The following is a 72,089-nucleotide window of genomic DNA, read 5'->3' as shown; positions in this document are numbered from 1 at the left end:
GTCTGACCATAAATGAAATAAACATCATGAGTTTAGAAACATAGATAGTTAACACCAGAAAGTGCATCCAAAATATATACCTTCAGAATTTGTTGCTAATATTTATTAAGCAATATCTTTCTTAGGGTGCATCAACACCAAGTTTTTGCAATACAGTTCCTGTATCAGCTTTTTGATGAAAAACGGATTCCTCAAAACCTGACTAAACTGTATCAAAAAGTGTGTACAAATTTTAACCCATATACAGTTGAAAATAGTATACGGTTTGAAAAATGATGTCCCGTTGCATCCGTTTTTTAACAAAAAAATGTATACATTTTTAATTTTTCACTCCATTTTGAATAAAGTTTCACTTGTTTGATTGATGGAACCCTACGCACATACAGTTCTGTACGGTTCCCATTGACTCCCATGTTAAAAAAAAAAACGTATACGGTTTAATACAGTTTTTCACCCGGACCAACAAACGTGTTAGACTACAGTTTTTGGTACGAGTAAAAAACTGGACAAAACCCTATGAGATGCAAAACGGACTAAACCGGATGATGCGTTTGACATACAGTTTACAATGTTAAGTCAATGCATACAGTTTTCTATACAGTTCCAAATGGTTTTTAACCCCTTAAGGACCCAGCATTTACTCCTTAGGACCCGGCCATTTTTTGAACATCTGACCACAGTCACTTTAAACATTAATAACTCTGGAATGCTTTTAGTTATCATTCTGATTCCGAGATTGTTTTTTCGTGACATATTCTACTTTAACATAGTGGTAACATTTTGTGGTAACTTGCATCCTTTCTTGGTGAAAAATCCCAAAATTTTATGAAAAATTTGAAAATTTTGCATTTTTCTAACTTTGAAGCTCTCTGCTTGTAAGGAAAATGGATATTCCAAATATTTTTTTTTATTCACATATACAATATGTCTACTTTATGTTTGCATCATAAAATTGACGTGTTTTTACTTTTGGAAGACACCAGAGGGCTTCAAAGCCCAGCAGCAATTCTCAAATTTTTCGCAAAATTTCCAAAATCACAATTTTTCAGGGACCAGTTCAGGTTTGATAGTGGATTTGAAGGGTCTTCATCTTAGAAATACCCCACAAATGACCCCATTATAAAAACTGCACCCCCAAAGTATTCAAAATGACATTCAGTCAGCATTTTAACCCTTTAGGTGTTTCACAGGAATAGCAGCAAAGTGAAGGAGAAAATTCACAATCTTCATTTTTTACACTCGCATGTTCTTGTAGACCAAATTTTTGAATTTTTACAAGGCGTAAAAGGAGAAAATGGATTGTTATTTTTGTAGCCCAATTTCTCTTGAGTAAGCGCATACCTCATATGTCTATGTAAAGTGTTCGGCGGGCGCAGTAGAGGGCTCAGAAGCGAAGGAGCGACAAGGGGATTTTGGAGAGTACGTTTTTCTGAAATGGTTTTTGGGGGGCATGTTGCATTTAGGAAGCCCCTATGGTGCCAGAACAGCAAAACCCCCCCACATGGCATACCATTTTGGAAATTAGACCCCTTGAGGAACGTAACAAGGAATAAAGTGAGCCTTAATACCCCACAGGTGTTTCACGACTTTTGCATATGTAAAAAAATATATATAATTTTTTTCACTAAAATGTGTGTTTCCCCCCAAATTTCACATTTTTGCAAGGGTTAATAGCAGAAAATACCTCCCAAAATTTGTAACCCCATCTCTTCTGAGTATGGAGGTACCCCATAAGTTGACCTGAAGTGCACTACGGGCGAACTACAATGCTCAGAAGAGAAGGAGTCATATTTTGCTTTTTGAGAGCAAATTTTGCTCGGGGGCATGTCGCATTTAGGAAGCCCCTATGGTGGCAGGACAGCAAAATAACCCCCACATGGCATACCATTTTGGAAACTAGACCCCTTGAATAATGTAACAAGGGGTACAGTGAGTATTTACAACCCACTGGTGTCTGTCAGATCTTTGAAACAGTGGGCTGTACAAAATGTTTTATTTGCACAGCCCACTGTTCCAAAGCTCTGTTAGACACCAGTGGGGTGTAAATTCTCACTGCACCCCTCATTACATTCCGTGAGGGGTGTAGTTTCCGAAATGGGGTCATATGTGGGGTGTTTTTTTTTGCGTTTGTCATAACCGCTGTAACAATCAGCCACCCCTGTGCAAATCACCTCAAATGTACATGGTGCACTCTCCCTTCTGGGCCTTGTTGTGCGCCCCCAGAGGACTTTATGCCCACATATGGGGTATCTCCGTAGTCGGGAGAAATTGCATTACAAATTTTGGGGGGCTTTTTTTCCTTTTACCTCTTGTCAAAATGAAAAGTATAGGGCAACACCAGCATGTTAGTGTAAAAAATTTATTTGTTTACACTAACATGCTGGTGTAGACCCCAACTTCACCTTTTCATAAGGGGTGAAAGGAGAAAAAGCCCCCCAAAATGTGTTAGGCAATTTCTCCCGAGTACGGCGATATCCCATATGTGGCCCTAAACTGTTGCCTTGAAATACGACAGGGCTCCAAAGTGAGAGCGCCATGCGCATTTGAGGCCTGAATTAGGGATTTGCATAGGGGTGGAAATAGGGGTATTCTACGCCAGTGATTCCCAAACAGGGTGCCTCCAGCTGTTGCAAAACTCCCAGCATGCCTGGACAGTCAACGGCTGTCCAGCAATACTGGGAGTTGTTGTTTTGCAACAGCTGGAGGCTCCATTTTGGAAACAGTGGCGTACCAGACGTTTTTCATTTTTATTGGGGAGAGGAGGGGGGCTGTGTAGGGGTATGTGTATATGTAGTGTTTTTTTACTTTTTATTTTATTTTGTGTTAGTGTAGTGTAGTGTTTTTAGGGTACAGTCACATGGGCGGGGGATTACAGCGAGTTTCCCGCTGCGAGTTTGAGCTGCCGTGCAAAATTTGCTGCATCGCAAACTTGCAGCCTGATAATCACTGTAAGCCCCCTGTCCATGTGAATGTACCCTGTACATTCACAGGGGGGGACCTCCAGCTGTTGCAAAACTACAACTCCCAGCATGCACAGTCTATCAGTGCATGCTGGTAGTTATAATTTTGCAACAGCTGGAGGCACACGGGTTGGAAAACACTGAGTTAGGAAACAGACAATGTTTCCCAACCAGTGTGCCTCCAGTTGTTGCAAAACCACTACTCCCAAACATTCTCAGGCATGCTGGAAGTAGTAATTCGGCAACATCTTTAGAGCCAGATGTTGCCGAACTACAACTCCCAGCATGCTTGGAGTTGTAGTTTTGCAACATCTGGAGAACTACAGTTTGCAGACCACTAATACAGTGGTTCCCAATCTGTGCCCTTCCAGATGTTGCAAAACTACAACTCCCAGTATGCCAAAACTGTCCAGGCATGCTGGGAGTTGTAGTTCTGCAACATCTGAAGGGCCAGATGTTACAGAACTACAACTCCCAGCATGCCTGGACAGTAAGGGCATGCTGAGGATGTGTAGTTTTGCAACATCTGGAAGGGCCCAGTGGTCCAAAAACTGTGGACCTCCAGATGTTGCAAAACTGCAACTCCCAGCATGTACAGACGCCAAGGGCTGTCTGGGCATGCTGGGAGTTGTAGTATACAGGGTCCCATTACAGCAATGCATGTCGCTTTACGGCGACGTGCATTGCTGTAAAGGGCCCGACCGAGGCTGAAGATCTACTCACCTGTTGCCGCCGCCATCTTCTTCGCCGGGATCCGGGTTTTCAGGGACGAGGTAAGTACCGGGGCCGGTCCCCAGCACTCCCCCGTCCCCCGCTGCGTCCTCCGGTCTTCCTCCCGTCCTCTCTGGACTTTCAGGGGCCGGGCAGGGCGGGAGGAAGTAACCCCCCCCCCCCTGCGATTGGTCGGTTAACTAACCAACGGATCGCAGGGGATCGGAGGAGGTGGCAGGCTTGCCACCTCGCTCCTAGGCTCCAGCATGGTCCTGACCCGATCAGCCCGGTATTGCCGCAAATCGCAAGGGCGATTTCCCTTGCGATTTGCGGCGATCGCCGACATGGGGGGCCTACATGGCCCCCCTTGGCGTTTGCCCTGGATGCCTGCTGAAGCATTTCAGCAGGCATCCGCTTCCAATCTCTGCCCGGCGCGCGGCAGGGACCGGAAACCGCCAGGGTGTAAGTTTACGCCCTGGCTCCCTAAGTACCAGGGCGCCGGGGCGTAAAATTACGCCCTGGGTCCTGAACAGGTTAACTTGAAACCGTATATGGGAACTGTATAACAAAAACTTTATTGTTACTGATTTATTACATCTAGGCACACAGTTTCCACTTTAGAGTAACACTGTTTTGTAGGAACTATTATATGACTGTCATAAAGGTTTATAAATCCTCTACAATTTTAATACAGGGGCATACAGAGTTGTATATTTTTTTATATTGGGTTCACAGGGAAAATTGGTGTTGCATCTACTTGGCACCCTTAACAACCTTCCTAAACACCCCATGTGCTTTTTATTTGCTCTGGTGTTAGTCATTTCATTTTACAAAAGTGTTTTGTACATTATCAAATGATCTATCTCATGACACAGCAAAGCATAGTTATCTCTGTATGGAATCATGCTAAATAGAGGATGTTGTGTGATAGTCTGATGAAATCGCAGTGTTTTGTTTGTAAGAAGCATTAAAAATATGTATTAATCTTCTTTTGCAACATAAAACATAAGGGTTAACTTCTCTGCCCTACCATCTAGACATGTTACCATTTTGATTAGGTTATGTTTATGCGTCACGAGAAAATCTTAAGACACAGAGTGACATTTTACCAATCTCAATAACACCTGTTAAGTGCCTCCTGTTGACAATAGCACTGTGTTTTAATGAACAAATAAATGGCTTATGTACCCTTCTTGGCAAGGAACTCTAGCTATTGAGGCAAAGCAGTCACTTTCCCAGTGTTGCTTGGGCTAATTGACTCGTTGGATGAAGTTAAATCACATCATCCCCTGTGGGATGAATGTTTGCCAGTAATCAATAGCTCAACAAGATCCACATGGCAGGTAATTAACTGGAAAGTAATTAATACCCATTCAATCTTTTATTAACTGTTTACAATTCTTCCACTTAAAAATGCTTTTTGACTGAACAGAGCTGAATTGAGACATTGAAAGGCAGATTGTATGAAGCACTAATGCTAAGAATTATCAGAGATATTAATCTCTCGTCATGGTCACAAACACAGTCCTTTCTGTTTGACAGATATTGATAATGTTGTGGGGCGAGAGCTGCAATGAAAATGACTTGAAAGAAATGTGTTAACAAGGGCAAACTACATTCTGGAGGTGGTGAAGTTTGTGAACCAAAGCACAAATACGAAATTGGCATTTGGGATATTTTTCTTGTTACTCGTGTTATATTTGTGTTAAAAGGGCTTTTTATTAACCTTTATTGCCCAGTCTCTTCCGTTACAGGGAGAGGAGTAATCCCCAGGCAGTAATTTTTATGCTATCTCTCTACAGAAGTGTACAGTGTAGGTTTTAAAGAAACAGCCCATAGAGACCATTGGATCCTTGTTATGAACTATATAGTCCCAGTAGACAGACCTCTGCCAATCACACTTAGATGACATGTCTGTCAAATGGTAAAACCTATTTGGCCTTCTGTCCATCTCTCTCTATATATATATATATATATATATATATATATATATCATTTACTTGGAGAAAGTTTGGAGGGCACAGCTCTATTTCCTAATTTTCATATATTGCTGGATGGTGGAATAATATATGCGATATCAGTGGCCGTAGCTGCTTATTATATACTTCACTGCCGTGGTGCTATTAATAGAAGAAAGTTCACTTGCACTCACCGGTCATGTGGCAGTCTGTTTTCGACTGCCACATGACCGGTGAGTGCAAGTGAACTTTCTTCTATATATATATATATATATATATATATATATATATATATATATATATATTAATAAGTATGTGTTTACGGATTAAAAGGCTGCTAAGGTGAGGGCAAACATCAGCTATAATATTATGTGCAATAAATATTTATATTTGTATCTGCATGTATAAAGCTCTTTATGACTGTGGCAAAACAAAATGCAGATTTTTACCCCTCTTTATCTTGGATATGTTAAAAGGGTTTTCTAGAGCTTGGGTAAAAATGAATATGGTGCTAGTGTCTTTAAAAAATACAGGAGGAAAAAAAACATATTTACCTAGCCCTGGTCCCCCACTGGTCCCCTACAGCTCTTGGTCGCCTGCATCTGTTCCTCCAATCTTCTATTTTCCTTCTGTCTCTGAGGCAACTGCTCAACGAGGGACCTGCCTGCTCAGCCAATCAAGCAAGAAGAACACAAACGATCTAGAGACTGGTTGGAGCAAAACTGAAGCTTCAGGGAACCAGTAGGACACTAGGTGTAGGTACGTTTTTATTTTATTTTTTTCTTTTAAAATATTTTTTTTTTTTATTAAAATGTTAAGTATAAACATACAACAACATATATCAATTGTATTAATTTTAAAATATCAACTGTAGGTGATATAGGACTGTAGGTTAACAATTATAGTACTTAAGTATTTAAGTGAAAAATTATTGTATTAAGGCTTTTTGAAATAAACCAACTGGGTCTAAAGAAATTAAAAAGGTAACATGGTAACAAAGTATAAAAGTGAGAAAACATATCAAGTCTAATATTTGGATTGGAAAGCCATCTCATTTATTGTTGTTATTTTATTAGGAGATAGATGTATGACAACCCAGGGCAATTATAATGCTTCAAAATGAAATTTCTTGCTAAATGCACTATTCACCCACCTTTTGTCATTTTGTAATTTGCTCCTTTGGTTACTCCTGAATGTCTCTTTCTCCTTCCTTATCTCCAAGTGTTGAAATCATAAGAACCAACATTACAAAATCCCCTCGAGATGGTATTATACACCCATGCATTTACACAATGGCCCTTATTTACTAAGAGTGGAGTGTAGGTTTCTTTGTGGGTTTTAATTCCCTACAATTTTTTTCCCACAGTATTTATTAAGGTTTCCGTACATTTTGCACTTTTCCCTACATTTTGCTTTTTTTAACACATGCACTGAACTGTCGGGTTTTCTTGAAATCCACCACATTTTCTTTGAAAACCTTAATAAATATGTTGTTTTTTTGTGAAAATGTCGGGAACAGGCCCCTTTTCAGGGACCATGCCCCTTTTCCCAGACAGCCATGCCCCTTTTTTGGGTTTTCTTAGTAAAATGGAGAGATAGTCATTTTTTTTTTCAATTCTGGTGCAATTTCTGACTCAAATTCTGCCGCAGACAGAATTTCTGGCACAATGCGCCAGAATCTGGCACACAACCCAACAAAACATGTCGGGTTTACTGTAGTAAATGAGGGCCAATATGTTCCCTAACTGTGCCATTACATGCTGGAGGAACTGTGGGGGGAAAGGAACACTCAAACAATTTTTTTGGGATTGTCCTAAATTATACAAGCTTAGAAATGACTTAAATACATTGATCTATATGTTATCTTAAGGGTCAGTCACATGGACTCTGGAACTGTTTATGCTTAACATTGGTTTGGGCAAAGTTAAAAAAGACATAAAAGTTCCTGTATGCCACATTGAAATAGCCACTAAAGCCTGTCTTGCAAAAAGTCAGAAGACATTGCTACCATAGCAGAAATCATCAAATGCGTATCGACAGCCAAAATCAACAAAGGAGCATTTGCCTGGCAGAGTGGTAATGGTCCCAAATGGGAGCAATGCATGTATTTTCCAAAATAGAGAGTCTGATCTTGGAGGTCATGCACTACAGGAATATTGGGGTATTAAATACATTATTACCTGGACACCTATTTTTTGATTTTGTTCCTTGCCCCATCACCATATAAATTTTTATACAAGCACCAGAATATTCCTTTAACCAGTTTTATCCTTATTCCTTTCCACTTTCCCCTCTTCTGTAATTTCTATATGATATGTGATAAGTGCAGAAAATTCTGTTTTTATGTTTCTACTAATAAAGGCGATGGGTTAAATGTAATAGATACAGCAGTGGCATATCTGGAAAGAAGACTGCGTTGCCTGGTTTTTCCTTCCTCATCCTTGTTGGGGAGGAAAATAAATAAAGGAGTAAGCTTTTGACTTCATATCCCATCCCCATATATTGTTGTCATATCGCAACCCCATATCCCTTCCTCACACCACAACCTCATATCCCGTCCTCCTATCCTGTCCTCTTATCCCCTCCTCCTATCTCGACTTCCTATCTCGACCTCCTATCTCGTCCACCTATTTCGACCTCCTATCCCGACCGCATATCCCATCCTCCTATCCTGTCCTCCTATCCCATCCTCCTATCCTGTCCTCCTATCCCGACCTCCTATCCAGACCTATTGTCCCGACCTCCTATCCTGACCACCTATCAAGTCCTCCTATCCCAACCTCCTATCCCAACCTCCTATCCCGACCTCCTATCCCTACCTCCTATCCCGTCCTCCTATCCGGACCTCCTATCTCGACCTCCTATCTCCACCTCCTATCTCCACCTGCTATCCCATCCTCATATCCTGACCTCCTAACTCGACCTCCTATCTCAACCTCTTATCCTGACCTCCTATCCCGACCTCCTATCCCGACCTCCTATCCCGTCCTCCTATCCCGAACTCCTATCCCGAACTCATATCCCGGCCTCCTATCCTGACCATCCCTGACCCTGACCTCCTATCTCGACCTCCTATCTTGACCTCCTATCTCGACCTCCCATCCCGTCCTCATATCCCGACCTGTAATATGTGTACCAGGTATTGAAATATCTCCAGCCATACAGAAGTTATGTGGGAACATACATTTGCCATTGATTTGCATGGGACTTTAAACTTTAAAAACCCTGACCCTTACAAATGGGAGTAGTTAAGGGTTAAATTAACTATCCTATATTTTAAGTGGAAATATCAGTAACATGTGACCAAGTATTATCGAAATATCTCCAGCCGTTTGGAAGTTATGCAGTAACATATCTTTCCCATAGACTTGTATGGGACTTTAAACAAAAACCCCGACCCTGGCAAATGGGGGTGAGTAAGGCTTAAATTACCTATCCTTTGTTTGTTGTTGACGTATAAATAACATGTGTGCCATGTTAATATCTTTAGCCGTTTGGAAGTTTTTGTGGAACATATACACACGTTGAGTTTTATATGTACAGATATATATATATATATATATATATATATATATATATGTATATATATATATATATATATATATATATGTTACGATTCGGCAGGCTGGATGTGGATCCTCTGTGTCAGCGAGGGATTGGCATGGACCGTGTCGGTGGACCGGTTCTGAGTTGCTACTGGTTTTCACCAGAGCCCGCCGCAAAGCGGGATGGTCTTGCGGTCTTCCAATATCTTGCAATAGCTATACGAGTTGTAGCTAAAGTATGAAACACCATGGTTAGCTTTTGATAATGTCTTCAGCCTTAAAGAGTTACTCCACTGCTCAGCATTTGGAACAAACTTTACTGAATGGTGGAGCCAACTGAATTGTGACGTCATAGCCCCGCCCCCTCATGATGTCACACCTGCCCCCTCAATGCAAGTCTATGGGAGGGGGCCTGATGGATGTCACGCCCCCTCCCATAGACTTGCATTTAGGGGGTGGGTTTGACATCATGAGGGGGCAGGGCTATGACATCACGAGCTCCAGGCACCGGCTCCAGCATTCAGAACAGTTTGTTCCAAACGCTGAGCACTGGAGTACCCCTTTAATGATAGGAGTGTCAGAAAAATTATCAATTCAATATACAGAATGTTGTTTTCTTATTATATGTGTTGGATGCTTAAATTGTTTTGTAAACTCACAAGAATGCAACCTGTAACGCTTTACAGAATACTAGAAGACATGGTACCACGAGATATCATTAGGTTAGCACTTCTGATGTGCTTGGGAAAAGCAGATGTCAACCATGCTGCGATAAGTTCCAGTCCCATCGAAGGAGATCTTTTACAAGGAGGAGGGATAACTTGGCCTCTTGTCAAAGTCATTGTTTAGTGCTGTCAATAGTTGCAGCACCAGCTCCTCAGAAGAGGCCCCAATATATCCAATTGTCTTCGCTTCCCACCAGATCATGTAGCTTCTGGTTAAGCTCAAGAGATAGAAGCAATACTAGTGACATCAACTGTGGCTTCAGAGCTGTATGTTTTACAAGACCCATGTGGCAAATATTATTTTTTAGTGCATGTTCTCGGGTGTGTTGAACATTCTCAAAATCACCAACCAATCAGCAACTAAACACTAACCCAATTTCTCCATCTTAATATGGCTCCTGCTAATTTAGATCTTGTCATTACACATCATACCCTACCCACGTGGAGTACAGCTACATTATAAAGCTCCCTAATGTCTCAATTGGCCACTATCAGCACGTTGGTCATTACTTCCACATCTATCAGTAAGGTGTGCAGCAGTAGCAGTGATACTACCACAATAATCCTAACTGCTGTAAAGCAGTTAGAATGTTTAGATGAAGACAAATGCCCTCTTCCTCTATAAACATTTTCATTAATTGGTTTTTGTACATAGTAAAAACTTTTTATAATTTATAGTCTTCACCCCCCAACTTGTAATAAGAGATGTAGTGTCTCTGAGTGATTGATAAATTGATAATCCTTAATTGTAAAATACTGGAAGGGATGAGAAGGTAGTCTAGTAATAATGTGTGCTAAAAGAACCAGGGTCAAAATGAGCTTCTATGTGGTATATTAAAGGGGTATTCCAGGCTGGCTCCAGAAAATTAAACAGATTTGTAAATTAGAAAAAAGAAGGAAAATGTGTGCAGCTCACAACCAAGTCACCGAGGTTTAATGCGGTTAAAGGATCGATCCCCACTGATGGAAAATGTAATAAATAATAAATACAAATTAACCGCACCTCAAGGATACTGCCCTACTGGGCACACAATGAAAAATAAGTAGAGACAGTTCGTATGAAAAAATGTAAAACATTTATTAAAACAAAAATTTAATTAAAAATTACCTAAAATGAACATTAGTTATAACATAGTTAGAGCGAATAATTTAAATTACAATTCTTATGCCATTGGGCCCTAATGGCAAGGAAATGTATAAATAGTGAATGTAGTAGTGCCGATAATGTAAAAGTCTGCAATTTTTTATTTGGTGCAAAAAGCCGTTAATCCGGAGGAATCTGATAATCCGGCAATTTGAATGTTATATGTTTTTAAGTCTCTGCAGAGGGTAAAGTATGCTGACAATAGTCTTTATGTGAATGAATGGATTGCTCACCGTATCCAGAGCCGCTGGTCCCGTGCTGCGACGGGCCGATGTTGGCAAATCCTGCAGTTGCTGTGAGGTCACTGGCAGTTGTTCTGCAGTTGCTGTGGTCACTGCGCAGCTCTGGCATGAGACTCCTCTGTGTGGGGTCCGTACTGGCAATATGCCCATGTTAGCCTGTCGGACCCTCGCTGCAGATCTTGTGGCAGGATGCTCGTGTGTCAGCAGTGGTAGAGTCGGCAGTGCTATATTATATCGCTCAGTTCAGATTTAAATGCAAGCCTGGACGCGTTTCAGAGTGCTAAGAATGACCCCTTCCTCAGTAGGCAAATGGTGCGGTTAATTTGTATATAAGATTTGTAAATTACTTCTATTAAAAAATCTTAATCCTTCCAATAATTATCAGCTGCTGCAGTTGAGTTGTTCTTTTCTGTCTGGCAACAGTGCTCTCTGCTGACATCTCTGCTTGTCTTGAGTAGAAGAGGTTTGCTATGGGGATTTGCTTCTACTCTGGACAGTTCCCGAGACAGGTGTCATCAGAGAGCACTTAGAAAAGAACAACTCAACTTCAGCAGCTCATAAGTATGGTAAGGATAAAAAATGTTTTTATAGAAGTAATTTACAAATCTGTTTAACTTTCTGGAGCCAGTTGATATATATATATATATATATATATATATATATATATATATATATATATATATATATATATATAAATATAAGTTTTTTCCTGGATAACCCCTTTAACCCCTTAAGGACTGAGCCCTTTTTCGCAATTCTGACCACCGTCACTTTAAGCATTAATAACTCTAAGATGCTTTTACCGATTATTCTGATTCTGAGATTTTTGCGTGACAAATTCTACTTTATTTTAGTGGTAAATTTTCGTCGTTGCCTGCATCCTTTCTTGGAGAAAAATCCCCAAATTTCATGAAAATTTTGAACATTTAGCTTTTCTGTAACTTTGAAACTCTCTGCTTGTAAGGAAAATTGATATTCCAAATAAATTGTGTGTTAATTCACAAATACAATATGTCTACTTTATGTTGGAATAAAAAAATAGACATATTTTTACTTATTGAAAAAATTTGAGGCTTCAAAGTATAGCAGCAATTTTCAAAATTTTCATGAAAATTGCAAAATCTGAAGTGACAGATGTTACAGAACTACAACTCCCAGCATGCCTGGGCAGTCTAGGCATGCTGAGAGTTGTAGTTTGGCAACATCTGGAGGGCTACGGTTTGGGCACCACTGTAATAGTGGTCTCCAAACTGTGACCCTCCAGATGTTGCAAAAGTACAACTCCCAGCATGCCCAGACAGCCTTAGGCTGTCTGGGCATGCTGGGAGTTGCAGTTTGGCAACCACTAGAAGGGCAGCAGTAAATTTCACTTTACTGCCAGTTTTCCTAGTTTAATTATAAGTATTTAGTATAAGTAATTTCTCTTGAATTCTTAAAGGGGTACTCCAAAGGAAATAAAATGTTTTTGAATCCACTGATGCCACTGACCAAAGTGTTCTTTGCTGCCACCTCTGTCCATGTCAGGAACTGTCCAGATCAGGAGAGGTTTGCTATGGGACTTATGCTTATTCTGTAGGCAGTTCCTGACACAGACAAAGAGGGCAGCATAGAGCAATGTGGTCAGACTGGAAAAAAAAACCACAACTTTCTTTGTAGTATACAGCAGCTAATAAGTACAAGAATGCTTAAGATTTTTGAATATAATTTATTTACAAACCTGTACAAGCTTCACCAGTTGAACTGAAAACTTTTTTCCTCTGGAGCAGCCCTTTAACCCCTGGAAAGGGGCATGGTATTTTCATTTAGATTTCTGCATCATAATCCCTGAAATGGCCATCTGTAGTAACACTTTGCAGGAACCAGTCCATGCCTTTAGGAATTCTAAGAGATTTGAGAGGAAATTTTAACAACACATCCTGTAGAAGGAATTTTAAGAAAAATATGGATAGTAGCCAGAATACAATTTGGAATTATGACAAGCAAGACCCAGAGGAAGGGAATCAGACATATTAAAGGACATGTAAAGAGTATCAGCTCAATGGTTTTAGTTTACTGTATGCAAAAATAAAACTAAGAGGAGTGGCCAATGTGCTGGGCATGGATTGAGTTTTTTTTTTTTGTTTTGTTTTTGGTCAGTAAAAAAAAAAAAGTCCCCCAATAAAGGTTGCCTTTCCTCCAGGATAGGTTTCACTGTCAGAAATACCAATTTACAATACCAATTGAATCATTATTGTGGCAGAAAATAACTTTTTGGAGAAGAAAGCTCATGAAATAATTTTTTTTTCTTACCTTCAATTGTAGGAAGAGAGCCGCTCCTGCTCTGATTAAGGAAGCAATAACCTTTTTGAAGAATGGTCTATGAGGATTAGGATGATTCAGAACCAGAACCAAAGAGAAGCAAGCCATGAGAGTACTAAACTGCATAAACTTGGCAGGAATTGGGTAAGTACGGTTGATCTGGGGCCACCTGATATAAACTTCACAATAACAACTTAAAACATTCAAGAATCTTTGGATAACTGTGAAGTTTATGGCCAATATGTTGTGGCCTAAACCTTGACTGGATCCATATGGAAGCCCTCAGAGTTAGAATTTACCTAGGTAGATTGCCAAAATTACATGACCTTTGGATTCCATTCTTCATTTTCTTCTTTAAACCTTCTTCTTTAAAATTGTTTCATGCTGCCAAAAAGACAGAATGCTCCAACATTTTTAAGAAACCCTAGGTTTAAAACCCAAAGAGAATGGGGCACCTATGCATCAGGTGGTCCCTGATGGCTACTCTCTGCCCCGTAAGGCTAAATTGGCAAGTTTCACCTTATGTGTGTATTAAGAGAAATCAAGACATCAAGGCTGATTTGGAGTAGCCACCAGAGATTTCCCCAATGAGTAGTCATCCTATTTCTGGCAAGTATTAAACCTATGATTTCTGTAAAAGGCAGTACCGTTAAAGAGTACATCATAGTTTATTCTGTTAACAGATCTTATCTGTTTTTCAGAAAGCATGAAACCACAGACAGGTTCTATTTAAGCCCTTAAGGACAATGGGCGTAAATGTACATCCTGATGGGACTTAAGCCACCAGGAGGTACATTTATGTAATGTACATGACGCAAGCACGGGACCGGTGTTCACATCATGTACGGCAGGTCCCGGCTGCTGTCAGCAGCCAGGGACCCGCCGGTAATGGCGGATATCAGCGATCGCACTGATGTCCGCCATTTACCCCTCAGATGCCGTGATCAATACAGATTGCAGCATCTGCGGCAATGTAGGCGCTCTGATGAATGATTGGATAGCCCACGGCACGGTCATGGAGATCCGATCATCCAAAATGGCAGATGGAGTTTCTCTTCACCTACCTCCACTTCTCTCCAGGAGTCTTCTTCTCTTGTCTGACATCGAGCAGACCAGAGAAGAAGATCACCGATAACACTGATCAGTGCTATGCATATCATTGAAAAGTAATAGCAATCAAATGATTGCTATAAATAGTCCCCTATGAGGACATAAAAAGTGTCAAAATGTTAAAAAAAGTTGTAATTTTCTTTTTTTTAAATCCCATCCACCAATAAAAATGTAAATTGCATCTTTTTTCCCATATTACCCCCAAGAAGCGTAAAAAATGAATAAACATATTTGGTATCGCTTCATGCGTAAAGGTCTGAACTATAAAAATATAATGTTAGTTATACCGTACGGTGAATTAAGTAAACGTCCAAAATTGTTTACATCACATTTAAAAAAATTAATAATAAACTGTGAGTTATGTAGCCATATGAGACAAGGTCAGTAGTGACAGACTGCACCTTTGCATGGACAGTCCAAACTAATCATACTCACAAGGGCAGGAAAAAAAATGACAGGGCAACAGGATACAGACCTCTGTAGAACTTCTTCAACTCAGACTGCATGGTGCTTCAAAAAGGTGCCTATCCCTCGTTTTCAGCTCCTTTCCTGCCAGGCCCAGTGGTACAGGAGTGAGACCTGATTACTCAACTCTGGTAATGTTGACTTTGCTGTACACCAGAGCCAACCGACTGGAGCCCTCTCTATCTTTTTAAGTGTCCTCACTCTAGATCTCCCCTGGGTCTCCTCCTGCAACATTAAAAGCAGCTGCTTCTTCTTCATCATCATACTTTGGTTGCAATGTCTGGATCTAGCCCTCTGATGCAGAAGCCCAAGCTTTGGAGTGACTCTATTTCTCCTGGTATGTGCAATGATTTGTTTGGGGGGACCTGAGGTCTCAGGAGACTTGGACTTATTTACCAAGCAACAAACTACGAATGAGGCTGACAAAAGTACTGAAAAAGAAATGCTCCAGATGCTGTGTAGCTCCCTTTCCATGGAGTTTACTCATCTTGTGCATTCCATCAATACTTCTGTGTAAGAATTAGGGAATAGAATTTCCAATATAGAAAAAAAACTTGTGAACACTCATAATTTACGGAATCCATTATTGGTGCCCACCTTGTGAAGTATATACAGCAACTTACTAAAACCCTCATGCTCAAACTAGTTAAATGCGACTATAGCATTGAGAGGGCACTACAGGGTGCTGAACCCACACAATCAGTTACCTGTACGACATGATCTCAAGAGATGTTCCAGGCTCGCTTAATTTTTTTTTTTTCATACTAAAAATCTACTGATGAAATCTTCCACTACCTTCTTACCTTGAATAGGCTCAAAAATGTTTCAGCCTGGAGCCACTGATATCACTGGTGACAGCTATAGAAGTTTGTACAGGGTTTTTTCCCAGCTCAAATCCACCACATTTTCTGTGGAAACCTTAGTAAATATGTTGGGATTTTTCAAAACTGTTTGGGACATGCCTCTTTTGTCAGGACCAGGCTCCCTTGGCCATGCCCCCTTTTTGGGTTTTTCTTGACAAATGGAGGGTTTTGCTTTGTTTGGTTGCAAATTGTGTTGCATGGAACATGCAACACAATTTGGGTGCAAACCCGAGAAAAAAGATCATGTTATTAAATAACCCCATTGTGTAATGTCTGTGCTTTTACACAGGTATAATAGTTGTGTGCTCTAACCTATATATGTGTTATGTGTGGCTCTCCTCTTTTCCTATGATGCTGAAGAGTAACCAAATGCTATAGACATACACCATTTACTTATGGGGGCTTGCAGCACAGAAGTTCAATATCTGACACAAACTTTTTTTAACCAACAATCTATTTTATAACAAGGCAACAAAATCATGAATGATATTTTTTAACACTTTATTTTGCATAATACAATAATGAAATAGTGCGTGTGTGGCAAATTGTGGATGAATGTCCACCATATTTATTGGGTTCAATAATTTACACAGAGAAAGAACACTATGGTTTTGTATTACAAGACTTAGTTACAGTACAGTGAACTAAGGAGGGATGTACTAGTATCGCCTGCCGTGTCATAAAAAAGGAATGTGTCTCAGTTATGGAAAAGAATTAACAGTATTCCTATTATTAGGCAATTGCTTTAACAGTAGCAATATACTTCATATGCAGTGATAGTATTTCTAATGGGGTTGTAATAGCTGAGCAAATAACTCCAGGGACCTGTCACGAGTGTCATTTTTGTGGTAGACAAATTGAATAAAACTAGGCTTGTCACAGAAATAGTATGAAAATCTATACACAGATACTTAGGAAACATGGGCTGGGACCTGGTCTCAGCATGAAAAACTTTGACCAAAGGCAAAATTATTGAATATATTTTTCTTTGCAATTTTTGTTATAGCAATCAAAAAGATATTTTCAATACATTTTCAGTTAACCTTTATTCCAATGTTATAGAACCAGAGATGTTATTTGTGAGTAATGCTATATAGTTCACATGCATTTAAAATAATAGGGTGGCCTTATAAAAATAAAAAAAAGAAAGGAAAAATTTTAATTTAATAAAGGGATTGGAAAAAAAGGTTTTCGTCTATTATTCGGTAGGCTGAGACTGGAAAAAATGAAAAAAGTTATATTCAGCTCTTGCCACAAAGTGCAGGCAGAGCATGCTCAGCCACTCACTGTCTGTAGAAGTGACCTGTATGAGTCAATGGTTGGCTGAGAAGATGCGTTCTGCTTTTTGAGAAGAAAGCAGGAATTATACTAATAATACTAATAAAAATAATAGAGCCATGACCGGGCACTGTCGGGAAGGACATGGCAGGGGAGTATAACTTTTTATAGCCCTGAGCCCATAAAAAACTATTTTTATATTCTATATTGTATCATTATGGCCTATGATCAAGGTAGTGCTGGTAGTTGTAGTAATAGAGGTAATGATAGATTTGGATGTGCAAACAATGGAGATGGTTGAGGTAGGGCAGGAGGCTGTCGTAGTAGAATAAGTAAAGGTAGAGGTGGTAACGGAAGTAAGATGAAGTGACAGCCCAGTTGTGGAGCAAAAGAGGCTGGTCATTATAGTGCAATCTAAAGTCCTTCAAGCTGTCAATCTATGAGTAGTACCACCCATTTGACTCCTGAGACCAGAATAAGCAGACGTTTATACGAACAAGCGACAAGTTACCCTAGAACTTTCCCCTCAAAAATGATATTTCAATCTGCTTAGCTCCTCCTGATCTATAACATGATGCCTGCAGATTTCACTGATAGAAACATTGTTTGTTGAAGTTTCATATATAGGGGTATACAATATCCATTTCCCATTGAAGACATTATCATGATATATTTACACTGGGAGGTGCACAGTAATGATGTCAGATAGTAGAAGCCATATACTTGTATGCATATTTATTTCATATGCCCTTTCTTTTGCGTTTTTGACATGTGCCCTTACACCCTGATGCAGAGACTGTCTGTGTCATTTTCTCACTTTTGTTCCAATTCTACATATTTGTATTGCTTTTTTCGCTATTAACCTATTTGCTTAATGGACTTTTCACCTCTTTCTTGTATACCTGTCCTGATGTCCTTTTTGATACTGGTCACTGGAATTTGCTTAATTTTTCATTCCTGTATGCCTATTACTGCAGTTAGGCCTATATACTTACCTTCAATTTAACCAAAAATGTGTATTCTCACTGACAACTTCCACCACTATGATTCTGTCTCATGGCTAAGGACTACATTGATGTATGCTGAGGGCAGCTCCTTTAGAGCTATCCCATTTTGTGTACAGCATTTTTGCTGTCCCACTCTATATATTGACTATTTTCCTCTTTGAGTTGCACAATGTCTCTTTCTTTTTTTGTACGAACACCTGTGTTATTTGTATTATCTAAATTACTTTTTATTTGTTGATGGTTTCTATGACAGCAGTGCTCAGACCTGCCCGACATCTAAAGTCATTACTGTGTGTCTCCCAGTGTGTATATATCATGCTAGTGTCTCCTATGTGTTAGACAGCTAGGGAAGGCAAGGTATTTGCTGACAAATGTCCTTTTCTTCTCTTTAAAGCCAACTTTTATGACAAGATCAATCGCTAACTAAGAGGTCCTCCAGGAAAGGAAAGAAAGGGTGATAAGAAGCCCATCCGTAAATTGCTTCTCTGATGGACTTGCACTAAACTCCCATAAAATAAGTAGTATAATTTTAGGACTATGTATATGGGGAATACAATTGTTTGTATCTATCAGTAACATGGACAAAGAGCATTTATAATGGGAAACAACAGTCACAAATTTGTCATGTGCCAGTCTATTAGGGCTCATTCACATATGTCCGACCACAGTCATCTTTTCCCTCTGTTGCTTAATAAAAAGAACCATAGGGAAACTGATGCCACAACTGTTCCCATTCATTTCTCATGGTTGGACACGCCGGATGGCACTGCTGTGGTTGGACATGCTGGACAGCATCGGACAGGACAACACAACTTCCTGCGTTCCTCTGGCTTCTAGAAACAATGAATATCGGATGCTATACAACTGAGTTCACCTATGCCGGACCATGTCTGTTCTTTTTCTTGCTGCTTCTGTTGATTAACACTGGGGCAGTTGCACAGCAACAGTCTGTATCAGACTTCATTGACATGCTTTTTGTACCATAGTCTATAAGGATCTTAAAGGGGTACTGCGCCCCTAGACATCTTATCCCTATCTCTCCTGCAGCCCAATCTTCAGCTGCTGGGAGCGAGGATCCCTCCGGGCGAAACAGGAGACAGAGTTTTGTGATGTCACGGCTCCTCCCCCTCATTGCGTCACACCCTGCCCCCTCAACGCAAGCCTATGGGAGGGGGCATGATGGCAGATGATCAGACATCTTATCCTCTATCCAAATGGGATGTCTAGGGGTGGGGTACCCCTTTAAGTATGTGTCACGCAATACACGTTGAGCACAAATAAAGAGACAGACAAATTCAACATGGTTCTTGAAAGCAGACAGGAAAATTGATTGCAGGAAAATATGTACACATGACACATTAGCCTATTTTTTATAATTTTTTAAAGATTTTTTTTTATTATCGGTGGTGTGTGCAAAGAGTATTTTTTTTATTATTCTTTATAATTTAAATTGTAACTTTACACTATAATAAAGTGTTAAAATAGGTTCCCTAGTTTGTATTCAGGTTTATTAGCTTTATTTGCTTTCTGACAATTCATTTACCTCAATATAGAGCAGAGTAAGAGGAGACTTTATAAACGCAGCCCTACAATGTATTACTCTTGAGATCTATGGACCAACAGATTAGGTAGATGGATATATGGATAGACAGATAGATAGATAGATATTGTTACTGATAGATAGATACACCTGTATCAATGAATTGGTGAGGTCTCCCAATATTAAACAGATTAGTATAGAAATAAAGGAACCTTAAAACTTGACTTTTATTAATTATAATATAATAAGATAAGTTAGATAAAAATAATATGCTAGTTAATAAGGTCATGTGATCACAGGAGCCTCAGTGCTGTTTCAAGCAAAAGACATGGTGTATTGAAACAAGTTTTCCTAATAAAGACAGCTGTAATATTATTAAGTACCAGTTGTGCAGTTTTTAAATAGGGCTTTATTTGCCTCACTTGTCTTATTAAAGAGACATGAAGGCTGTAAATAATGAAGAGAATGAAACAAACGCTGGCATTTCTTTAAAAAAAAAGAAAAAAATGAATTTGCGAGTTAATTTAAATCTTTTCAGGCTGGATAAATAAATATAGGAGATTATATTGAAAATAATTCTACATACACAATCATTGCCTTTTTCTAATGTATGACTAATGTTATTTAAAAATGTTCTGAAAATGTTTCTTTGATTTGTTGCCGAGAACTCATTGAAATCACTAATCCAGACAGATTACCATGCAGCTTCTATTTTTAGGAGCCCGTCTGGTACTGTGGCAATTGCAGATGATCGGATTACTGTTATATCAGCCATGCAAAATACAACTATGTTTTTAGAGGATACAATTTAGCTAGGATTGAGACCATGGTGAATCAAATAGCTGGAGTCTGTATGTTTAAACAACTTCTATTATGTTAGACACTAACATTTTGATATTCATGTTTTTATTTTTCCCTTCCATTTATCACTGTTTCACTTTCACTGAAGGAAACAGGGGGTTTACTCCAGGACACAATGATGTGTTGTTCACCGTTCATGCACGTAATTTGCTAACCCTGTGCTGTATCACATATCAAGAGCTCCACCCAGTGGCAAATAATAGGAAGCGCTTTGAAGCTGTCAACAGAAAGTGTCTGTATTTGTCTTATAGTATAGAAAGGAAATATGTCTTAGTAATAAGAGAGTCAGTGGATGACAAAATGCCATTGAAGTGAATTTCACATATTTCCTCATTTCTAAACAATATTTTTATGATCTAACTAGTTTATGATCTAAATAGTTTATATATGCGTAAGAATTTTAAAAGAAATTTTTTAAATAAAAAGGGTCTCCCCATTATTTATAGAGCCTGTATTGTCTCCATGTTCATTTATTAAAATATCTGCTCTTTAAGTGATCTCTTAGGCCCCTTTCACACTATAAAAATTCATCCGTAATGAACATCCATAATAAAAATCTTAAAAATTGGCCCTTAAACGGCCAATAGAAAATTCCTAATGGCCGTTAGAAAATTCCACTATAGTCTATGGGATTTTTCTTATAGCTGTTTTAACCCGTTATCGCCCGTTATTAATAACGGTCATTACTTTGTGACGGGTGAAAGTAACGGGAGAAATAATGAATGCACTATTTCTTACTTTCATTCGCCCGTCACAAAATAAAGGCCGTTATTAATAACAGGCGATAACGTGTTAAAATGACTATTAGAAAAATCCCATAGACTATAATTGGATTTTCTAACGGCCTTTTAACGGCCGATTTCCAGGGTTTTTATAACGGGCGTTTATAACGGAGGTATTTTTATAGTGTGAAAGCAGCCTTAAAAGAGGAATACGTGTACATTTCCTGTATGTACCAACTAGTGCTCTGAAGTACTTGAATAGAGAATTTGAAGGGGTGCAGAGGGATAATTGTTCAGTAGAGACAGTCCTTATATTGAGATTGCAGTATACAGTTTAACCCTCTGTGAATTATGAATAGAGATAATATATATGAATTGCATTATTTTTCACAGCAAATCAAGTTACTTCTCATCTAAGGAAACCACCAGGTTCCAGCTGTTTACATATTGTGGTAAGAGTCCTAGATTTAGTAGTTGTTTATTTTATTTTTTTTATCACCTAGCACCACTTGGTTTCACACACTGATCTTATGTAAATCCTTGACAATGTGGGATTTCATTCGATTTTTGAAGAGGCACATGCCTGTGACATCTATACCAACATGAAGCTGGCATAGATTTAAACAACAATTTATGCAATTTGTAAAAAAAAATTGATGCAAATGGGTGGACAAAACTAAAAAACAGGGACATAGAATACAAATCTTTAACCCCTTAAGGACAGGTTTTTTTTTCGTTTTTGCATTTTCATTTTTTGCTCCTTGCCTTTAAAAAATCATAACTCTTTCAATTTTGCACCTAAAAATCCATATGATTGCTTATTTTTTGCGCCACCAATTCTACTTTGTAATGATGTCAGTCATTTTGGCCAAAAATCTACGGTGAAACGGAAAAAAAATTCATTGTGCGACAAAATAGAAAAAAAAAAAACGCTGTTTTGTAACTTTTGGGGGCTTCCGTTTCTACACAGTACATTTGTCGGTAAAAACGACACCTTATCTTTATTCTGTAGGTCCATACGATTAAAATGATACCCTACTTATATAGGTTTGATTTTGTCGTACTTCTGGAAAAAATCATAACTACATGCAGGAAAATTAATACGTTTAAAATCGTCATCTTCTGACCCCTATAACTTTTTTATTTTTCTGTGTATGGGGCAGTATGAGGGCTCATTTTTTGCGCCGTGATCTGAAGTTTTTAATGGTACCATTTTTGTATTGATAGGACTCGCTTTTTATTTATTTTTAAATTATATAAAAAGTGACCAAAAATGCACTATTTTGGACTTTGGAATTTTTTTGCGCTTACGCCATTGACCGAGCGGTTTAATTAACGATATATTTTTATAATTCGGACATTTCTGCACGCGGTGATACCATATATGTTTATTTTTATTTACACTGTGGTTTTTTTATGGGAAAAGGGGGGTGAACCCAGTGATCGATGATTCTGCCGCTTGACTGCTCATGCCTGGATCTCAGGCACTGAGCAGTCATTCGGCGATCGGACAGCGAGGCGGCAGGTAGGGGCCCTCCCGCTGTCCTGTAAGCTGTTCGGGATGCCACGATTTTGCTGCGGCTATCCCGGACAGCCCACTGAGTTAACTGGCAGCTTTTACTTTCACTTTTAGCCGCGCGGCTCAGCTCTGAGCGTGCGGCTAAAGGGTTAATAGCGTGCGGCGCCGCGATTGGCGCTGCGCGCTATTAGTGGCGGGTCCCGGCTTCACTATGACGCCAGGCCGCCGTGATATGATGCGGGGTTACCGTGTAACCCTGCGTTATATCACGGGAGCAGGATCAAGGACGTACCTGTACGTCCTTGGTCCTTAAGGGGTTAATAGCATGTGCCAAACCAAACAAGCAAAATACAAGATTTAACAGGAATTATGCAACATAATAGAACTAACATTTTTTTTATGGACTTAGAGCATCTAATATAGGAGTTTAAACACACACACAAAAAAAAAAAAATATATATATATATATATATATATATTTAAAATGCATGGCATATTCTAAATATCCTTGTGTAGAACTGTAAAATTATGAAAAAAAAAAAAGAAAAGAAAATATTTTAAGCACTCTCTCTTGATAGTTTTTACACATCCTTTTGGCTGTTGGTTATTCTGTGAGCCAAACTCACACTTTTTCAGGAGTGATTTTGGAAGTACTTTCTGCTTTTTGTCGTGAACACACCCATTTTTGGTTTAACCACACCCATTTTCTTGTAATAAAAAAACACTCCAAGTGTTTTCAAAAATCCGGGCCAATGTGTCATATAATTTCATGATGTGTGATAAATAATGTGCAAGTCCACCAATACTAACAAAATGACTTCACAACATTTCTCACTTTGTAAGGCAAATTTCTGGAGCAGCACTAAGAGTGGTCTATGGTTGCAATTTTTTTTTATCCATTGCGTTGTAATTTTGCATATTTAAACAAAAAAAATTGCAAATGATGAATTAATGACCACTGCATATAAAGTGCATGCTAATCCCCAAACAATACGTAAAAATAAATGAATAAATAAAAAACATCCATCTTTCCTTCAAGTCTCTCCATTTTTCCACTTTCTGCTAATGAAAGGCATTCCCACAGCATGATGCTTTCTCTACCTGGCTTTACTGTTGTAATAATGTTCCTGGGTGTGCGCCACACATAGCAGATGTACTAACGGCCAAAAAGTAAATTTTTTGTCTCACCTGACCAGAGAACTTTCTAGCAAATGTCTATCGGCTCGGCCACAAGCTGTTTGGTGAACTCCAAACATGTTTTCCAAAGTTTTTCTTTAAGCAATGGCTTCTTGTTGGCCTCTTTTCCATAAAGGCCATCTCTGTGGTTTATACAGCTAATAGTGGTCCTGTGGATGGAGACTTTTATCTCCACTGTGGATCTTTGGAGCTCCTTCAGTGTTATTATTGGTGTCTTTGTTGAATCTTTGATAAATGTGCTCCTTGCTTGCTCTGTGGGATTTGATGGGTGGCCTTCTCTTGATAAGATTTTTCCATTTTGTTGTGATGGTGTTAATGGTGATCGGGTGTTCAGAGCCAACCCTGATCTCTTTACCACATCTTTGTCTCTGGCTTGTTTGCATAGCAGCTTGGTGTTCATTTTCCTTGCTTAGTGCCACTGCAGATTTGGGGACCCTTCACAAGAGGTGACAAATTATGTGAAACTTGTTACTTTTCAAGTTTGTTGGTTGGACCAGACCTTCTTTAGGGGTTTTATAGCAAAGATGGGGGCTAGATATATACACACAACTTTTCAATTGTTATTTATTTTTCAAACAAAGGTATGTTTGTTTTTCATTCTACTATAGCAATTTTGTAATTATCATTACATGCAATCAAAATTATAATTAGAGATGAGCGAACTTACAGTAAATCATGAACTTCTCGGCTCGGCAGTTTTTTTTTTACTTTTCCTGCATAAATTAGTTCAGCTTTCAGGTGCTCCCGTGGGCTGGAAAAGGTGGATACAGTCCTAGGAGACTCTTACCTAGGACTGTATCCACCTTTTCCAGCCCACAGGAGCACCTGAAAGCTGAACTCATTTATGCAGGATAAGTCATCAACTGCCGAGCCGAGAAGTTCGTGATGAATCGAATTTACTGTAAGTTCGCTCATCTCTAATTATAATACATTTTAGTTTCCGGTTGCACTGCAACAAAACAGGAAAGGTAGTAAACACTTTTACAAGGTACTGTATCTGATGATCTAATGTTTTAGCAAACTGTCATTTGTACTTAAATGACACAAGTTTTGTTCACTATGTATTTTAGGACTTAAAGAGGTCATCATTTTCATGCTGCCTAAATCACTGGGGTGGTGTCCAGCAGCTTATCCTCTCCTCACCAGCCGTGATTGAAAGTTCTCGCCCTCATATGGAGAGATCTATAAAGGTCGGTAGAGCAGGCAGAAGTTGCCAAGAATTGTAGGTTGGTAGCCAGGTAGGTAGGTAGCCAGGTTAAAAGCAATGCAGGTAGGTAGCCAGGTAGCTAGATAAGTAGCTATGTAGGTAAATAGGAAGGACATCAGTAGCTAAGTAGAAAGATAGCTAAGTAGGTTGTTATGTAGGTATGTTGCCAGGTAGCTAGGTAACTAGCTATTTGGATAGGTAGGTACATAGGTAGGTAGGAATGCAAGTGACTAGGTATGTAAATAGGTAGCTAGGTACATAAGTAGGTAGCTAAATACATAGGTAGGTAAATATGAGGTATGCTAGCTAGGTATGTAGCCAGGTAAATAGCTAAGTAGCTAGGTAGATAAGTAGGTAGCTATGTAGGTATACAGCCAATTAGCTAGCTATATAGATAAGTAGATAGGTAAATAAGTATGTAGATAAGTAAATAAACAAGTAGGTCTGTAGCTAGCTAAGTAGCTAGGTGAATAAGTAGGTAGATAGGTTGCTAGGCAGGCAGCCAGGTAGGTAGATTGGTAGCCAGGTAGGTAGCTATGTAGCCAGGTAGTAACCAGGTAGGTAGCCAGCTCACCTTCTAAAGATAGAAGAAAAAAGAAGAAGAAAATAAATTTGTACTAACCTGATTATGTCCCATGCAGCCATCTCCTCAGGAGCGCAAGCTGGACGTGTCTTCCTTCCTTCCACAGTGCAAGCACTAATGAGTGACGTGGTCGGCACCTGCACTACGTGGGGGTAGAGGTCACGGGTCTCCTCTCAGTGTAGGCTGCAGATCATGCGGCTCACACTGAGAGGAAGATTTTAGCTGTATGCTTGTGAGCTGCGCATGCAGCATAAGCAGCACTTTATCAAGAGTCCATTATCCCCATAAGTGAATGAGCATCTGTGCCATGCCTTTACTTTGGCAGCCAAAATGTAGGTATGCCACTGGAGGTAACACACTATCCCCTGTCATGGCATACAATGGAAATATCGTTCAACTATTGAGAGGACTTTCCTTCATGTAGAGCAAGCATGTCAAACTCAAAGGTTAACATGGGAAAAAAAGCAAGTTAAGTTTGTGGGCCGCATAAAAAAAAACAAAAAAAAACATGCCCTTCCTGCACAACACCCCATGTCCCCTTTGCACAACAACCCATGCCCCCTGCACAATATCTCATGCCCCCCCTGCACAAGACCCCATGCCCCCCTGCACAAGATCCCATGCCCCCTTTGCACAAGACCCCATGCCCACCCTACACAAGACCCCATGCCCCCCTGCACAACACCTCATGACCCCCTTCACAAGACCCCATGCCCCTTTTGTAAAATACCCCATATCCCCTTTGCACAATACCCCATGCCCCCCTGCACAAGACCCTGCACAAGACTGTGCAGTACAGTTCCCCCACATTAGTAGCAGTATAGTTCCCACATTAGGTGCTGTATAGTTCCCCCACATTACGTGCAGTATATTTCCCCACATTAGGTGCAGTACAGTTCCCCCACATTAGGTTGGTAGTACAGTTCCCCACATTAGGTGCAGTACAGTTCCCCCACATTAGGTGCAGTACAGTTCCCCCACATTAGGTTGGCAGTATAGTTCCCCACATTAGGTGCAGTACAGTTCCCCCACATTAGGTGCAGTACAGTTCCCCCACATTAGGTTGGCAGTATAGTTCCCCACATTAGGTGAAGTACAGTTCCCCCAAATTAGGTTGGCAGTATAGTTCCCCACATTAGGTGCAGTATAGTTCCCCACATTAGGTGCAGTATACTTCCCCACATTAGGTGCAGTACAGTTCCCCCACATTAGGTGCCGTAAAGTTCCCCGCACATTAGGTGCAGTATGGTCCCCCCACAATAGATACAGTATATTTCTCCACATTAGGTGCAGTACAGTTCCCCACGTTAGGTTGGTAGTATAGTTCCCCACATTAGGTGCAGTGCAACTCCCCCACATTACGTCCATTACGGTTACCCCACATTAGTTGCAGTACAGTTCCCCCACATTAGGTTGGCAGTATAGTTCCCCCCATGAGGTGCAGTACAGTTCCCCCACATTAGGTTGGCAGTATAGTTCCCCACATTAGGTGCAGTACAGTTCCCCCACATTAGGTTGGCCTTATAGTTCCCCACATTTGGTGAAGAACAGTTCCCCCACATTAGGTGCAGTACACTTCCCCCACATTAGGTTGGCAGTATAGTTCCCCACATTAGGTGCAGTATAGTTCCCCACATTAGGTGCAGTATAGTTTCCTACATTAGGTGCAGTATAGTTCCCTACATTAGGTGCAGTATAGTTCCCCATATTAGATGCAGTATAGTTCCCCACATAGGGTGGAGAATAGCTCCCCACATTGGATGCAGTATAGTTCCCCACATTGGGTGCAGTATAGTTCCCCACATTAGGTGCAGTACAGTTCCCCCACATTAGGTTGGCAGTATAGTTCCCCACATTAGGTGAAGTACAGTTCCCCCACATTAGGTGCAGTACAGTTTCCCCACATTAGGTTGGCAGTATAGTTCCCCACATTAGGTGCAGTATAGTTCCCCACATTAGGTGCAGTATAGTTCCCCCACATTAGGTGCAGTACAGTTCCCCCACATTAGGTTGGCAGTATAGTTCCCCACATTAGGTGAAGTACAGTTCCCCCACATTAGGTGCAGTACAGTTTCCCCACATTAGGTTGGCAGTATAGTTCCCCACATTAGGTGCAGTATAGTTCCCCACATTAGGTGCAGTATAGTTCCCCCACATTAGGTGCAGTACAGTTCCCCGCACATTAGGTGAAGTATAGTTCCCCCACATTAGATACAGTATATTTCCCCACATTAGGTGCAGTACAGTTTCCCCACATTAGGTTGGTAGTATAGTTCCCCACATTAGGTGCAGTACAATTCACCTACATTACTTGCAGTACCGTTACCCCATATTAGGTGCAGTACAGTTCCCCCACATTAGGTTGTCAGTATAGTTCCCCACATTAGGTGCAGTACAGTTCCCCCACATTAGGTGCAGTACAGTTCCCCCACATTAGGTTGGCAGTATAGTTCCCCACATTAGGTGCAGTATAGTTCCCCACATTGGGTGGAGTATAGCTCCCCACATTGGGTGCAGTATAGTTCCCCACATTAGGTGCAGTACAGTTCCCCCCACAGACATACAGCCTTCAGCCATATACAGTGTATGACTGGAGGCTGTATGCCTGTTTACTGCCCCACTTCAGTGTTCCGACCACTACTCCTCCGGTCTGGGGTCACGATCTACTACTATGGCCTATGGGCCATAGCAGTATGTCCAGGGACCGGAGAGGAGCGGTGGTCAGAGCACTGAAGATGACGTGCCGCTGGTGACTTACCATGCGTGTGTGTCCTCCTCACTGCTTTGCTCTGCTTTTCTATGGTCACACGCAGGGGACATCAGTGACGTCCCTGTGTGTGCTACCTCCCGGCAGCCCCTGTGTTTTTAAAGTTAACGTGGGGCCGCAGAGAGGTAACTGGGGCATCCTTGTGTCCCGGGCAAAGATATTCATTGTGGGCCACATGCGGCCCGCGGGTTGCATGTTTGACACCCATGATGTAGAGTAACTGTCCACCAAGAAGCACATTCAAGGTTTCATTTGTCACTAGAACTATGCTTTACTATCTAAAGAGATGCAAAAATGCCTATGGAAAGCAGTCACAGCTGTTGCGATAGCTTTAGATATATATTAATGAATATGGCAATAAAATCTTTAGTATTACAAATAAATGGTAAAGCTAAAGTGTTTCTGATGTATAAACTTTATTTTACAAGAAAAAAAATCAGCATCCATTACATTTTCCATTTGGTACCTTCTTTTGTTAATAATATATTTAGACACTAGAGCTAGTCAAGGTCTATCTATAACTTTTTCCACATTACTTGTATTGAGGATTATGAAGATTGTTATTTTTTTTTTACCATCCGAGTTTCTATTGCATTATTACTCATCATAGCCAGAGAGGGCAACAAGTGCGGTCTCATAGTCACCACTAGTTTCCTCCTAAAATGAAAGGAATATGAAAGGAATATGTTCAATCACTAAAAATCACAGTTACTAAAAACACAGAAATCAAGTACTAATTTTAAAGTCCCCAATGTACAATGGAAATGATGCCCTAGCCTTACATTGCCCAATTGAGGCTAAAAGAGTGTCCTTTTGGCCTCAATATGATCAGCATATATCAGTATTTTAAAAAAAATTAAGAATGGAACAACATAGCAGACACACTATTCCATCCAATAGGATTCTTCAAAAAATGCTTTCAATAATTGGACATTACACTACAAGTAATAGTTGGCATTAGTTACAGGCATCTATGTATACATGTGTCATAAGCTTTTTGATAACTTTTCATCTGGTAAACAGATGAAAAGCCTATTTTAGCCTATTTTGAAAGTAATGTATCCGATGAACAAATACATCACCCATAGGCTATAATAGCATTTATGGAATGCATATATCATGAGCAAATATAATATATGCTTTCAAGGATACCTGTATTACATTTTTTTTTTTTTTTTAAACGTAAGATTTTATTGGTAGATGTATTGGATGTATGGGTGCTTAGACAAATAGGCAGCAGCACTGTACCAGACCATTTCTGATCCTCCCCACTTGGCTCTACTCTGCGAGCTGCAGAAGTAGTTTACAGATTGGCAGAGAGCCCATAGACAATTTTTTTTCTTTTCAAGACAGGTAACCTTCAAATATTCTTAAGCCTATGGATAACAGAAGCTGCTGCTAAGCACCCCTCACAGCCTTAGTTTAACATATATAGAAGTTTTTTTGACGAATATGATAACTGGAGGGGATAATTGTGAAGTGAATCATTTTAACCCATAAGAAGGAAAGACCAAACTTTCTTATTTGCATATAACAACCAATCACAGCTCAGCTTTCACTTTACCAAAGCTCTGTATTATATGAAAGCTAAGCTGTCATTGGTTGCTATGGGCAAATCTCTCCTGGGCTTGACCAAATTCATAAATATGGGCCATTAGTCATAATACTGTCACAACTGACATTAAGGAAACACTTTGAAGCGCCAATGAACATTAGATTGCTGACCAGATCTTACCATAATTGGTGAGAACTGATGACAAAAATGTAATGCCAATGGGCATTAGTTTATGAATAACATAATATTAAAAAAATATTAAGATAATATTAAACAAAATATAAAAAAAAAAACAATGAATGCATACCATGAGAACATCACGTAGAGATTTGCCAGTGATCTCTTTAAACTGAGCTTTAATGGCTTTCATGTCAATTTCCTGTCGTGAAATCATTATCCTGTTAACTACTTTGTTACGAGTTCCCAACCCCTATAAGAAGAAGAGACTGATTTAGTAAAAAATAAATAAAGAAATAACATGCCTCTAATTTATTGTTCATAAAGGGGTACTCCGCCACTAGACATCTTATCCCCTATCCATAGGATCTCCGTGCATCGGAGCATCATGTTCAGTGCTGTAGGCTCGTGCCATCATGCCCCCTCCCAAATACTTGCATTGAGGGGGCATGGCTGAGATGTCATGAGCGGGGCGTAAAAGTGACATCACAAGCTTCCACCATGCATCACCAGTCAACTGGCACAGAGCGAAGTTCGCTCCATGCACCGGATATCTGGGGTGCTGCAGCCGAGATCGCGGGGGTCCCCAGAGGTGGGACCCGCGCCATCAGACATCTTATCCCCTATCCTTTGGATAGGGGATAAGATGTCTAGGGAAGGAGTACCCCTTTAAGTTATTATAACAAAGTCTACAAATAGTCTATACATCATTATCTATTATTTCATATCGAAGATGAAATGTACACTTAGCCAAAAGCAAAGATCAAATCCAAATTTAAGTGTCCTCAGGTTCTCATGTTTAAAAAAATTTGGGATTTTAGTCAAAGAGAGCATCCCTTGTTCAGAAGCCCCATCAGTTAGCCTAAGTGGAAAGTGTCTCTCTGGAGGAATATTTTCATTCATTCATTGACAGTCAATTATTTTCAATGGGCACTGTGTAATACTTAATTTCTCCTGTGGTAGAACTTAACAAGAATTGATTATTTGCTGCCAAGTTTTCCCACAGATTTTGAGGAGGAGTAAAAACCTGAACTCAGGGTGCACTGAAAAGGGCTCATCTGAAACTGAACCACATGGTTAAAAAGTGACAACATTAGAGATAAGCCAACTGAACCTGTAGAACATGGCTAGAATTTTACTAAGGGTGGTTCAGCTCGGTAGAACCTGCTGAAATAACATCAGTCATGGGGCAGAAAGGAGAAGTGGTAAGGATCAAAGGACCTCAGGTAACCCCATAGTGCCTTTCAAATAGCACTCCCAGCCAATAAGGATGTAGCATAGGGGTGATGTCAGATCCACTATAGAAAGTGTTCCTTTAGATACCTCTGTGTGTGCATATTACCCCCTCACATCTGCCTCCTAAAAGACTTTATTTAAAATAAAATAAAAAGCATAGAAAATCTGATAGTGCAGTTTGTTTTTATTCATCCTGTTACTTACCACCCGGTACCATTCGTTTACCCATAGCTATGCATGTTATCAAAACTTTGAAATTAGCTTTGCATTAAAGGGGTACTCTGGTGGGAAATAAATGTTTTCAAATCAACTGGTGACAGAAAGTTTAAAAGATTGGTAGTTTACTTCTATTTAAAAATCTTAATTCTTCCAGTACTCATCCTCTGCTGTACTGTATACTGCAAAGAAGTTGTGTAGTTCTTTCCAGCCTGACCACAGTGCTCTCTGCTGACAGCTCTATCCGTTTTAGGAACTGTCCAGAGTAGAAGAAAATCCCCATAGCAAACTTCTCCTGCTCTGGACAGATCCTGACAAGGACAGAGGTGTCAACAGAGAGCCTTGTTGTCAAACTGGAAAGAACTAAACAACTTCCTGTAGAGCATACAGCAGCTGATAAGTACTGGAAAGATTAATATTTTTAAATAGAAGTAATTTACAATTCTGTTTAACTTTTGGCACCAGTTGATTCTAAATCCCCCCCCCCCCCACAGAGTACCCCTTTGTAAACAGCTTTGAAGTACATAGATATACCCCTACATGACTTAATAGTGTTATACAGGGCTTTTAGGGCTCTTAAATAGGGTTATACACACATTCTGGGCTACTGATGAAGTACAAGTTTGGACAGAAATAGGTTGGTCAGAATTAGAACTTTATTCCAGAGTCCAAGGTTCACTTATCTCTAGCCAAAATATTATTCATCAGCATAATCTCTTTGTTCAGTATCTGTGCAACCTGTTACTAATAACATATCCCAGATACGCAATTATAAAGTCAATTCTTAACTGACACAGTGGGTATTTCTTCATAGAATTTTTGTATAATTCCATGTTCAGATTTCTTAGTGTCTTTGGGTCTATGTCTTGTACAGGTGTCATAATGTGAAACCTCACATTTATGTGTATGCACTTTTTGTATGTTATTACTATTGATGAAGTATTACAGTATGACGTTGATTAATACATGAAAAATATATATTTATATGCATTAGTCTTACCTTTGTTGCATGGTGTAGCTTTTCCGCAAAGTAGCGCGGTTTGCTTTCAGCAACTTTTGCTATATGTGAAAAATAAGAGTTATTGCCTTATTCTTAATAATTTAAAGGAAAACGGTCATCCTGTTCACCCACACTAAACTCAATACACTGGATTATATTTTGGGTGATTAGGAGACAGATGAGGGGTCACTGACTCCTATATGCACCCTGGAGATCTGTCCCTCCAAAGATCTTCTTCCATCTTCTGTGAACTGTGCGCTGGAGGCGAGCCCGCCAGCTCGATTTGAATATCCATTGTCGCGGGTCATGTGAGTGCTCAGATGACCTGCCACAATGAATATTCAAACCAAGCTGGCAGGCCCGCCTCCAGCCCGCAATTCATGGAAGATGGAAGAAGATCTTTGGAGTCGCAGTGTCCCTGTACAAGTATTTTTTGTGTGGTTCAAAGAAGAATCACCTGACCATATCACACAATTGCACTATTCTAATGTAACAAGGTAATGGCATTCTCCAAAATGCACCAGAATTTTCTGGTAAATAGGTGGTTATAATTAACTCCCAACAGAAGTCTAGTTTGTTGCTGCGTTGTGGCCACAGGTCATTCTACTTCAGGGCTTGTGGATTGAGGAGGGATTGATCAAAACCTGTGGAAAGGAATAATTGAACAGTTGCCCATAGCAACCAACCAGATTACTTCTTTCATTTTTAGCAAGGTCTCTGGCAAATGAAAGAAGTAATCTGATTGGCTGCTATGAGCAACTGGTCAAGGTTTCTTCTGCTCAGGATTTGATAAATCTCCCCCTTACTGTCTGGAGTTTGAGCATAGTTGCTAAAGCTTATTGGGTTTAAGTGTACCAGTACAGGCTACTATGCAGAGGACTACAATATCCTCTGTAAAGTCTTTACCCTGGCCTTAAATGGGTATTACGGCTTTATACATCTTCTTCTCCATCCAAAGGATAGGGGATAAGATGTATGATCCCAGGGGTCACGCTGCTGGCGGGACCCCTGTGATCGTACATATTATCCCCTATCCAAAGGATAGGGGATAAGATGTATAAAGCTGGAATACCCCTTTAAAGGATATATCCAGTGCTGAAAAACTTATCCCCATCCTAAGGATAGGGGACAAGGTTCCGACTGCTGGGGTCTCCCGCAATCTCCTGTACAGGGCCCCGGCAGCCCGCGGGAAGGGGGGCGTGTTGACCACCACACGAAGCGGCGGCTAACACACCCCTCTATACAGAGCAGAACTCTATGGCAGAGCCGGAGCGATGCCTTCAGCAATCTCTGGCTCTGCCATAGCGATGCATTGAGGGGCGTGTCGTTCGCTGCTTCGTGCGGTGGTCAACACCCGCTATCTAACCAGCAAGCTGGGGCCCCGTACAGGAGATCGTGGGGGGCCCCAGTGGTCGGACCCCCCGCGATCTGAAACTTATCTCCTATCCTTAGCATAAGGGATACGTTTTTCAGCACTGGACTACCCCTTTATGGTCTTACTTCTTACTTTCTTCTGAACTTTCTACCAGACTCAGGAGATAACAATATTCCAGGGCTGCTAAGCAAATCTGTGTCTTTGTAGTCAGGCCAGGCCAGATGAATGTGTTCTGTTGGAAGCCAAGCCACAGAGTTTTCCAAAGTCTTCGGGGAATTTACCAAACTCAGGAACTTCTCAAGTAAACATCTACATTTTATATAGATTAAAACCTTTAGTAACATTGGCCATCATCTACAGCAAATATTGTTTTGTAAGAACTGTCCAAGATAGAGTATGTGCCTCCACTCTGTGGAAGAGGTTTAGTAAAAGTTGTCCATTATATTAAAACACCCTTTGAGCCCCATTGTCTTGGTTTACACTGCACACATCTCACCACAGGCCTTCCACATACCACCAGCAAGGTGGCCCAGGGAATGCATTCTATAGGCAATTAGTTCTGCCCCTCATCATTGACAATGTTGTGGTATCTCTGGGGAACACACTTGGGGTCCAAATGCCCACTCTAGCCATCTGTGACATAAGTGACCTCTTTGTTGTTGAGGGAAGGACACCATGAGTACCAGCAGACTCTACTTTGCGCCCCCAAGCTTTTCGAAGGCACCGCACACACAAAATGATTTTATGTGTTCTTTAGGAAGTGTTATTACATTGTCTCTGCACAGTAGCGTAATGCTTGTGCAATACTTTATGTTGAACATGCAATTTTATTATTATTATAATTTTTTTTTTTTGCATTTTTCCAGTTGATTTCAATGGTGAATACAAAGCAGTTAAAAAACAATGAAGCAGTACATACCAATCGCCACCAAGCAGCTCTCAATATCTCCCTTCAGCTTCAAATCCAGAGCCTTGTTTACGTCATGTTTGCTTAACTTTGAATAGTTTTGAAATACTGCAAACATAATTTTTATATTTAATTATTATAGAACATTTTGTGATAAAGAATACATGAATAGTGCAAACTTCATATTATTGTTATTACTATTCTTATCATTACCTTTATTTAAATGTGCATAGCTTCTTGAGGTAAAAATTGTTATAAATACATCTACATCAGCCTTTTTCTTATTTTCTCCAGCTTCAAACAGTGCCTAGTAAAATATAAAACACATTTATGTATACGAGAGCTATTAATCAATAAATATTGATGCATACCATAACAATCCTATATATATATATATATATATATATATATATACATATACATATATATATATATATATATATATATAGACTTACCTTGGCATCTTTTTCAGCTTCATCTTCATTGACATAGCAGTCTTCACTACGTTCCCCCTGAAACAAAGTAAGGCAATGACAATTAGTTATTGCTTATAGGCTTATATGGGTACTCTGCTGGAAAACTTGTTTTTAAATCATTTGGTGCCAGAAAGTTAAACAGATTTGTAAATTACTTCTATTTAAAAATGTAAATCCTTCCAGTACTTAGCTGCTATATGGTAAACTGGAAGTTCTTTTCTTTTTGAATTTCCTTTCTATCTGACCAGTACTCTCTGCTGACACCTCTGTCCATTTTAGGAGAGCACTGTGGTCAGACAGAAAGGAAATTCAAAAAGAAAAGAACTTCCTGTGGACCATATAGCAGCTGATAAGTACAGGAAGGATTGATATTTTTAAATAGAAGTAATTTACAAATCTTTTTAATTTTCTGGGACCAGTTGATTTAAAATAAGATGTTTTTCAGCGGAGTACCCCTTTAAGGCTAGGTTCACACATCATAACACTGCAGCATATACATCTTGTTAGTGTCATAAAATCATTTTGTTAAGATAGGACCCATTATTATAGAAATTGATAAAAAGAATCAAGTATATTTCCTGAAATCATTAAAAAATGTTAACACATAAGCATGTTAATCAATCAGAATTCTATGCAGTACGTGTAAAAGCCACATAAAAGCACTTTGTATGGGCCTCATCATCTAGTATTTATTTAATGGGAGCTGAGCTGCAGTGACACAACATGGCCACTACATAATGTACAGAGCTGTATGTTTCCATGCTCTGTCTCTGTTTATGCGAGCACTGCAGCTCTGGAAAACAAATGATTAGGGTAATAGGTGTTGGACCCCAGCTGATCAGATATTGAAGGCCTACCCCAAGAATAGGCCATCAATTTATAAGTCCTGAAAAACCTTTAGTAAAAGTGTATTAGCATAATAGGCGATTAGCGTAATAGGTGTTGGACCCCAGCTGATCAGATATTGAAGGCCTACCCCAAGAATAGGCCATCAATTTATAAGTCCTGAAAAACCTTTAGTAAAAGTGTATTAGCATAATAGGTGATTAGCGTAATAGGTGTTGGACCCCAGCTGATCAGATATTGATGGCTAGCCCCAAGAATAGGCCATCAATTTATAAGTCCAGAAAAACCTTTAGCAAAGTGTACAGTCCCAGTGTTTTCTCAGTATCACAGTATCAACCTTAGCCCCTTAAGGACTCAGGGCGCACCTGTACGCCCTCAGAAATTCCGGTTCCCGCAGCTCGCCGGGCGGGGACCGGGATGCCTGCTGAAATCGTTCAGCAGGCATCCTGGCAAAGCGCCGAGGGGGGACCTGAGACCCTACATATCGGCGTCAATTCAGACCAGCGATTTAAGGCGATTCCAGGTCATTGAGGTCACATGTGACCCGATGACCCAGAAAAGGAGGATGATCAGTGGTGTAATATACACCACAGATCATCCTCTGTACTGTCCTGTCCTGGGAGGTGGCAGTGTTGCCACCCAACCCCCCCCCCCCCCCACAGAACAGCTGTAATTGGGCAGTCGTAGTGACTGCAACAATCACAGTATATGGGGAGGGGGAGGAGAGCAGGAGCTTGTTGCTCTGCTCTGCTCAGCACCATTTTTCGTCTGGTGCTGAGCAGGATGGAGCCTTATTCTGCATCTGCCCCCTCACAGCCAAAAAAGTGCCCCTTGGCATGGTTTCTTTCTGTGCCCCCTGGCACGTTAGAGCTTAGGGACAGTTTAATTAAGCAGGGACAGATCTTTAGGGGTTGAAAAAAGAAATATATATATATATATATATATATATATATATATATTATTTTTTGCGGTGTACCGTCTGTAGGTGTCTGCGGGTCCACAGAACCTTTAGCTGTGTGAAACGGGCCCTACAGGGTCGCTGTGGTCTGCCCCCAGAATTTTATTGGGGGGAACAGACCTTTTTTTTTTTGCTGTGTGGCTGACCCTCTTCCATATAAAAGAGTGGGCGGCTTTTTTTATTTTCTTTTTTGGTCCATGCCACCAATAGCAGGCCTGTGCTGTGTAGACTAATCTTAGCTCTGGTTTTTGTGTGGGTGTCTGTGTTAGTGCCACCAGCCACTGATCTGGACTGAGTGTCCAGACCCCCACTGACTTCTGCACCCCCTGCCGCCACCAAGTGCTAATCAGTGCATACACCACTGATTAGGTAAACACATTTTTTTTTGTGGCGCAGGACTTTTTGTGCTAAAAGTTCTTTTGTTTTAGGTTTCGTTTTATATTATATTTTTATATTTTTGTCCTTAGGGAGGGCTAGGTTGTAGGTTAGGGTAGGTTTGGGTGGATTAGGGTAGGAAGTATCGTACCACACGCAGCACACACACCAATAAAGTTTTCCCTCCAAATATACACTTCACCCCCCCCCCCATTAGAGTAGGGAAATGGCCTGCAGGGCATTTTCAGCAGAGGAGGCATATGCCTTACCTACCTCAGACACTGAAAGCGCCAGTGAGGACGAGGAAGACCCCACCTTCCTTATTTCTTCCTCGTATTCCTCATCATCTTCTGATGATGAGCCACCAAGGCAGCGGAGATGCCGCCATGAGAGGCTGCAAACCTCCTCTGCTCCTGACCCTGTGCCCCATGCTAGTATGAGTCCCCCTGGCGCTCATACTAGTCAAACTCCCCCCGAGTCAATTTCACTGGTGCCCCGTACCGGAGAACTTGTCTGGACTCAGCCAGCGGACCATGAGCCCGTGATTCCTGAGTTTGTTGGCGACTCAGAAATCAAGATTGACATCGTCGCGATCACTGAAATGGACTATTTTAGTTATTATTTCAGTGACGACTTTGTCAGTCTGATGGTTGACCAGACTAATCTGTATGCCCAACATTTTGTCGCCAAAAACCCAGGCTCCTTTTTAGCTAGGCCAGATGGCTGGTTCCCAGTAAATGCAACCAAAATGAGGACATTTTGGGGCCTTGTGCTGCATATGGGCCTAGTTAAAAAAAAAAAGTGTCAGGCAGTACTGGAGTGGGGACATCCTCTACCAGACCCTGCTCTACAGTATGGCCATGACACATCCCCAGTTCGAAGCCATTCAGAAATTTTTGCATTATGCTGATAATGCGGCATGTCCCCCACAAAGTGATCCCACCTATGACTGCCTGTATAAAATCAGGCCGGTCATCAATCACTTCGGGGCCAAATTTTGGGAGGCCTATGTCCCTGGACGGAAGGTCTCTAGTGATGAGTCTCTCATCAGCTTTAAGGGGAGACTCATCTTCCGCCAGTACTTTCCCACCAAGCGGGCACGGTATGGTGTGAAGATGTATAAACTTTGCGAGAGTACCTCAGGGTTCACTTGCAAGTTTATAGTGTACGAGGGATGAGATTCCCATATTGAACCGCCAGAATGTCCTGCCACTCTGGGTGTTAGCAGGAAAATAGTTTGTAACCTTTTGCACCCATTGCTGGATAAAGGTTACCACCTTTACGTGCCACCAGATCCACGGTGGGACAGTGCGGAAGAATCAAAGAGGCCTTATGACCTATCCCCTCCAAATTCCTATCCCCCGGGGTGAATCCCGTCGCTTTTCCCATGAAAATCTGTTGCTGGTCAGGTAGAAGGATAAGAGGGATGTCCTTATGCTCACCACAATTCATGGGAACGACAGCGACCCTGTCCATGTGCGAGTTACCGCAGGGCTGGTCCTCAAGCCTGATTGTATTAACTACAATCAGTATTTGGGGGGAGTTGATCTGTCTGATCAAGTCCACAAGCCACATAATGCCATGCGGAAAACACAGGTATGGTACAAAAAAGTTGCGGTCTACATGGTACAGGTTGCCATGTACAATGCTTTTGTACTGTCACAGTATGCTGGCAACACAGGGACATTCCTGGATTTTCAAGAGGAAGTTCTATAGGCCCTAATCTTTGGTGACCGCCAAAGAGCAGGTCAGAGCACCTCAGATCAGGTCAGATCGTCCCAGGCCTACACTTTCCAGGTGAGGTCCCCCACACCGAAAAGAAGGGACAATCCCAGAAAAAATGCAGAGTGTGTCACAGGAGGGGGATTCGAAATGACACCACCACTCAATGTGACACTTGCCCCTATCATCCTGGCCTCTGCATTAGAGATTGCTTTAGGGAGTATCACACTTCCATGGAACACTACATTTTTTATCCTTTTCCATAATTTTAATTTCGCAGAATTCTACTCCAATGTACCAGTCCAGAGTACATTGGCCCTGATTTATCAATCTGTCTGAGATAGAAACTGGAGTTTTTTCCCAAGCAACCAATCACGGCTAAGCTTTCATTTTACCAGAGCTCAATAAGATATAAAACATGAGCTGTGATCGGTTGCTTGGGAAAATCACTCCAGTTTCTGTCTCAGACAGATTGATAAATCAGGGCCATTGTCTTTCAAATTTTGACACCAAACACCCCCCCTCCCCCCAAAAAAGAACCCAAAACCTCTTTTCCAATACCCCTGATATGTTTTTTTTTACCCCCAAAATTGGGTCATGGGACACAGAGTCAACAGCATTGGGATTTGCAAGTTGCCTCAAATGCGCAGCGCTCTCTCCCCACCTGAGCGGGGTGTACATTTGATGTAACTGAATAGGGACGGCCACACACATCACATTCCCAGAATAATGATTCAGAGCATAGGGTTTGGGGTGGACAAAATTTTTACTTTGGCTATACTCTGGGTCATCATTCTGGGAAAATAATTGGCATATCAGTACAAAATTTGCAATTTTCAGTTCCCCCAAACTACACTTCATCCATTTCTCAAAAATAAATTTAGGGAACACCCGTCTGTTCCAAATGTCCACTTCACCCCTATACACTTACCCTAGGGGGTGTACTGTTTGTAATAGGCTCACATGTGTGTGTTCCTCTCTTGTATTTTCCTCTGAATGTATGTAACTGTCAGGTCCGTAAGATACATCGGCCTCAAATGCGAAGAGTTCTCCATCATGAGCTCTGTCGTATTTCCAGGCGCCAATTCGGAGTCACATGTTAGTTGTTCCCAGAGAGGTGAAGCAGAGTATAGGTTGAAAATTGCAATTTTCAAAAGCTTCCCTTCATCTATTCTTGGAAAATAAATTTAGGAAACACCCGTGCAATCAAAATTTCCACTTTACCCCTATACCCATTCCTCAGGGTGAGTACTTTCTGTAATGGTGTCACATGTGGGTGTTTCATTTTTGAATTTTCCTCTGAATATATGTAACCGTCAGCTACTGATTTGCTGTAGGCATCAAGTGCAAACAGACCTCTATGACTTCTGAGCCTTGTTGTGCGCCCGCCGAGCACGTTACCCCATATGTGGATGTGTTTCCATAGTCAGGAGAAGAAGCCCTCCAAAATATGTAACCCAATTTCTTCCATTACCCCTTGTGAAAATGTAAAAAATTGGGTAACCCCAGCATTTTAATGTAAATTTCTTTTTTCAATTTACAGCCCATTGTTCAAAAAAAAACCTGTGAGGTGTATGTACTCACTGTGCCCCTTCCTTGAGGGGTGTAGTTAAAAACTTGGGGTCACTCACTGGGGTTTTATAGATTTTATGTCAGAACCTCAACCATTGCAGTGAAAATCACCACTTTAGGCCTCAAATATCATTGGTGCTGTGTCACTCCTAAGCCCTGTTTTGCACCCGCATAGTGCTTTACCGCCATATATGGGGAATATCCTTATTCTGGAGAAATTGGGCTACAAATTTTGTGGAGCTTTTTTTCTCTTACTACTTGTGAAACTAAAACATTTTTGGTTAATACCAGCAATTCAGTGTTAAAAATTAAATTTAAAAATTTTACGGCCCACTGTTCAAAAAAACTGTTAGGTGTTAGTACTCACTATAACCCTTGTTACATTTCTTGAGTGGTTTAGTTTCCAAAATAGTGTCACATTTGTGGGGTTGCTGCTGTTCTTGCACAATAGGGGCTTTGTAAATGCACATGGCCCCTGACTTCAATTCCAACAAGCTTTTCACTCCAAAAGCCCAATGGCACTCTTTCTATTATGAGCATTGCAGTGCATCCACAGAGCACTTTAAATCCACATTTTTCTTTTTCAGGCAAAATTGCACTACAAATTTTGGGGGCCTTTTCCCCCTATTACCCCATGTGAAAATGAAACATTTGGGGAAACACTATCAATATAGTGCGAAAAATCAAATTTTTCACTTTTATGGCTCACTTTAAAAAAACCTGTGAGGTGTAAGTACTCACTGTTACCCTTGTTACGTTCCTTGAGGGGTGTAGTTTCCATAATGGTGTCACATGTTTGTTTTTTTTGCTGTTCTTGCTCCATGGGAGGTTTGCAAATGCACATGGCCCTGCGAGCAGAGTACTTTACGTCCATATATGGGGCGTTTTCTTAATTGGGAGAAATTGGGCTTCAAATTTTGGGGTCCATTATCTCCTATTACACAAAATTTTGAGTAACACCATCATTTTAGTGTTAAATATCAAATTTTTCACTTTTACGGCCCACTGTTCAAAATACCTGTGAGGTGTAAGTACTCACTGTACCCCTTGTTACATTCTTTGAGGGGTGTAGTTTCTAAAATGGTGTCACATGTGGGGGTTTCTGCTGTTCTGGCACCATGGGAAGTTTGTAAATGCACATGGCACCGACTTCAACTCCAGCTAAATTCTCCAAAAGTCCAATGGCGCTCTTTCTGTTCTGAGACCTGCAGTGTGCCAGAAGAGCACCTAACATCCACATATGGGGCATTTTCTTAATCAAGAGAAATTGTGCTTCAAATTTTGGGGTCCATTTTCTCCGATTACACTATGTAAAAAGGAAAAATTTTGAGTAACACCATTATTTTAGTGTTAAAAAATTTAAGTGTTAAAAAGTTCAACGCAAACCCATCAAACACCTGTGAGGTGTTAAGGCTCACTGTACCCCTTGTTACATTCCTTGAGGGGCGTAGTTTCCCAAATAGTGTACCATGTGTTGTTTTTTATTTTACTTTTTTTTTGCTGTTCTGACACCCAGGGGACTTGCTAAATGCCGCATGCCCCCCAAAAACCATTTCAGCAAAGCGCCATGTTGTGAGCCAGCAAAGCACTTTATGTCAACATATGAGGTATTTCCATACTCGAGAGAAATTGGGCTACACATTTTGGGGGGCTTCTTCTTCTTATACCACTTTTATAAATGAAAAAAATGGGGCTACAAGAACATGTTAGTGTAAAAAATGCAGATTTAGATTTTTCTCCTCCACTTTTCTGCTATTCTTGTGAAACACCTAAAGGGTAAACAAACTTTCTGAATGTCATTTTGAATACTTTGAGGGGTGCAGTTTCTATAATGGGGTCATTTATGGGGCATTTTTCACAGAAAGGCCCCTCAAATCCACTTCAAACTTAATTGGTCCCTAAAAAATTCTGATTTAGAAATTTTCGTGGAAATTTTGAAAATTGATGCTATACTTTGAAGTACTTTGTCTTCAAAAAGTAAAAACATGTCAACTTTATGAAGCCAACATAAAGTATACATATTGGGGGACATTTATCAATGCTTGCTTATGTATTCCTTTTTTTAGTTAATTTTTTCTTACAATTTTTTAGCTTATGTGCGACCTATTTATCAACTGGTTTAAGCCTGTTGATAAATTTCTTTCATGCAATTTTTGTAATTATTTTTTTTGCTTTGGTAGTGGCTTTTTCTGCCCCATGTCTAAACTGGAGTAACTTTAGTAGGTTTTTTCATGTGATTCGACTCTTTTGCGACTTTCGCACTTGATTAATCTCTGACCACTGCAAGTCAAAAATAACTTTTTAATTTGGTAGGCAAGTTTTTTATTTTTTGCTTAGGGCACTGCACAATCAAAAAGTCACTCAAAAAATAGAGTAGTCATACATGAGACATTTTTGTGACAATTTTAAGCAAAAAAGCCTACTAAATTGTCCCTCTATGTATTTGTGAATCAATATATAATTTACCGTATTTATCGGCGTATAACACGCACTATTTAGGCTAAAATTTTTAGCCTAAAGTCTACCTGCGTGTTATACGGCAATAAGCCGCTGCAGTTCAATGATTTAAAGCGGGCGCTTTAAATCAATGAACTGCAGCGGCTTTGCAGGTGCAGAAACCGCCAGCGCTGCCGGCTTCTCTGCCTCTGCCTGTCCTGGGGTCTAGAGCCCTGCTGCTGGCCCTTCTCTCCCCCTGGCTATCGGTGCCGCTGCCCGTTCTCTCCCCCTGGCTATCGGCGACGCTGCCCGTTCTCTCCCCCTGACTATGGGTGCAGGCACCCCATTGCCGGCGCCGATAGCCAGGGGGAGAGAAGCGGCGCCGGCAATGGGGCAGCGGAGCCAACAGACAGGGGGAGAGAAGGGGCAGCGGCACCCATGGCCGGCACCGCTGCCCCGTTGCCTCCCCCATCCCCGGTTGTATAATTACCTGTTGCTGGGGTCGGGTCCATGCTGCTTCAGGCCTCCGGTGTGGCGTCCCCTGCGTCGTTGTTATGCGCTGCACGGCGAAATGACGTCACTCGTCATTGTGCTGCGCCGTGCAGTGCATAGCAACGACGCATGGGACGCACACCGGAGGCCTGAAGCAGCGTGGACCCCACCCCGGCAACAGGTAATTATACAACCGAGGATGGGGAGGCAATGGGGCAGCGGCGCCGGCAATGGGTGCCGCTGCCCCTTCTCTCCCCCTGTCTGTCGGGGCCGCTGCCCCATTGCCGGCGCCTCTTCTCTCTCCCTGGCTATCGGCGCCGGCAATGGGGCGCCGGCACCGATAGTCAGGGGGAGAGAACGGGCAGCGGCACCGATAGTCAGGGGGAGAGAACTGGGCAGCGGCACCGATAGTCAGGTGGAGAGAACGGGCAGCGGCGCAGATAGCCAGCGGGAGAGAAGCTGCGGCAGCAGAGCTCTAGACCCCATGAAAGGCAGGGGGAGAGAAGCGGGCAGCGACAGCCTCTCTCCCCCTGTCTTTCCTGATGGTGTATCGGGGTATACACATGCACACACACGCACCCTCATTTTACCAAGGATATTTGGGTAAAAAACTTTTTTTACCCAAATATCCTTTGTAAAATGAGGGCACGTGTTATAGGCCGGTGCGTGGTATACCCTGATAAATACGGTATTTGGAATGTCCATTTTTTCCTTACAAGCAGAGAGTTTCAAAATTCGAAAAATGTAAATGACTTTTCACCAAGAGAGGATGCATGTAATGACAAAAATGTACCACTATTTTAATGTAGAATATGTAACAGAAAAACAATCTCAGAATCAGAATAAAAGGTAAAAGCATCCCAGAGTTATTACTGCATAAAGGGACAGTGGTCAGAATTGCAAAAAAGTGTCCTTAACTCCTTAAGGACTCAGGGCGTATGGGTATGCCCTGCTTTCTTCAGGCCCCTGCAGGTTCAGCAGGCATCCAGGCATATCGCCCAGGGGGATCCTGAGGTCCCCCCATATTGGTGATCGCTGCAAATTGCGCATCGATTCAGACATGCAATTTGCGGTTATTCCGGGTCAATCGGGTCACTGGTGACCTGGAGACCCGGAAAAAAGGGTGAATGGGGCTTTCCGAGACAGCCCCATTCACCCTTCCGCAGCAGGAGTGAGGTGGCACGGGTGCCGCCTCACGATCAGGTAATTGATCGGTCGGAACAACCGATCAATCACGGACCTGCTGAGGACGGAGATCGGAGCAGAGACCAGCGCCAGCAGGGGTCTCCTACCTTGCCCTGGTCCGGTGGGGGGTCCCCTCAGGATCGGTGATGGCGTCAGGAGCAGCAGGATCGGTCCGGCAGAAGGATACAGCGCGGCGGTCCCGGCGGCAGGATACAGCAGGAGGTGAGGCCTGTTCACCTCCTGCTGTTGCTTAGCAACAACTCTCGGCATGCAAAGCCAAAGGGCATGCTGGGAGTTGTAGTTTTGCAATAACTGGAGTTCCAACTACAACTTCCAGCATGCCCTTTGGTAGCCTGTGCATGCTGGGGGTTGTAGTTATGCAACAGCTGGAGGCACATTTTTTCTATGAAAAAGTGTGCATCCAGTTGTTCATAACAACAACTCCCAACATGCACAGACTACCAAAGGGTATGCTGGGAGTTGTAGCAGTGTGCCCCCAGCTGTTGCAAAACTGCAACTCTCAGCATGCCTTTAGGCTGTCAATGCATGCTGATTGTTGCAGTTTTGGAGACACACTGGCTGTGAAACAGAGTTTGTTACCTAACTCAGTGTTTCGAAACCAGTGTGCCTCCAGCTGTTGCAAAAATACAACTCCCAGCATGCACTGAGAGACTGTACATGCTGGGAGTTCTAGTTTGGCAACAGCTGGAGGCACACTGGTTGCGAAACACTGAGTTAAGTGACAAACTCTCAGTGTTTCGCAACCAACCAGCAACTCCCAGCATGTATGGTCTATCAATGCATGCTGGGAGTTGTAGTTTTGCAACAGCTGGAGGTTTGCCCCCCCCCCCCCCATGTGAATGTACAGGGTACATTCACACGGGCAGGTTTACAGGGGATTTCGCTGCAAGTTTGAGATGCGGCAAATTTTCCGCCGCAGCTCAAACTCCCAGCGAGAAACTTACTGTAAACCTCCGTCAGTGTGAATGTACCCTAAAAACACTACACTACACTACACAAAATAAAAAGTAAAACACTATATACCCCTACACAGTCCCCCCCCCCCAATAAAAAAAAAAAAAATAAGTCTTGTACGGTACTGTTTCCAAAACTAAGCCTCCAGCTGTTGAAAAACAACAACTCACAGTATTGCCGAACAGCCACTGACTTTCAAGGAGGCATGCTGGGAGTTTTGCAACAGCTGGAGACACCCTGTTTGGGAAACACATCCCCAATTTAGGCGTCAAATGCACGTGGTGCTCTCTCGCTTTGTATTTCAAGGAAACAGTTCAGGGCCACATATGGGGTATCTCCGTACTCGGGAGAAATTGCATTACAAATTTTGGGGGGATTTTTCTCCTTTTACCCCTTATGAAAAGGTAAAGTTGGGGTCTAAACTAGCATGTTAGTGTAAAAAAAAAATTTTACACTAACATGCTGGTGTTGCCCCATACTTTTAATTTTCACAAGCGGTAAAAGGAAAATAGACCCCCAAAATTTGTAATGCAATTTCTCCTGAGTACGGAAATACCCCATATGTGGACGTAAAGTGCTCTGTGGGCGCACAACAAGGCTCAGAAGTGAGAGCGCACTATGTACATTTGAGGTCTAAATTGGTGATTTGCACAGGGGTGGCTGATTTTACAGCTGTTCTGACATAAACGCAAAACAATAAATACCCACATGTGACCCCATTTTGGAAACGACACCCCTCACAGAATGTAATAAGGGGTATAGTGAGCCTTAACCCCTTAAGGACTCAGGGTTTTTCCGTTTTTGCACTTTCGTTTTTTACGCCTTACCATTTAAAAATCATAACCCTTTCAATTTTCCACCTAAAAATCCATATTATGGCTTATTTTTTGCGTCACCAATTCTACTTTGCAGTGACATTAGTCATTTTACCCAAAAATGCACGGCGAAATGGAAAAAAAAACATTGTGCGACAAAATCGAAGACAAAACGCCATTTTGTAACTTTTGGGGGCTTCCGTTTATACGCAGTGCATATTTCGGTAAAAATTACACCTTATAATTATTCTGTAGGTCCATACGGTTAAAATGATACCCTACTTATATAGGTTTGATTTTGTCGCACTTCTGGAAAAAATCATAACTACATGCAGGAAAATTTATACGTTTAAAAATGTCATCTTCTGACCCCTATAACTTTTTTATTTTTCCACGTACAGGGTGGTATGAGGACTAATTTTTTGCAACGTGATCTGAAGTTTTTATCGGTATAATTTTTGTTTTGATCGGACTTTTTGATCACTTTTTATTCATTTTTGAATGGTATAAAAAGTGACCAAAATACGCTTTTTTGGACTTTGGAATTTTTTTGCGCGTACGCCATTGACCGTGCGGTTTAATTAATGATATATTTTTATAGTTCGGACATTTACGCACGCGGCGATACCACATATGTTTATTTATTTATTTTTTTTACACTGTTTTATTTTTTTTATGGGAAAAGGGGGGTGATTCAAACTTTTATTAGGGAAGGGGTTAAATGACCTTTATTAACACTTTTTTTTACATTTTTTTGCAGTGTTATAGGTCCCATAGGGACCTATAACACTGCACACACTGATCTTTTACACAGATCACAGGCGTGTATTAACACGCCTGTGATCAGTGTTATCGGCGCTTGACTGCTCCTGCCTGGATCTCAGGCACGGAGCAGTCATTCGTCGATCGGACACCGAGGAGGCTGGTAAGGGCCCTCCCGGTGTCCGGTCAGCTGTTCGGGACGCCACGATTTCACCGCGGCGGTCCCGAACAGCCCGACTGAGCAGCCGGGTCACTTTCAGTTTCACTTTAGAAGCGGCAGTCAGCTTTGACCGCCGCTTCTAAAGGGTTAATACCGCACATTGCCGCGATCGGCAATGTGTGGTATTAGCCGCGGGTCCCGGCCGTTGATGAGCGCCGGGACCAACGTGATATGATGCGGGATCGCGGCGCGAACCCGCTTCATATGGCGGGAGTCGGCGCAGGACATAAATATACGTCCTGCGTCGTTAAGGGGTTAAAGGGAACCAATCATCAGATTTTACCCTACATAACGCTTGGCAAAGCGTTATATAGGGTAAAATCTTTATCCTCACCATCCCCGGGAGACACTCCTGCCTGCGGGGATGGCGAGGATATGAACTTATAAACTAATCCCCACCGGCCCCGTAAGTAGTCCCCTGGGCGGGGAGCTCCTCTTACCTAGTCCCGTTACTTCGGCCAGCAGCGACGCCCCCTAGGCTTGATTGACGGGTCACGTCATCGCTCTGCTCCGTCTGTTCAGTAAGCAGAATGATGATGCGGTCCATCAATCAAGCCGAGGGGGCGTCACTGTGGACCGAAGTAACAGGACATAGTAAGAGGGGCTCCCCGCCCAGGGGACTACTTACGGGGCCAGCGGGGACTAGTTTATAAGTTCATATCCTCGCCATCCCCGCAGGCAGGAGCGTCCCCCGGGGATGGTGAGGATAAAGATTTTACCCTATATAACGCTTTGCCAAGCATTATATAAGGTAAAATCTGATGATTGGTTCCCTTTAACACCCCACAGGTGTTTGACAAATTTTCATTAAAGTTGGATGTGTAAATAAAAAAAAATGCTGGTGTTGCCCTACATTTTTTATTTTCACAAGGGAGAATAGGAAAAAATAAATACATTTGTAACCCCCTTTCTTCTGAGGAAGAACCTACCCCATATGTGGATTTAAATTGCTCTGCTGGTGAACTACAATGCTTAGAAGGGAAGGGCTTTTGGCAAGAGAAGGTGTCTGAAATTGAAGGCCATGTGTGTTTACAAAGCCCCCATAGTGCCAGAACAGTGGACCCCCCACACATGTGACCCCATTTTGGAAACTACACCCCTCATATAACGTAATAAGGGGTACAGTGAGCATTTACGCCCCACAGGTGTCTGACAGATTTTTGGAACAGTGGTCCGTGAAAATGAAAAATTTTATTTTTCATTTGCACAGCCCACTGTTCCAAAGATCTGTCAAACGCCAGTGGGGTGTAAATGTTCACTGCACCTCTTATTAAATTCTGTGAGGGGTGTAGTTTCAAAAATGGGGTCACATGTGGGGGGTCCACTGTTCTGGCACCACGGGGGGCTCCCACCACGGGGGGCACACATGGCCTCCCACTTCTATTCCAACCAAATTCTCTCACCAAAAGCTCAATGGCACTCCTCCTCTTCTGAGCACTGTAGTTTGCCCGCAGAACACTTTACATCCACATATGGGGTATTTCCATACTCAGAAGAAATGGGGTTACAAATTTTGGGAGGCTTTTTCTCCAATTAACCCTTGTTAAAAGGATAAATTTGGGGTAAAACCAGCATTTTAGTGAAAAAAATCTAATTTTTCATTTTCACATCAAACTTTAGCAGAAATTTGTCAAGCACCTGTGGGGTGTTAAGGCTCACTGTATACCTTGTTACGTTCCTTGAGGGGTGTAGTTTCCAAAATAGTATCCCATGTGTTTTTTTGTTTTTTTCGCTGTTCTGGCACCATAGGGGCTTCCTAAATGCAACATGCCCCCCAAAAACATTTTCAGCAAAATTTTCTTTCCAAAAGCCAAATGTGACTCCTTCTCTTCTGAGCATTGTAGTGCGCCAGCAGAGCACTTGACGTCCAGACATGGGGTATTTCCATACTCAGAAGAGATGGGGGTTACACATTTTGGGGGGCATTTTCTCCTATAACCCCTTGTAAAAATTTTACATTTGGGGGGAAGACCAGCATTTTAGTGAATAAATAAATAAATTCATTTACACATCCGACTTTAACAAAAAGTTGTCTAACCCTGTGGGGTGTTAAGGCTCAATGGACACCTTGTTACGTTCCTTGGGGGGTGTAGTTTCCATAATAGTATGCCATGTGGGAGTTTTCTGCTGTTCTGGCACCATAGGGGCTTCCTAAATGTGACATACCCCCCAGAATTTTGCAAGCGGAAATTCAGAAGTGTAAATGGGAGTGTGGAATCCTATAGAAGTCTATGGGCTTTAATTTGAGGCAGAATTCCGCAAGCCAGAATTCTGCCGTGTGAATAGACCCTTACTGTGCTGCATGCACATTTTCTCCTCCCAACATGTAGAAAAAAAAGATTTCCCTTCTTACCTTGGGCTTCATAGCAGTGACAGGGTTTGCCTTTATGGCAAGTACACTATGGTCATTAGTTATGGACTATATACCTTTAAGAGAACCAGCAAAGCCTTCTGAAAATCTCCAGATGTATCCTCTGTGATATCCGTTTCAACATCAGTTTTATATACTAAAAAGCAAAAAGTTAATATTGGATATGTTATTTGATATTTGAATTGATTTAAAACACATTGTCTAGGTTAAAGGGGTATTAGGCAAAAACTTTATATATACATATATATATATATATATATATATATATATATATATATATATCAACTGGCTCCGGAAAGTTTAGCAGATTTGTAAATTACTTCTATTAAAAAATCTCAATCCTTCCAATAGTTATTAGCTTCTGAAGTTTTCTGTCTAACTGCTCAATGATGATGTCACATCCCGGGAGCTCCCAGGACGTGAGTCATCATTGAGCAGTTAGACAGAAAACAACAACTCAACTTCAGAAGCTAATAACTATTGGAAGGATTAATATTTTTTAATAGAAGTAATTTACAAATCTGTTTAACTTTCCGGAGCCAGTTGATATATATATAAGTTTTGGCCTGGAATTACCCTTTAAGGCTATGTTTACATATCGTAAAATAAATAGAAAAATACAACTGTAAAATAGGAAAAAAAATATGTGACATATTTTTAATCCAATAGTGTACTCATGGAAAATCAATGGAAAAGTGTATTTTCTAAGGTTTTTGTGCTGCTTATTTCGTGCTCCAGAATTTGCAATAAAAAATCAAAAAATCCTACTAACACTCCACTTTACTCAGAAAACCTGAAAAAAGGAGTGGCTGATGGAAAAAAAAAGGGTGTGCCCTTGACATTTAATAAAAAATAAATAAAATAAAACAACAACTATAAATTTACTAATGTTACCACATCAAAGTACACTCCACTCTTAGTTAATGAGGCCCACTGTGTATAATAACATCTGTAATTTCAACAATGGACAACTAAAAGGTTTTTCTAACAAGGGTTCTATAGGTACGACAAGAACACCAAAAGGGTGCTCGAAGTTTTAAATGTTTTTCCACCAGCTGACTCTAGTTGTTATACAGTAAATAAACCAGATAGTATGGAATTATTGTTTTGATACAAAAAAAGTTATACACATTAATCCTTAATATATTTTTCTTTCTTTAGGATTCTAGTTATAGTTCAACAATTGAAAACTTACTCACATAAAGATAAACGGTCCTATGTGAATGTAAATGAATTGCACTTTAGCAGTAATCTACCAAATATTAGGATAAATTTTTCTCATGTGGCAGAAAATACTAAATATAAGGTTAAGAAACAACAGTTATTGATGTGTCCACCCTTTCCTTGAATCTAATTAAGGCCTCTTCTACATATGTCTGACATGCCGCCATCTTTTCCCTCCGGCGCTGTAGAAAATGCGTTGGAGGCAAACTGATGCTAGAACTGATCCCATTCATTTGAATGGGAAAGTTCACATTCATTTGGCGTCTCAGTTTAGATGCCGGATGAATGGACACGCTGGATCCGCACCAGACAGGGATGCAGCTTTTTTTTTTCAAAGCTAGTCATGTTGTGACACATTGGGATATACTGATATACTGAGCCATGAGGCAAAGTAAGAATGTTGCATCTGTGGTTAAACCATCATTAACTAGATACCTGTTTTGTAGACTTCTTTCATCTTCTTGATGTCCTGATTTGTTCTTGTGGCCAAAATTTCAATGAGTGTGTCTTCAGTTGTCCCAGCACCCTTTAACAGATTTACAGAGTAAAAAAAACACTGTTAAAGCATTCTCTTTCACTGACTAGCAATATGATTTCACCTGATCCATACTGTAAATATATTAAAAGGAAAGGTAGCTACATGATGGGTTTATCATAAACTACTTCCCTTTATCTTATTTTATTTTAATATGCAACATCCTAGCAATTGGAAAAGTTGCACAACAATTTTTAACACTTTTGGTAACTGCCAAAGTGATAAGGATTTTAAAGGAGACCTGCAGCGGTATATAACTTATCCCCTATCCACAGGATACGGGATAAGTGTTAGATTTTGGAGGGTACAACCGCTGGGACCCCCCACAGTCTCCTGTACGGGGCCCCGGGTCTGCCGTGGCTCTCCCCATGCAGGAGACGTGTCGGCCGCAGCATGACTCTGCGGCCAACATGCCCCCTCCATGTATCTCTATGGGAGAGGTGGAGATGCAGCGTTCATGCATCCCCACCTCTCCCATAGAGCTGAATGGAGGGGATGTGTCTGTCAACCTCAGTGTGGTTGACAACACAAGCACCAGCCGCGCAGAGCCGTGGTAATGCCGGGTCCCTGTATGCAAGATCAACTTCTGGGACCCCACTATCAAGCACATATCCTCTATCCTGCGGATAGGGGATAAGTTACATACCGCTGTAGATCTCCTTTAAAGGTGGTCGTCTGTATATCCTGAACAAAATGATAGGTTAAAATACACAAGAGCACCTCACAGGAGATGCAACACAATAGTCCAATACCTTTGTTGCAGCTTTTAGTTCAGCAGCATCAAACTCAGCTGGGGTTTTCATCATATCCTGGAGAAACTTTTCAAGTTTACCACTGAAAGCTTTCTTTAGAGCATCTTCCAGAGACTAAAAACAAAAAGAAAGTTGTGTCCATAAAACAATCTCTGTCCATATGCAATATGGTACATATATATTTTCATGAGGATCTCAAGTAATACTGTATAATGCATTGAGAAAATCTTCAGAAACCTTAACATGTTTTTATGTTGTGGCCTTGTGCTAAATCAACAACATTTAAGTTTTCCCCATCATACTGCCCTCAATACCCTATAATGACAAAGTGAAAATAGATTTGACATAAGTATTAAGACACTTCACTCAGTAGTTGGCAGAGATGAAAGCCTTCAGTCTTTTTGAGTATGATGCCACAAGGATTGCACACCTGAATTCGGAGATTTTTGCAAATCCTCTCAAGCTCTGTCAGGTGAGATGAGGTACATTGGTGGACAGCCTTAGGCTAGGTTTCCACTTGTTTTTTTTTTTTGTACACCTAAAAAAACGCCAGCAAAAACGCCAGAAAAACTGCCACCGGTTTTTCCTGAGTTTTGACAGTTTTCTGGCGTTTTCCCTGGTGCGTGGAAACAGCCAAATTTGTCCCCTGTTGCAGTTTTCTCACTGTCTTCAGGTACCACTCTGTGGGTCGGATGCTGAGCGCCCGGTCCACAGAGTGTAAGGAGATGAGGAGTGATGTATAGCATCACTACTCACCTCCCCCGGCCGTATAGTATACAGGGGGGCAGAGTGTACCCGTGTATACTATACAGCCGCCGGGAATCCTGTCACCAGACTGACAGGACTCCCTGCTCCTATAGCCCCTTTGGATGGTATACAGAATATACAGCTATATATAGATAGCTGTATATAGTGTATACAGAACAGGAGGTTCACTTACCTCCCTCGTATCTGTCACTGCAGGTCAGTGTAGCTCCGCCCCCTAGTGATGATGTCATTAGGGGCAGAGCTACATACATATTCAGGCTAGTCTGAAGCTCTGTTCACATTGTCCGTTTTGGATAATGGGAACAGACCCTTCTGCCAGTGTCTACCCCGACAGGGAGACTCCAGCTGTTGCTAAACTACAACTCCCAGCATGCCCAGACAGCCAAAGGCTGTCTGGGCATGCTGGGAGTTGTAGTTTTGCACCAATTGGAGGCTCACTGTTTAAGTAGACATTGCATTATGGGCGCTCTCCCCTGCAGAGAGCGCAAAAAATGTCCTAACCTATTTTTTTATGTTTTTTTTCCCTCTCGTTTCAGATCCGTGTATGCAGAGGATTACGACGGATTCGATGGATTACGACGGATGAACTTTATTTTTTAAATTTTAATAAAATGGTTAACGAGGGCTGTGGGGGAGTGTTTTTTAAAATAAAATATTTTTTCCATTTTTTTTTTAGTTATGGAGGCTGTCTAATAGACGGAATCCATGGCTAAGCCGGGGCTTAGTGTTAGCCCCAAAAACAGCTGGCGCTAACTCCCAATTATTAACCTGGTACCCACCGCCACAGGTGTGCCGGGAAGAGCCGGTACCAACAGGCCCTGAGCGTCAAAAATGGCGCTCCTTGGCCTAGGCGGTAACAGGCTGGTGTTATTTAGGCTGGCGAGGGCCAGTAACAATGGTCCTCGCCCACCCTGGTAATGTCAGGCTGTTGCTGCTTTGTTGGTATCGTGCTGATACTGAATATACAGGGAACCCTATGCGTTTTTTTTTTTCATAAAAAAAAAAAAAAAACGCATAGGGTTCCCCTTATTTTCAGTATCAGCCAGATACCAACCAAGCAGCAACAGCCTGACATTAACAGGGTGGGCGAGGACCATTGTTACTGGCCCTCCCCAGCCTAAATAACGCCAGCCTGTTACCGCCTAGGCTCAGGAGCGCCACTTTTGACGCTCCGGGCCTGTTGGTACCGGCTCTTCCCGGCACCCCTGTGGTGGTGGGTACCAGGGTAATAATTGGGGGTTAGCGCTAGCTGTTTTTGGGCTAGCGCTAAGCCCTGACTTAGTAATGGATTCTGTCTATTAGACAGCCTCCATAACTAAGCCTGAATATTCAATAAAAAAGAAAAATTATTTTATTTTAAAAAACACTCCCCCACAGCCCTCGTTAACCATTTTATTAAAATATAAAAAAAATCCTGTTCATCCGTGGTAATCCATCGAATCCATCATAATCCTCTGCATACACGGATCTGAAACGAGAAGAAAGAAAAAAACACAAAAAAAATAGGTTAGGACATTTTTTGCGCTCTCTGCAGGTGAGAGCGCCCATAATGCAATGTCTACCTAAACAGTGAGCCTCAAATAAGTGCAAAACTACAACTCCCAGCATGCCCAGACAGCCTTTGGCTGTCTGGGCATGCTGGGAGTTGTAGTTTAGCAACAGCTGGAGTCTCCCTGTCTGGGTAGACACTGGCAGAAGCGTCTGTTCACATTATCCAATACGGACAATGTTAACAGAGCCTTATGCCCTTGCCAGCCTGGATTTGTCTGTAGCTCTGCCCCCCTAATGATGTCATCACTAGGGGGCGGAGCTACACTGGACTGGACGGAGGTAAGGGGACTTCTCCATCTTCTATATACACTGTATACAGCTATCTATAGATAGCTGTACATAGTGTATACCGCCCAAAGGGTTAACCTACACTGTCCAGCAGTGTAAGTTAACTCTTTCCTTGCTGGGCTGGTGTATAGCGCACAGCTTAGCAAGGGGTTAAGTGAGCCAGCAATGTGTATACTGTATACACATTGCAGGCTCACTGTAAGTTCTTGCTGGGCAGTAGATATACTATGTATACCTATGGCTCAGCGTCAGCTGTTCTCCCGGCTCTGTAGCCCTGAGAACAGCTGATCCCGACAGTCACTTTGATCGCAGCGGGTGCCAGGAGAAGTGACATCCCTGGGATCTGTCCCTTACTGCAGGTACTAATACTCCCAACATGGAGTACACTCTGCTCCATGCTGGGAACTGTAGTACCTGCATTAATAGACAGATCGCAGCGAGTGTCACTCCTCCTGACACCCGTTGCAATCCTCCTGTATAATGTATAGATGCGGCGGCTGCTCTTCTATGGTCCCCTGCACTGCCGTATATATACACATATTCCTATTTCCCACAGAGTTGTGATTGGCTGGAACCATCTGGCCAATCACAGCTCTCTGCGGGAAATATGAATATGTGTATATAGACGTGAGTGCAGGGGACCATAGAAGAGCGATCGCCGCATCTATACATTATACAGGAGGATCGCAACGGACCCCAGCGATCTTTCAATTAGTACAGGTAACTACTTCTCCTATCATGGAACAGTATGTTCCATGCTGGGAGTAGTAGTACTACCTAAAAAAATGTAAAAAAAAGTGAAACATACACACACTACATTTTTATTACTGTCGGTTACATTTTTAGTGCCCTACCCGCCCACATAAATTGATCCCTGTTTAAAAATTTATAAAAATTTTGTTATAAAAAAGATACATTTCGTTAAATGCAATTTTTTCCATCACTACTGTATCTTTTTTATTATTATTTTTTAATGGTACCCTACTAAATTTTAATAAAAATGGTATCTCCAACACTTTTTTGGATCGCTAAAGTCCAATAGAGAATAAAAACCGCCTGAAAAAACAGCCAAATTTAAAACCCACATGGCGTTTTTCTTGGCGTTTTTTCACTCCCATAGACTTCTATGGGAGAAAAACGCCAAGATTTTCCCGGAAAAAAGTCTCGACAAGAGGTCGTTTTTAAAAAACTGCCAAGGAGCCCAAAAACGCCAAAAGGATTAAAAAACGCCAAACTAAAAAACGCCAAGTGGATTTGGCATTTTGCAGTTTACTATTGACTTGCAGCTAACATCTGGCCGCAGCGTTTTTTCACAAAAAAAACACCATGCGGCAGAATTGGCGTTTTTATTGGCGTTTTTGTAAAAAAAAAAAAACAAGTGGAAACCTAGCCACATTCAGGTCTCTCCAGAGATGGTCGGTTTGGTTGAAGTTAGGGTTGTCCCTGAGCCACTCTTGTGTTGTCTGGGCTGTGTGCTTATGGTAATTGTCTTGTTCATCCCAATCCAGGGCACTATAAATAGTTTTCATTCGTATTATCTCTCTCTCTGGCAGTCTACTTCTCCCAGCTACTAAAACACCCCACAGAAAGGAAGGTATTGGGCAGGTGATGAGCAGTGCCTGGTCTCTTCGAGACACGACTGTTAAAACTGAGGTTAGAAAGTAAAATTTTGGTTCATCAAATCAGATAATTATGTTTCTTACTGTGGTCACCCCTAGTGCTACTGACTGAGGTGCAGGGTACATTGATTCTGTTCGTGACTTGGAGTGGTAAGATGTATCACTTTGTGATGTCAGGGTACTGTTAACCTACACGGTCCAAGGATACAACAGCTTCTCCTGGGCCAGGCACAAGATAACAAATACACTGATGTCAGGTTACGGATAACTGTCTCTTTACTGTGATGGAGGTAGCAGAACTTGAACAATACAGACTTTGGTTGCAGAGGGATGGGCAAAGTGGAACCCAGGGAGCCTAACGCCTTGCTGGGAGTTGTAGTCACTGTTGAATGTTGCTTTAAGATTAGTAGCAGCACACACTGACTGAAAGACTTAACTTGACTGATTGACCATAGTAGAGATTTTCCCCAAGAACACACAATGTTTTTTTTTTTTTTTTTTTTTTAGAAATACCTATGAAGGTAGGCTTTTTCTTCAATAATAGTTAAAAGTGAAAGAACAAAAAATGGTTTTCAAAGGTGTCCATAGTATTTAAGTTTCTGATAGATGTAGAGGCCACCCCTTGTACCTGTACTTATCTCTAAAAAGAGCGGCCCCTTCCCCAAACCTGTCCAGCCTAGTTATGGTGGTTGGTAGTGGCTGGGTTTTCTGAAAACAACCAAGGCTTTATTTACATTGCTTACCTGAAGGGGTTATCCAGGAATAGAAAAACACAGCTAATTTATTTTAAAAAAACAGCTCCACATCTGTCTGCAGGCTGGGTATGGTTTTACAACTTGGCACCATTCACTTCAATGGAACTGAACTGCAGAACCACACCCAACCTGGAGACAGACAAGGAGCATTTTTGAAAAGAAACTGTCTTTTTCTATTCCTGGATAACCCCTTTAACTTCCTTAAACCTTAAATGGAAACTGACAGCAGAATAACCTGCACTAACTTGAATATACAAATTAACCGTGCAGGTGATGCTGAGTTAACGGTACACTTTACCTATATGACCTGCTGTTTCCCAGTGGGAAGCAACACATCTTTACAGGTCACTTGGGTGAAGTTTTTGCAAAGTATAGCTCCTACAGACACTGCAAAACACAGTGTTAAAGCTATGTTTATATTACATTTTTAACAGCATTGAACTACTTTCATAAAATTCTGTCATTTTAACAAAATGGATAACAATACAAAAAAATGCCTCTTATTGTGTTCATACCTCTCCTGTTTTTTCTTTGTAAGCTGCTTTCATTTCTTGCCGCTGTTCATTGGTTCTGCTACTTATGATGTTAATAATGTTTACTTTATCGATGTCTGAGGAACATGATTATTCAAAGAAACATGTCAATGTATCAATATACATGCATATGTGTGTATGTTTCAGGATCACTTCCAAACAGCCGGAGATATTTTGATAAAACCTGGTACACATGTTAATTATATGTCAACTAAAATATAGAATACCGTAGTTAAATTAAGTCTTACCCACCCCTATTTGTGAAGGTCAGGGTTATTGTCTAAAATACTATGAAATTCTATGAGACTTCCGGTATCTTACTCCACAAGCTCCTGATGAGTGTGGGGGTCCAGCAGGCAATCCTGCAATTTATTTATTTATTTTTTTGCTCAAGGCCAAAAACACCATTTTCACCTGATACCCCGACATCACAGGACCTTCAACCCCAATCTCTTTATCATAGCCCAGCACGACCTTACTCCACAAGCTCTGCATCTCTTGGTGAATGTGCTTGTCTGGCTTGCAAGCCACACCGCTTTCACAAGCAATGCCCAACTCACCCACCCCCTGCAAAGCTACGTCCTTTCAATTTTAAGCCTATGAGATTTGGGATATGAGAATGGGATGTAAGGATGGGTTATGAGGTAGGGATATGAGGTCAGGATATTACATCAGGATATGAGATCAGGATATGAGGATGGAATATGAGGTCAGGTATAAGGTTAGGCTATAAGGTCAGGATATGAGGATGAGATATGAGGACATAATAAGAGGATGGGATATGAGGTCGGGATAAGAGGATGGGATATGGGGACAGGATGTGAGGACATGATATAAGGATGGGATATGAGGTCAGGATAGGAGGACAGGATGTAAGGACATGATATGAGGATGAGATAAGAGGTCAGGATAGGAGGACGGGATATGAAGTGAGGACGTTATGACAAGATATTATGTCAGGATATTAGGAAGGGATATGAGGACAAGAGCTTCACTGTTGCTCTTACTCTTCTACAAGGTCATTTAATATATTTAAATGTTTATTTCAAAAACCTTTGGTCATAATTTTAGCTATTTTTTTTTATAAACTACTGTATTTTGATATTTTTTTAAACTATGTTAAACATTTATTCAAAGGAATTATAAAGATTCCACTGAACACTGCACCTTTTTGCTCATTGTTTTTCAATTTTTTTTAGTATAACATTTAAATAGTTTAAATATATGTTTAGTGTTTAGAAGGGATTATATTTCAGAGTTAATCCAATTTAACAGCTTGACAGAGTCAATGCATTGATACTAACCAATAATTACATTTCATATACTGTAAACGTCTGAAGTTATTTGACACTAGTGGCGCTAAAGTGAAATGTGTAACTGGACCTCCCCTCCCTTCCTCCTTCAATTTATGTGCAAATGAAAATGCTGTAGCATAAGAGCTATTGTGTGCCCTTCAACATACTGTATGTATCCCCTATTACAATGTCACTTTGCATATAAATAGCCAATATAATACAGTGATCCCTCAACTTACAACGACCTCAACATACAATAGTTTCAGCATACAATGGTCATTTCTGGACCATTGTAACTTGAAACCAGACTCAACATATAATGCTACAGATAGTCCAGATCTGTGAAACATGTAAATGGCTGGAAGAACTGGGCAATCAGAATGGGCATTTTACTAGTAAAACACTTGTATTACTGAAGCGTATGCCCTGACTGGCTGTCTGGTAGCACCCCCTACAGTACAGAGTGGTACTACATGTTCTGTACTACTTTTTACTTGTGCCACGGATAGCTGCTCCTTTAAACACCAGGTAAGGTCGGCTCCATTTTACTTTTTTTAGGAGACTGTGTGTACTGTACAGGACCCTGAAGAAGCTCCCGTCCTCTACATAGACAGTGATTTACAGCTCCCAGCAGATCTTTCTCACTTTTATATGTAAGGACTTGCTATATCTGTATTAGTTATCTACTTATTTTTCTTTAATCCTCACGTTTTCCTTTTTTTGGATAACATTTTTGTGGCTTCAGAACCAATTACCAGGTTTCCGTACAGTTATGGTCTCAACATACAATGGTTTCAACATACAATGGTCGTCCTGGAACCAATTAATATTGTAACTTGAGGGACCACTGTACTATGATACAAGTGATAAGGCCTGGCTGATAAGTAATAAAATAAACTTCTATACAATTTTGTATAGACGTTTAAATGAATTCATGTGTCACTATATAGCATTATGATCTTTTGGAAAACCTGTAGGCTAAAGCATCTAAAATCCACAGTCAACAAGTATTTATGGTGTACTGGAGACTGGTGTATTTGTTGTGCAGTACACTTGCCTGAGGAAGCTGCATACTGCACACTGTATTCTCAAACACAGAACACAAATATAAGTGAATATAACACAAGCTATTAAACAACGTTGTACTATACCCTTTCCAGTAAGAGACTTTTGCAAAGCAGCTACGTCTTCTGCAGGATTATACTTAGTATGGGGCTTCAAATCTGATCCTCCTTGCACTTCAGTGGCTTCCTAAGGATATACAAATTATTCAGTACACATAAACATCATTTTTACTAAATTAAATTATATAATACATGTATAATTATTAAATGCATGGAAAGGAATGTTTCTTACCAATATAATGTACATGTCAACAAATGTTTTAAAAAAAATAAGCTAGAGTACATATAAGTGAAAATAACCACAATAAGTTCCAGTTCATTTGGGCTCAATATACAACATATTTGGGAACATGGGGTGCGATTTATCAAAACCTGTGCAAAGGAAAAGTTGCCCAGCTGCCCATAGCAACCAATCAGATTGCTTCTTTTATTATGCAGAGGACTTGTTAAAAATGAAAGAAGTGGTCTGATTGGTTGCTATGGGCAACTGGACAACTTTTCCTCTGCACAGGTTTTGATAAATCTCCCCCATGATCTCCATTTTATATAAAATTGTTTTCCAGTATATTACTATCATAAATATTAGATTTAGGATAGCTGTTTTTCACGTCTGTTACAACTTTTTTAAATTAGGTATTGCAGTTCTTCTTATTCCTTTTATGAATTATGGTAACATGAAAAAGTTAAAGTGGAGCTGTCAGCAGGAAATCAGAGGTGTAATGAAGAACATGGCTAAATAGGATTAGTCATCAGAACGCCAGGCATACCTTTTATATGTTCATAGTCCGTTCCAGCACTTAAATATAAGCTTTTTTTATATTATGTAAATGATGCTCAAGTACCGAAGGGGTGTTCCCTCAGCATGACAAGAGTCGAGGTAAGTCCTGCCCATGCCCTTTTTAACCAATGGTTGTCAATTAGATAAGGTAAAAGGATGCAAGCGGGCAAGGGAACAAAAATAAAAAAGACTTGGGTTGGACTTGCTTGGGCTTTTGCCATACTGGGGAACACCCCCTGGGCACTTAAGACTTATTTGCATAATATCAAAGAGGGGTATATCTTACCAGTAGAGAGGACTATGGAAACAAAAAATGGTATGCTCAGAATCATAATGATTAGCTCTATCTATCCATAGGGCTTGTTTACCCCCCTATTTTCCAGCTGAAAGTTCTGCCTTTAAACTCCTGTACGGAGCCCCGACAGCCCCGACAGCCCGCGGGGACATGTTGGCCGCCGCTTCGTGCGGTGGTCAACATGCGCTGTCTGCCCAGCGAGCCGGGGCCCCGTACAGAGAGATTGTGGGGGGCCCCAGCGGTCGGTCCCCCCACGATCTGAAACTTATTCCCTATCCTTAGGATAGGGGATAAGTTTTTCACCACTGGACTACCCCTTTAAAGTGTACCTATCCCTTGGAAAAACTTTTTATAAAATGTAGATAATAACATTATTTGTATATTTGTAATATACATTGGTTAAAAATGTGTATACTTTTGGGTGAAAAAATCCTGTCTTGTTCCTGCAGCTGTGTCTCTGTGCAGAGACAAAATACAGGAAGTGTGGGTAGACAAGCAGGGCTCGGTGCACTTAGGCTCTGTGACACATCCTTGGCTAACACAGCAGGATGATTGACAAGCCAGGAGCCTGCACAGAGCCCTGCTTGTCCCGCCTTCACTTCCTGTATTTGGACTACCCACAGACACACAGGCAATAACTGCAGGGACAGAATTTTTCCACCCAAAAATATACAATTTTTTAAACAAATCTATATTACAAATATTACAAGTATTATCTACATCTATATGAAAAGTTTTTTGCTAATGGCAGGTACACAACAATAATATTATTTATTATTTTCATTTGGAAAAGTAGACTGATAAAATAATATGAGTCGTTGCCATTAACCCCGCAAAATCAGGTACATGTACGTGGTGATTAGGGATGGCTTCTCGCATCATCACGCACATGTACCTGATATTTTTAAACTGTCACAGCGTGCCGGCGGGCACTGTGACAGTTTATTGAGCTTGGCTGTGCTGCACAGCCAAGCCTCCCTGAAGCCGGCCAGGGACCAATCGCAGCAGTCCCCGGCTGGAAATCGCTGCTGTTGGTCCATCAGTATAGATGGACCAATAGCAGGGATCTTGCGGGGGTCTCCTTCTTTCCCCTCTCCTCTGTCGCTTCACTCATTGAAGTGATTTCAGGAGACGGGGGAAGCGTCGGAGGAGGCCGCCTGCAGCACTCAGGATTGGAGCTGCACTCCGTTCCTGAGTTAGCCCTGTGAACACAGCATCTATTAGGGTTACAGAGGGAGGTAGCTCCCTCTGTTCCCGATCGGCGCTCTGCAAATTGAAAGCAGGGCGTCGATGGTTGCCATGGCATCCATATGCCTGACAATGGCCTCTGTTGTCATGGCAACAGAAGCAGATCAGCCTTTACCTAAGGAAGAGGCTGATCTGCTATCCTATGTCTGTCAGTGTAAAACTGACAGACATAGGCATATTTTAATGGAGTACAGATGCATACTCCCTTGAATTATGTGTATTATAGTGAAATTTAAAACATTTGAAAAAAATAAAATAAAATTATATATATATATATATATATATATATATATATATATACGTCCAAGGAGGAAGACAGCACTAGTCCCTGCTCTTATGCCCGTGACCATCCGGATAACCAGTCCAGATATAGAACATCCAATTGGTATAGGTCACAGCAAAAAGTATGCAGACTCCCAATTTCAAAAAGGCTGTGGTCTTTATTTAGGTCATCAGCAATGCAACGTTTCGGCTATAGTGTAGCCTTTGTCAAGCATGAATACAAAGTGAATAAAGTGCATATATATAGATCTCAAAAACAATCTGATTGGTACAACGTCAGGTGCAAATGTTCACAATTAAACATAGTTACCACCCATAAAGTTTTTCATTGGTTAATAAAAGCATGTGACCATGTTGTCATGGTAATCAACAAGTAAACAAATGTGTAAAGTGTTATAAGCATATATAAAGTGCATATTCTCATATTCCCTTAAAAGTGTTGGGCTCAGATATATATATATATATATATATATTAAACACCCAAAAATACACCCAGAACAAAGTCCCCACACAATTGCGTCAGTGATAAAAAAAAAAAAAAAAAGAAAAAGTTATGGCTCACAGAATACGGTGACATACAAATAATTTTTTTTACAAAAATAGTTTATATGCTATAAATGTACTAAAATATAAAAAAAAAAGTATATAAATTTGGTATCACCAAAATTAATAATCGTATTAACCTGCAGAGTAAAGCTAACATGTCATCTATACCGCATGACGAAAGCCCTAAAAAAAAAATAAGAAAAAAACAACAGCATTTTTTTTATTTAATTTTTTTTGAGTTGCATTTCTCTGTCAACACCTGCTGTGTTACAGAAAATAATTGATTAACCCCTTAAGGACTCAGCCCATTTGGGCCTTAAAGGGGTACTCCGCCCCAAGACATCTTATCCCCGATCACCGGGATCTCGGTTGCCGCACCCCGCTGTGATTTTTGCACAGAGCAAACTCGCTCTGTGCGTAATGATGGGCAATACAGGAGCCGGAGCAATACAGGGCCCAACCCCTTAACACAAGTCTATGGGAGTGGGTGTGGTGGCTGTCACGCCCCCTCCAATAGACTTGCATTAAGGGGGCGGGCAGTGACATCATGAGGGGTGGAGCCATGATGTCACGATGCTCCGGCCCCTGTATCGCCGGTCATTCTGCACAGAGCGAGTTTGCTCTGTGCAGTAATGAAAGTGGGGTGCAGTAGCCGGAATCCCGGGGGTCCCCAGCAGCGGGACCCCGTGATCTGACAACTTATCCCCTATCATTTGGATAGGGGATAAGATGTCCAGGGGTGGAGTACCTCTTTAACCCCTTAAGGACCGGGGGTTTTTCCGTTTTTGCATTTTCGTTTTTTGCTCCTTGCCTTTAAAAAATCATAACTCTTTCAATTTTGCACCTAAAAATCCATATGATGGCTTATTTTTTGCACCACCAATTCTACTTTGTAATGACGTCAGTCATTGTGCCCAAAAATCTACGGTGAAACGGGAAAAAAAATCATTGTGAGACAAAATTGAAAAAAAAAACGCCATTTTGTAACTTTTGGGGGCTTCCGTTTCTACGTAGTACATTTTTCGGTAAAAATGACACCTTACCTTTATTCTGTAGGTCCATATGATTAAAATGATACCCTACTTATACAGGTTTGAATTTGTCGCACTTCTGGAAAAAATCATAACTTCATGCAGAAAAATTTATACGTTTAAAATTGTCATCTTCTGACCCCTATAACTTTTTTATTTTTCCGTGTATGGGGCGGTATGAGGGCTCATTTTTTGCGCCGTGATCTGAAGTTTTTAAGGGTATCATTTTTGCATTGATAGGACTTATTGATCGCTTTTTATTCATTTTTTCATGATATAAAAAGTGACCAAAAATGCACTATTTTGGACTTTGGAATTTTTTTGCGCGCACGCCATTGACCGTGCGGTTTAATTAACGATATATTTTTATAATTCGGACATTTCCGCACGCGGCGATATCATTTATGTTTATTTTTATTTTTATTTACACTGTGTTTTTTCTTTTATGGGAAAAGGGGGGTGATTCAAACTTTTAATAGGGAAGGGGTTAAATGATGTTTATTCACTTTTTTTTTGCACTTTTTTTTTGCAGTGTTATAGGTCCCATAGGGACCTATAACACTGCACACACTGATCTTTTACATTGATCACTGGTTTCTCATAAGAAACCAGTGATCGATGATTCTGCCGCATGACTGCTCATGCCTGGATCTCAGGCACTGAGCAGTCATTCGGCGATCGGACAGCGAGGAGGCAGGTAGGGGCCCTCCCGCTGTCCTGTCAGCTGTTCGGGATGCCGCGATTTCACCGCGGCTATCCCGAACAGCCCACTGAGCTAGCCGGCATGCTTTCGGTTTCACTTTAGACGCGGCGTTCAACTTTGAACGCCGCGTCTAAAGGGTTAATAGCGCGCGGCACAGCGATCAATGCCGCGCGCTATTAGCCACGGGTCCCGGCCGTTGTTAGAGGCCGGGCCCGAACCGCTATGACGCGGGGCCACGCCGTGGCCCCGCGTTATAGATCGGGAGTGCACGCCGTGGCCCCGCGTTATAGATCGGGAGTGGACACATGACGTTCCAGTACGTCATGTGTCCTTAAGGGGTTAAGGACAATTTTATTTTTCCGTTTTCGTTTTTTCCTCATCGCCTTGAAAAAATCATAACTCTTTTATATTTTCATCCACAGACTAGTATGAGGGCTTGTTTTTTGCACGACCAGTTGTCCATTGTAATGCGATCACTCACTTTATAATAAAATGTATGGCGCAACCAAAAGAATACTATTTGTGTGGGGAAATTAAAAAGAAAACTTTGGAAAATTTTGGAAGGTTTTGTTTTCACGCTGTACAATTTACAGTAAAACAAGACATGTGTTCTTTATTCTTTGGGTCAATATGATTAAAATGATACCCATGATAACTTACTTTTATATTACTGTTGCGCTTAAAAAAAATCACAAACTTTTTAACCAAATTAGTGCGTTTAAAATCCCCCTATTTTGAAGACCTATAACTTTTTCATTTTTCAGTATAAGCGGCGGTATGAGGGCTCATTTTTTGCGCCGTGATCTGTACTTTTTGTTGATACCATATTTGCTTATATAAAACTTTTAATACATTTTTATAATTTTTTGGGGGGAATAAAATGTAATAAAAACCTTTTTTTTTTTACGTTCACACTGTTCACTGTATGGTATCATTAACATTATATTTTAATAGTTTGGATATTAACGCACTTGGCGATACCAAATATCTATCTAACATTTTTTTTTTACACTTTTTGGGGGTGAAATAGGGAAAATGGGCCAATTTAAGTTTTTATTGGGGGGAGGTTTTTTTTCAAATTTGTTTTTCTTTTTTCACCCTTTTTTTTTACTTTTAATTTTACAATTTAATAGTCCCCATAATAATTTGATTGCTAATACTGTTCAGTGCTATGCATAGGCATAGCACTGATCAGTATTATTGATCATATTCTGCTCTAGTCTGCTCGATCGCAGACCAGAGCAGAAGACCCGTGGAAGGCAGCAGAGGCAGGTGAGGGCGATCCAATCATCCATTTTAGTGTCCGCAATGCTGCAGATGCCGTGATCTGTGTTGATCACAGCATCTGAGGGGTTAATGGCGGACATCTGCGCGATCACGGATGTCCGCCATTACCAGCGGGTCCCTGGCTGCTATCGCTTTGATGCTCGCGGTTATGTATAGGATGTAAATGTACATCCTGTTGTGTTAAGTACCACCTCACCAGAACATACAGTTACGTCCTGCGTCATTAAGGGGTTTAAAGGAAAAATCTGCAAAAAAATTTAATTTTAAAATTCAGCCTCCACTTTGCTTTCATTTCTGTGAAACGCCTAAAGGGTTAATAAACTTCTTTAATGTCATTCTGACTACTTTAAGGGGTGCAGTTTTTACAATTGAGTGATTTATGGGGGTATCTAACATACAGGCCCCTCAATTTCACTTCAGAACTGAACTGGTCCCTGAAAAATCTAATTTAGAAATTTTCTTGGAAATCGGAAAAATTACTGCTAAACTTTTAAACCTTCTAAAATTCTAAAAAAGTTAAAGAATGTTTATCAAATGATGGGAACATAAAGTAGACATATTGTAGATGTGTCAGGAAGAAAATAATCTCAGAATCGCTTTCATAAGTTAAAGTGTATCAAATTTATTACCAAATAAGTGGACACATATCAGATTTTGAAATTGTGCTTTGGTCATTAAGGTCAAAACAGGCTAAGGAATAAAGGGGTTATTACTAATATAAACATGGTGAAAACGCACTTTGTATAAAGTTATACTTACAGTACATTTCTCACGTGTTTTCTGCTGGGCTGATTGTAGCATTTGTTGAACGATAGAATGCTTTTGTTCTTCCATTTTTTCTAAAATGAAAATAATCACTAAATATTTGAGAAAACTGTAAAGTTTTCTATTGATACAATTGAATAGGAATAATTAAACAAATTTCACAGAAATTACAAGGTGAATACTTTTAAATACAATATACCCCAACAAAGAGCAAAATGCAAAACAATCAACACATTAAAACTAATATGAGATAATTGTATTGCCTTTAACCAGTTATTTGCAGAAAGGAAGACACAGTTACAATTAAAAGTCACAGTCCAACATTTATCAATAATGGCAAATTTAATATGAAAGATTAGTAGGCAAGACCTGCTATTTGCTATCTTGATAATGCAAGTTTTTAATATGTGCAATTTCTGCCAACATCATCCGTCACCTACGTGTATTTATCACAAATTTAGAAAATTCTCTAAAGGTAGCAATTGGTCGATTCATATTATTATAATTTTTTTTATAAAATATCAGGCAATAGTATATATTTTATTTAATGAAATGTTCTATACTCTGACACCAATAGAGATGAACAAGCAAAAAGTACAGACTTGTTTAAAGAGTACCTGTCATGATCTTGTTAAATGTTATAATCCTCAGTGCCCCTATCATAATAAACAACCCCTTCCTTTATTTGTATTATTTTTTAGTTTTCTACCTTGATATTGCTCAGTCTCAGTCAATTCAATTTCAGTATTTTCAGTCAGTATTTTCTGCTCAGTCTCAGTCAAATTCACAGACTGGCAAGGGGCGTTCTCCAGCAGCCGGGACATCATATGAAGCCATACAGGGGAGAGTTTCCTCCCTCACTCTGCTACACACAGCCCAGAGCAGTTCAGTGTGTGAGATGAGGTATGATTGGCTAAGGCTACACACCTCAGTACTCCAGACTGCATTTCCCAATTTTGGACTTCTGCCAGGCCAGCAGGAGTCCAAAGTCTGTGCAAGAGATAAGGCGTAAATGTGCTCTGGACAAGTTGTGGCAGCTTTTCTGAACACAATTAAAACTTAGAAAACTTAATTTTTTTTTAAACAAAGTACATTAGAAAGATTTTTTATTTACTATAAGGAGTGCAATAGCAAAAATTAGTTTTAATGAGAGTGACCATTTAAAGGGGTACTCCCGTGGAAAACTTTTTTTTTTTTTAGATCAACTGGTGCCAGAAAGTTAAACAGATTTGTAAACTACTTCTATTGAAAATCTTAATCCTCCCAGTACTTTTTAGGGGCTGTATACTACAAAGGAAATGCTTTTCTTTTTGGATTTCTCTTATGTCATGACCACAGTGCTCTCTGCTGACCTCTGCTGTCCATTTTAGGAACTGTCCAGAGCAGTATATGTTTCCTATGGGAATTTTCTCCTACTCTGGACAGTTCCTAAAATGGACAGCAGAGGTCAGAAGAGAGCACTGTAGTCGTGACATAAGAGAAATCCAAAAAGAAAAACATTTCCTTTGTAGTATACACCCTTTAAAAACTACTGGAAGGATTAAGATTTTTTTTTAATAGAAGTAATTTGCAAATCTATTTAACTTTCTGGCACCAGTTGATCTAAAAAAAAAAAAAAAAAGGTTTCCACGGGAGTTCCCCTTTAAGTGAGTTTTTATGAGTATGACATAGTAAAGAGGCAGACGTCAGTCATTTAGAAGCATTCAATTGTTTGCCCTAATACTGAAACCAAGATACACCTAGTTGGATCTTATAATCTCTCTTAAATTGCTTTGAAATACTGTAACAACATGCATTAGATTGCAGAAGCATCTTCCGCAGCTTTTATTGCTCTACTAATGGGCTGATATTGTCAACCAAAGATATTCCTCTATCCCTCTGCTTCTGTATAACAAAAGCTTTCTTTGAAGTGCTGTAGGCTTAGATAATTAACATCAAATCCCACCTCAACATTAGTCGCTTTAGCCCTAATACACTGCATACGGCTGCCTGATTTCTTTTTTTTTTTTTTTTTTACTTATTTTTTTAGTTTAATTTCCTGGTGCATTATTTATACATTTTGTATAAAAACATATGTTGTAGTTCAAGTGCACTATTGACATGTAGATTGTCTGAAAACATTCACACCTTCATAAAGAATTAGGACATAAACCAGTAATCCTCAACTTTTTTACGCTGAGAGAATTCCTTTTCCAATTCTGGAGAACACAAACAAAAACCACATCCATACTGAAAAATTCTTGTGGCTGGCATTTTTTGGCTAAACCCTACAGACAATGTGAAGAAAACAGGATACATGCACATATAGTCCTATACAGTCTTTTCTCATGTCTACAAATTTAATATGAATGCCTGTTTAGTTATTGGACTAGTGCTAGTGCCAAAATAATCACGTGCTTAGGCATCTGTGTGTAGTTGTAAAGCTAGGTTCACACTGTGTTTTTTTTATTTTATTTTTTGTTTATGTTTGACATTTGTTTTATACTTTTGAAAAGGATAAAAACTGCATTTTAAACAGATCCCAAAATGTATTCTGCTGTATGCCATGCATTAGAATCTATTCCCCATATGAAAAAAAAAAAAAAAAAAACACACATTACAATGTGTAAATCTTTTCTTTCTTTCTCTTTTCTTTTTTATTTTTTTTTGCTGCACACAAAAGACTTTACACAACTAGAGACTGTACACATCAGGCAGTGTTAGGCTGGGAACCTGCACTGGTAGCCACTTTTTATTTATGGTTTTTATATTGATGTTTATAGAGTATATTATTACATTAAAGATACAGTCACTTTTTATACTTATTTTGCTTGTGAACCAAGCCCTAACCCAACATAGGCCAATGGTTTAACATATCATCCAAAAAATCGAACAATTATTATGGAGATAAATTCAACATACCTTTCTAGAACAGTGGACGTCTGTCTTTTGCTTCAGGAGTCAGCTGGACAAATGTTCTGGCATCATATGAAGATCTGTGTTTTTATAACTTTTATGAGCCACACCTAAAGTCTTCAGTAATTATGTGTGACAAAGAACATGTTCAAGCAGAAAAGTGCCTATTCCTGTTGTGTGTTGTAATACTGGCAGGGTAGATCAATTGAAAGGCTTCTCACCCCTATGTATGCAGATATTTGTTAAAGATAAATAAATATCATCTTCATTATATATACATTAACCTATCCAAAAGACCAGATCTTCTCAAATAAGCTTTTCTACCTTATTCACATGTTGCTGCAGATTTCAGTGGGTAGTTAAGTAGCAGAAAATCTGCAGCAACGTGCAAAATGCACAATATACTGTAAAATGTGCACGTGTGAATGTACCCTTATTATATACCCACTACTTTAATAACAAATGTTTACATTACCTGTTTAGTATTATCTAAATTCAAATGCAGATATGCCAGAATATGTTTACCCTTACATGACCTAAATCTCAAGCCCAATCCATGAATTTGAATCTATCTATGTACATATCTTACTAGCAGTAAATTGTAAAAGGTGGCATATCAATAGGATTCGGCTAAGAACCTTATCGTGAGAACAGTGTACCTTGTAACCTCTGTCGGAGTGGCTTCCCTAGGATGAATGGAAATGTATCCAAAAAATATAAATAGGTATGCCATATTCTTTTATTTCCCTGGTTGACCTTATTGATAATAATAAATCAGCTATTGCAGGCTAATAAAGGCCCATTATTTAGGTTACAGTACTTTAGAATATTGCTCATGTAAACCTTTTAAAGGTTATTATTTAAATTACATTTGTCATAAAAATATTTAGTTTGCTATATTAGTATCAATAGAAATACAGGAAGTAGAAACAGACAATAGAGGGTATTGTTGAAATGAGAGGTGAATCAGTTTCCACTCACTGGGAACCAGGTGTGGCCCAAAATGAAGTAGCATTAGGTACTTTATGTAATAGTGTGTTATGAATGAGTCAGGGAAGAAAACTGTAAAATGTGGATTTTAGCAAAGCAAAATTACACGTATTTGGGTTCCACCTATTGTTTATCCCTTTATCAATTTTTGTGGCATATGTCACCAGGACAGATATTTTTGAATAAGGACATTTACAACAAAAAAAAGTCCAATACAGGGATGGATTAAGGTTTTCGAATCTGGGATCAGATTCTGTTTGGCACCTTAAAAAGTAAAACATATATGTACAGCACAATGTTTTTATAGCTTTTTTTTTCTACTTGACCATGAAAGAAGATAGAAAGCCATAGAAAATCAATGAATCTGTGATTGTCAGTTACTGTATGCTAATATAATGGTTCCAGGCACAGAGAGACCATGATAGTTCCAAGCCACTGAAATGGCTATGATA

General features: G+C 40.6%; 1 protein-coding gene across 2 annotated transcripts; it reads right to left on the bottom strand.

The window, feature by feature from the left end:
* Positions 1-29,110: 29,110 nt before the first annotated feature.
* On the bottom strand, positions 29,111-70,706 carry LOC130307746 (annexin A1-like). 2 transcript variants are annotated; one of them, XM_056552189.1, is made up of 13 exons: positions 70,654-70,706; positions 67,747-67,826; positions 60,845-60,944; positions 58,381-58,475; positions 52,885-52,998; positions 52,033-52,123; positions 50,430-50,509; positions 35,624-35,680; positions 35,382-35,475; positions 35,181-35,276; positions 32,887-32,945; positions 30,565-30,687; positions 29,111-29,359 (listed from the first exon to the last, which is right to left on the bottom strand). In XM_056552189.1, the coding sequence occupies exons 2-13, from the start codon at positions 67,819-67,821 to the stop codon at positions 29,300-29,302; spliced, it is 1,044 nt and encodes a 347-aa protein (XP_056408164.1). In that variant the 5' UTR covers positions 67,822-67,826; positions 70,654-70,706; the 3' UTR covers positions 29,111-29,299. The 2 variants fall into 2 exon arrangements, with proteins under 2 accessions (XP_056408164.1, XP_056408165.1); XM_056552190.1 differs by lacking the exons at positions 67,747-67,826; positions 70,654-70,706 and adding an exon at positions 61,050-61,218.
* Between the last annotated feature and the right edge of the window lie 1,383 nt (positions 70,707-72,089).

The sequence above is a fragment of the Hyla sarda genome, chromosome 1, assembly GCF_029499605.1.
Source record: "Hyla sarda isolate aHylSar1 chromosome 1, aHylSar1.hap1, whole genome shotgun sequence".
Taxonomy (NCBI): Eukaryota; Metazoa; Chordata; class Amphibia; order Anura; family Hylidae; genus Hyla; species Hyla sarda.
The sequence above is the reverse complement of the archived record's forward strand: the minus strand, read 5'-3'. Positions and strand labels throughout refer to the sequence as shown.

What these genes read in the sequence shown, in the direction of transcription:
- LOC130307746 (XM_056552189.1), bottom strand. Translation starts at nt 67,821, where the DNA reads ATGGAAGAACAAAAGCATTCTATCGTTCAACAAATGCTACAATCAGCC. An exon ending in AAACACGTGAGAAATGTACT is followed by an intron (nt 60,945 to 67,746) that starts GTAAGTATAACT and finishes GTATATCCTTAG; the next exon opens with GAAGCCACTGAAGTGCAAGG. An exon ending in ACAAAGAAAAAACAGGAGAG is followed by an intron (nt 52,999 to 58,380) that starts GTATGAACACAA and finishes TTTTGTTTTTAG; the next exon opens with TCTCTGGAAGATGCTCTAAA.